The sequence below is a fragment of the Rattus norvegicus genome, chromosome 1 (genome assembly GCF_036323735.1).
Source record: "Rattus norvegicus strain BN/NHsdMcwi chromosome 1, GRCr8, whole genome shotgun sequence".
Classification (NCBI taxonomy): Eukaryota; Metazoa; Chordata; class Mammalia; order Rodentia; family Muridae; genus Rattus; species Rattus norvegicus.
Genome location: NC_086019.1, coordinates 167,502,214 through 167,574,302, shown reverse-complemented (window position 1 = coordinate 167,574,302; position 72,089 = coordinate 167,502,214). Strand labels below are relative to the sequence as shown.

At 36.9% G+C, this 72,089-nt stretch overlaps 6 protein-coding genes across 6 annotated transcripts; 4 read left to right on the top strand and 2 right to left on the bottom strand.

Annotated features, from left to right (window-relative positions):
• The first annotated feature begins 562 nt into the window (after positions 1-562).
• On the top strand, positions 563-1,513 carry Or52a5b (olfactory receptor family 52 subfamily A member 5B). Its single transcript, NM_001000158.1, has one exon. It carries the CDS (start codon positions 563-565, stop codon positions 1,511-1,513), a length of 951 nt encoding a protein of 316 aa, NP_001000158.1.
• Positions 1,514-14,726: 13,213 nt separating this feature from the next.
• On the top strand, positions 14,727-15,686 carry Or51l4 (olfactory receptor family 51 subfamily L member 4). The gene has a single exon (NM_001000740.1). It carries the CDS (start codon positions 14,727-14,729, stop codon positions 15,684-15,686), a length of 960 nt encoding a protein of 319 aa, NP_001000740.1.
• A 14,838-nt stretch (positions 15,687-30,524) lies between these two features.
• Positions 30,525-31,472, top strand: Or52ae9 (olfactory receptor family 52 subfamily AE member 9). The gene has a single exon (NM_001000157.1). It carries the CDS (start codon positions 30,525-30,527, stop codon positions 31,470-31,472), a length of 948 nt encoding a protein of 315 aa, NP_001000157.1.
• A 5,927-nt stretch (positions 31,473-37,399) lies between these two features.
• On the bottom strand, positions 37,400-39,317 carry Or52a20l1 (olfactory receptor family 52 subfamily A member 20 like 1). Its single transcript, XM_006229925.1, has 2 exons — positions 38,339-39,317; positions 37,400-37,503 (listed from the first exon to the last, which is right to left on the bottom strand). The coding sequence occupies exons 1-2, from the start codon at positions 39,315-39,317 to the stop codon at positions 37,400-37,402; spliced, it is 1,083 nt and encodes a 360-aa protein (XP_006229987.1).
• A 13,657-nt stretch (positions 39,318-52,974) lies between these two features.
• Positions 52,975-53,925, bottom strand: Or52a20 (olfactory receptor family 52 subfamily A member 20). The gene has a single exon (NM_001000156.1). It carries the CDS (start codon positions 53,923-53,925, stop codon positions 52,975-52,977), a length of 951 nt encoding a protein of 316 aa, NP_001000156.1.
• Positions 53,926-64,200: 10,275 nt separating this feature from the next.
• On the top strand, positions 64,201-65,154 carry Or52ae8b (olfactory receptor family 52 subfamily AE member 8B). The gene has a single exon (NM_001000155.1). The coding sequence runs from the start codon at positions 64,201-64,203 to the stop codon at positions 65,152-65,154; it is 954 nt and encodes a 317-aa protein (NP_001000155.1).
• The last annotated feature ends 6,935 nt before the right edge of the window (positions 65,155-72,089 follow it).

Genomic DNA, 72,089 nt, shown 5'->3' with positions numbered 1-72,089 from the left:
GCTTGAGGAAAATAATGAATGTCTAAAAGAATAATTTGCATAAGATGTAGTAGATCCTTTTAGAGAAGGACCAGACTATAAAAGACCCCTAACACCAGTTGCTGAGTGAGAAACACAGAAGATCTTCCTGACAAACCTGCCCCAAGAAAGCTGAGTAACTTCCCACACTGGTGGATTATTCATGTCCAGATATTGATAAGTTCAAGATCTTATACTATCTTCATTCTGTGAATTCCAATTGCAGAAACACAAGAGCACATAGAGGACCAGTATCAAGCAAAATGCATTTTTGATCAAAGACTTTTGGTTCTGGAGCAGAATTAAGCTATCTACTGAACTTAACTTTCAGAGATGATCTAGGTAAGGAAAAAGTGTTATTAATATTTAATTCCCTTTGGGGAAAAGAATGGTTGGGGGTGAAGAAAAGATGATATGCTCCTAAGCTACATAGAGTTTATTTTGCTAATGAATTAATTTCTCTTATATTTAATGCATCTAGTTTTAGTATGGAACTGAATTTGAAGCAGCAATATCGCTACAACTTTCTACTGGCAGGTTCACCATGATCAAGTTCAATGGCTCAGTCTTCATGCCTTCTGTACTAACATTAGTGGGGATCCCTGGCCTGGAGTCAGTGCAGTGCTGGATTGGGATTCCATTCTGTGTCATGTACATCATTGCTATGATTGGGAACTCTCTAATTTTAGTTATAATCAAAAGCGAAAAGAGCCTCCACATACCCATGTATATTTTCTTGGCCATTTTGGCAGTCACGGATATTGTCCTTAGCACGTGCATTCTTCCCAAAATGTTGGGCATCTTTTGGTTTCACATGCCACAGATATCCTTTGATGCTTGCCTGCTGCAGATGGAACTCATCCACTCATTCCAGGCCACAGAGTCAGGCATTCTCCTGGCCATGGCTCTGGATCGCTATGTGGCCATCTGCAACCCCCTGAGACATGCTACTATCTTCTCTCCACAACTCACGACTTGCCTTGGAGCTGGTGTCCTACTCAGGTCTCTCATTCTCACATTCCCAATGATATTGCTCATCAAATGTCGCCTCGAATACTACAGAACTACCGTTATCTCCCACTCTTACTGTGAACACATGGCTATTGTGAAATTGGCAGCTCAAGATATCAGAATCAACAAGATATGTGGCCTCCTTGTTGCCTTTGCTATCTTGGGGTTTGACATAGTCTTCATTACCTTCTCCTATGTGCGAATCTTCATCACCGTCTTCCAGCTGCCCCAGAAGGAGGCTCGATTGAAAGCTTTCAATACCTGCATTGCTCACATCTGTGTCTTCCTACAGTTCTACCTTCTGGGTTTCTTCTCTTTCTTCACACACAGGTTTGGGGCTCACATACCCTCCTATGTGCATATCCTCCTGTCAGATCTTTACCTGTTAGTGCCACCTTTTCTGAATCCCATTGTTTATGGTGTTAAAACTAAACAAATCCGTGACCAAGTCTTTAAAATGCTTTTCTCCAAGAAACCTCTGTGAACATTAGTGACTCCCTATGCTTCAGTGTTGTGTTGTTTCTAATTAGAACTTGAATGAGTTAAACTCTAAGTCTTCTACAGATAGGAAAGTGTGTGCAAGCATGTGGATTTCACATACTGTAAATTTAAGGAAGTATGAGTTAAATAGAACAGCCTTGTTTATCTCTGTTTAATTTCAAATGTTTAATGCACTTTTCTGGTTGGAACTATGCATATAGTCCTGTGTGTTCTTTCCTCATACCATGTAATCATATTTAAAAACAGGATTCAAAGTTAGCATTTTCCTCAGGTAAATTTCAGAGTAAGTGCTATAAATCACCATTCTGAACCTTCTTTTACCCAACAAAGACTCATAAATTTGGGTATGTTTTCCTTTTTGGTATTTCCTTTTAAATTGTAGATTGCAATGGCTAATCAATTATACATACTTTCTATGAGTAACAATGTAGTGATAATATATAATAAAGAATTGATAAAAAGTTATTCAGTGAAATTCAAAATCTATTAAAGATACCAAGGAACACAAATAAAGAAATTCCAAAAAATGAATAATTAGTATATTCTCAAATGAACTTTTAGAAAACTGAAGTAATGATATAATCGTATATATTTATTAAACCCTCATATGTAATTATTTCAATGTACATTTGACTTTTACATGTTCTTCACTAAAATTTAGAGGTTAAAGAGTAATAGAATACTGAGGTAAAAGTGCTGTATTTAAAAATTGCCTACTGCCAGCATCATCAGAAATTTGTCCTACCCACCTTTGTGTCACAAATTTTAGAACACACTGCCTGGATCTTATTAGAATACAAATAAATTTGCATGTATGGTGTTAATATAATATGCAAATCAACAATACACAAATATCTATGCATTCAGGAGTTTATTCTACTACTATTAAGACAATGGAAGAACTCAGATCTGAAAGGATAATTCTATTATTCTGAGGTTTATAAGATCTACACTGGTTATGAGCAAGGACTCTGCACTTATCTTTACAATGTTCACATCCTCTTTATATCTTCATGTAAAAGTAACTGTTATTCTCCTGATGTAATTGTTGTCTCTGAGGGTTACTGCTGAATAAGCTCACCCTTTCTAGTTGTTTTTCAATTCTGGCTGGCTGACTCAACTGAGCTGTTCAGGCTCAAAGGCCTCTATAAACTGACTGATTTAATCTGGCTTCTCTCAGCTTCTCATTGAGTTGCTCTGCTTGGCCTCAAACTAATTCTGGAAATTTGATTTAATCGTCTAGCACCTGCTTATTCTCTACCTTTGACTGCCTTTGCTGACCTGCAATGAACTGTGTGAATTCACAAATGAACTAAACTCTGCTGCACTGCACTCACTACACTGAGTCCCAAGTCACTGCCTCTCTCTCACTGTGCTATTCTTAAAAAGCTTTTGACTCCTGTGCTGTTCCTGTGAGACTATCTCTGACTATCTTGTAAGACTTGTGAGACTATCTCTGACTTTTGCTGTCAAATCTTTCTCTGACTTGTCATTTTCTTTACTCTTAAATTAGACATCACTCTCAAATATGGCTGCTTCTTTCTATAAACTAATTTTACATTAAAGGCTTATTGTAAAAATGTGTCTGTTTTCCAAAAAGAGGGATTAAAGACGTGTGGCCTGTCTACATTCTGGCCAGATCACACAGACCTAGGTCCTTGGCTATGATCCCTAGTCAGAGAAACCATGTTGCTGGATTAAAATTCCTTAAAATTTCTCTATGTTATCAATTTATTATTTTGATGTATCTATGTATATCATGTCTAAATTTTATTCAACAAAAGAACAAATCTTAGAATTAATTAGTTGATTATAAGCACACACTAAAAGGAGCATTGTGGAATGGGAAGTCTCATGGATTTCTTATTTTGGAGAAACAAGTGTTTTAATAAATAGGAGAGAAAGACAGAGAAAGATACAGAAAAAGACAGAGACAGAAAGACATATGCAATCACACAGAGATTGTTAGACACAAATAGACATATGTGGAGGAAATCAATCAATAGGTAGATTAAACATTAATTTTTGAGAATTTTTCTTTTTTAAAATTTAATTTATTTTTTTTAATTTATTCACTTTATATGACACTCACAGTTCACATCTTGTTCCTCCCATAATCCTTCCCTCATCTCCCCTTCCCTTCTTCTCTGTGTAGGTGGGGCTCCCCCTGGGCATTCCCCCTTCCCTGGCACTTCAAGTCTTGATGAGGCTAGGTGCTTTCTCTCTCACTGAGGCCAGACAAGGCAGCCCAGCTAGAAGAACATATCCCAACTACAGGCAACAGCACAGCTGCTACATATGTGTGGGGAATCCTAGGTCCAGTGTGTGTATGTTCTTTGATTGGTGGTTCAGACTCTGGGAGCCCCAAGAATCTAGGTTAGCTTACTCTGTTGATCTTCCTGTGGAGTTCCTATCTCTTTCTGGTCCTGTAATTTGTCCTCCTATTCTCACATAAGAGTTCCCAAGCTTATTCACTGTTTGGTTGTGTGTATCTGTACTTGTCTGTTAGTGGCTGGCTGAAACCTCTCGGAGGACAACATGCTCTTGTCTACAAACATAAGAAAGTATCATTAATAGAGTTAGGGGTTGGTGCTTGCCCATGGGAAGGATTCAGGATCAGGTGTGGGGAAGGACAGGAGGGATGGCTAGATGATCATGAAAATGAAGGATTTTTCACAGAAACAAATAGAAACAAATTATTAAGAGATTTTAAAATAAAATTTCGTAGGTCAGAAGAAATGACTCAATAGTTTAGCATTTGCTATTCAAGTCCAGAATTCAGATTTCCAGAAACCCATATAAAATGCCAAGTGGTCATGACAGACTGTGTGTAATTTTCACTTGAGGAAGATGACAACAGGACTTCCCAGAATATGTTGGCTAAGAAAGATAAGCCACTTAGGCAAGCTCTGGTTGCGGTTGACCTATCCTGTTTCAGTGAGTAAGGTGGCAGAAGAACTAAAAGTGATTTTTGTTCTCAAAGTCAGGCCTTCATCTTGCATATGCACATGTGCATATGATGCACATCAGCTCATTTAAGATCTTGTAAATGCACACTCATGCATCCACCATACACATGAAATATAAAAAATATGAAATCCATTTATTATGTAATAACTAAAACAGTGATAAAGTCAGAAAACAGTGTTTTAGTTTTGATAGACAATGCAAAAAAGGTGTTAAATAAGATAATAGAAGTGACTATTTTAATCCTGACTTGGAGACACATGTTTGTGACAGGTACTTCAGAGCAATTAAGCAATATGAAATTCACTTAAAATAAATACAATGAAGGCAGAAATTCCACTAGAGATATAAATTAACAAATATATAGTATAGATTATGTATTCCTAAATATAGAACCAAAATCTAATAAGACATGAATTAAGTAACTTAAAATTTAGGTAGTAGATATAAAAATGTACTAAGTACACATATTGAATTAGACTAGCATTTGTTGTTAACATAAGCAAATGAAAATGGAAAAACGTAGCCTAATTGTTCCAGAAAAAAGTTAATGTCATTTCTCTTTATGATATTATGGATTCACTCATTATAATCCAAAGAATAATAAACAATAAAAACGTTACAGTACACACCAAAAACAATTTTTAGTTGTATTTTGATAGTCAGGATCAAGGCCTTTGTGGATATAATTAAGCACAATTGCAGGGGGTAGTTTAGGAAGAATTTTCTGTGTATAAAGTGGGTTTGGCAAAGGAAAATTATTAAGGGAGCAAACAGTTCAGAGGGCATAGTCCTCTTACATGACTTGTGTGAGTTTAGTCTTTGATGTTGGTGATCTGAAACAGGCAAGGAGTAATACAGCCTTTCATCATTATTTCATATATATAGTTCATAATAGGGAAGCTGTCAGAAAGCCCACCAGCTAGAGAAATGAGCCACTCCTGACTCCCCAGAGTTCCTGTAAGGCTCCAGTTATTACCATACATGTCTCCTTTTCCCCATGGAAAACCTCACTGAAACATTTACTATAATTGCCTGCATTTTTCTTTTTCTCTTTATCTACAGTATGTGCAAAGTGTTAGTCCTACATTGCTCTTTCGATTGCTTAACATTTTGTGCAAATTACATCACACAATATATAATTTATATAGTGGACAAAAGTGGATTTCCCCCAGGTTGATGATTGTGAATCTCTTCTAATTTCTCTCTTGAATAAGATACATACCACAGTTTGCTTACTATCCTATGTTGATGTGCTCTAAAAGTAGTGAATTTCATATGATCAATGCTTCTACACGTGTATTCATGTACTCAGAATATTGATGTCCAGGTATAAGAATCAAATTATTAATTCATGGGACCCTAAAATTCTTCAACATTGGTAGATGTTTTAAGAATTTGATATGCACTTCTATCAACTAAAATCATCAGCAAGACACAAGGTGCTTCCATTGGTTGATTACTAATGCTTGAAGGCACAAATTGTTATTTTGATCATGTGGTTCATAAATAGTGTTGGAACTCTTATCTTATTCAGCATTTCAATGAAATCAGAAATACATGATTCTATGTATATATTCTAATTGGCTAGTATTTTTTTGAAATTAAAGACTATTCTTCACTGGTCACTTACTCATCTGTACGAGTTTCTACTAACACGTATATTAAGTGTAATCCTTTCTCATATTGTACATATTGTGGATGTATTCAACTTTTCAAAAATATGCTGGTGCACATTATAACAACAAATACCTTTATTTTGAAAGACCTAGTATTATCTAACTCAAAATAGAGCCTCGCATTTTCATACCTATCCAAAATTGCCTAATGTGTGTTTATTAATATATTTCCCATGAGTATTGTTTTTTTCTACACCCATTGAGAATTAGGGCAGGAAAGTGAGCATAGATAAGTCTGTATGTCTTCTAGCTGTGTGTAGAACCAGAAAAATATGATACTTCGTGGATTCAAGAGTTTCAGCTTCCAACAAACAAACACTATACCATCTTGGGTGACAGCCCGTAATTCTTGGCCAAGATAGTCAGAATTTACCTGGCCTACATCATATATATTGCCTTGCTGCTTTCCTTTCTAGTGCCCACTCTATTTCTCCCCTAAAACACAAACATTACAATACAGAGAAAACATTGTCTATTTTATTTTGTGAAGGGGCTATCAAGTCATTGCATATCTAGGGCTGATTCTTTCCTAGTGGGCATAGAACCTGTGGCCTATGAGAAGAGATCAATTACTATGGACAAGAATTCAGGTTATGTCTTTTTAAAATTTTATTTATTTTCTTTCTTTAATCCCTTTTTACAATCCAGACCTCATCCCCCTCCAGGTCAGGCTCTCTGACTGCTCCCCATTCCATACCCTCCTCCCACCCTGTCTCTAAGAGGATGTCCTCATGTCTCCCTAAACCCCTGAACCTCCATCAGGCCTCTGCACTCCCTGAGGCCTCAAGCATTTTTTGGTGCATTGTCTCTCACTGAGGCCAGACCAGGCAGTCCTCTGCTATATATGCGTCAGGGCCTCATGTGTATGCTGCCTGATTGGTGACCTAATGTCAGAGAGGTCTTAGGGGTTCAGGTCAGTTGAGACTGCTGGTCTTCTCAGGAGACTGCCCTCCTCCTCAGTTTCTTCCAGCTTTTACCCAATTCGACCACAGGGGTCACTGGTTTTTTTTTTAATTCACTGGGTGCTGCACTCTTTCAGCTGCTTGTTGGGCCTCTTCGAGGGCAGCCATGCTAGGCTCCTGTCTGCAAGCACACCACAGCATCAGTAACAGTGGCTGGACCCCAGGCCTCACCTTGAGCTAGCTGCATCCCAATTTGCAACTGACACTGGACCTCCTTCCTCTGTCTGTTTTGCATTTTTGAGCCTGCAGTTCCTTCAGACAGGAACAATTCTGTCAGAACGTTTGACTGTGAGATGACAACCTGAAACCTCCACTTGATCCCTTGTCCCTCCACTGGAGGTGGACTCTACAATTCACTTTGCATTGTAGAGCACTTTATCCAAGGTCCGTCCCTTTGAGTCCTGAGAGTTTCTCATCTTCCAGGTCTTTGGTACATTCTAGAGTGTCCTCCTACATCCTATCTCCCAAGTTTGCCTGTTTCCATTCTTATGCTTGCCATCAGGGCTTTAGACCCGTTCCTGTGCAATATCCTCCTCCCACAATGTTCCCTGTTCCCGAAATGTTCGCCATTCCCCCTCCTGTCCCATCTTCCACCCAGATCCCTCCCTCCATCTGCCCCTGTGACTGCTTTCTTCTTCCTCCCAAGTGGGATTGAGACCTCATCACTTGGTGCCTTTGGCTTGTAAACATTCTTGAATCCTGTAGGTTGTGTCCTGGGTATTCTGTACTGTTTTTGGCTAATATTCACTTATTAATGAGTACGTACTATGCATGCCCTTTTGGGTCCGAATTACCTCAATCAGGATGGACCTCAATGTAAAACCAGATATACTGAGTCTAATAGAAGAGAAAGTGGGAAAGAGTGTTGAACTCATTGGCACAGGGGGAAATTTTCTAAATAAAACTCCAATGGCTCAGGGTCTAAGATGTAGAATTGATAAATGGGACCTTATAAAACTGGAAATCTTCTGAAAGCCAAAGGACATAGTCAATAGAACAAATAGGCAACCTACAAATTGAGAAATAATCTTTACTAACCCCACATTCGATAGAGGGTTAATATCCAAAATATATAAAAATCTCAAGAAGCTAACCTCCAAAAAAAAAAAACCCAAAACAAACAACCCAATCAAAAATGGGATATAGAACTAAAACAGAGAATTCACAACAAAGGAATCTTGAAAGACTGAGAAGCAATTAAAGAAATCTTCAAAGTCCTTAGTGATTAGGGAAATGCAAATCAAATGACCCTGAGATTCCACCTTACACTGATCAGAATAGCCAAGATCAAAAACTCAGGTGACAGCACATGCTAGCAAGGATGTGGAGAAAGAACACTCTTCCACTGCTGGTGGGATTGCAAACTGGTACAATCACTCTGGAAATAAATCTGGAGGTTCTTCAGAAAATTGGAAATAGATATACCTGAAGACACAGCTATCTCAGTCTTGGGCATATATCTAAAAATTGCCACACCAAGTCACAGGGGCACATGTTCTACTATGTTCATAGCGGCCTTATTTGTGATAGCCAGAAGCTGGAAACACCAGATACCCCAGGATGGAAGAAGACTGGGTAAAAACCATGTGGTTCATTTACACAGCAGAATACTACTCAGCTATGAAGAAGGAGGACATCACTTCACCTTGGGAAATACTCTCTCAGATCCCTGTGGATCATCACAACTGATTTGCAACAATTCTAGGCTTGCAGCACCCTCTAGAGATAGAAGAACTACATATCAATAGTAGACTCATTGAAAACATGACTTAGAATGTTACATAGGCTAGGGAAAAATAAACTGTTTTACAGTTTCAAGTCATTGGAAGGATACAGCAATAAGAAAGGCAAATTATGAAAATTAAGATAAACATCTTGATCATCAATAAACCTACAATCAACATATGCCAACAAGTACCAAGCACTTTCATGCAACTAAGATGTCATTTAAAGAGTAAGTTGACATAGTGGTGACAATAAGGGAAAAAACATAGTATTTTCCCCATTCACATCGGTATGTCTACCATTGTTTTCATATTCACGTATATATAAAACAGTTAATAACAATGTGGCCATGAATTTGAGAAAGAGCAAGGATGGATATATGGGAGGGTTTGGATGGAGGAAAAGAAAGGGAGAAATGCAATTATAGTATAATATCAAAAATGAAAAAATAAGAACAAATAAAATTACAGAATATGACTACATAGAAACTCAATTCAAAAAGAAAGTTAAGCTGATTGTTTAAAGAAAGTTCAACAAATTTCAAGAATACACATAACAACAATTTAATATTTTCTCTTTAAAAATGAAAGAGATAATTCATGAAAGTAAAGAGATACTCTCAAGTCGACAATCATACTAAGTAAAATTAAAATTAGAAAGGGGGCATTGAATGTTGTAAATGTTCTAGACAGATAAAGAATTAGTGAGGTCAGATACTTAAAATGGAAATTTTTGAGCAGACAAAAATTAAGAATGTTTTGGGGGCAGTATGATTAGGGTATATTTTCAATTGTTAATTTTTTAAGAACTTGAGAATGACAAAAAGAGATAGCAACAAAAAATTCTGTAGTCTTAGCATCAGACACAGATATCCATGTCAGTCAGTCAAATCCATGTCAGTCAGTCAGTCAGTCAGTACATCAAGTTTGCCTCAAGATACAATCTTTCCAAATTCTTCAAGGTTAGAGATAAATGAGTTAATCTCAAGCAAACAGGAGAAAAATGAATAAATAAGACACATGAGCATCTTATTTTGTCTGTGACTTCTTAGAAGAAACCTTATAGTTAAAAATATATACTGAAGAGAATAACACATTCAAAGTCATCCAACAAAATCTCCAATCAAGAATACAAAGTGAATTTAGCTGTCAAGCTAAGTGAACTTAATACCATCAGGTTGGTTTTCTCCTCTTCTTCTTCTTCTTCTTCTTCTTCTTCTTCTTCTTCTTCTTCTTCTTCTTCTTCTTCTTCTTCTTCTTCTTCTTCTTCTTCTTCTTCTTCTTCTTCTTCTTCTCCTTCCTCCTTCCTCCTCCTCTTCCTCCTCCTCCTTCTTTCTTTTTTTTTGAGCAATATGTCCAGAGGAGTTCTTAAAACCTGTTTGAAGAAATACAAGTCATAAAGATGAAAATATTCAGTGGTAAACAAAATAAACTCACCCCAAAGAATAACATCATAGAAAAATTTAATTATGAGTGTACTGTCTTCAGACACACCAGAAGAAGGCATCAGATCCAATTACAAATGGTTGTGAGCCATCATGTGGTTGCTGGGAATTGAACTCAGGACATCTGGAAGAGCAATCAGTGCTCTTAAGTACTGGGACATCTCGCCAGGCCATTCCCCATGTAGGGGAATGCCAGGGTGTTGAGGTAGGAGTGGGTGGGAGTAGATGGGTGGGAGTGGGAGTAGGAGCATCTTAATAAAAGAAGGGGGAGGGCCATGGGAGGGGGAGAAAAGGAGATAACATTTGAAATGTAAGTACATAAAATATCCAATAAAAACAAATAAATAAAAAAGGAAAATTTAGAGTCCTCTAACTTGTGGGTTTTTTTTAAATTATTATTCTATTTATTTACATTTCCCTGTTTCCCCTCTGCAATTCCTCTGTTCCTTCTCTCCCCCCCTTATTTCTACGAGCATGCTCCACCCACTCACCCACCCACTCCCCTATACTGGGTATAGATTCCTCACAGAGCCAATGGCGTCCCCTCCCATTGATTTCAGAAAAGGCCATCCTTAGCTACATATGAAGCTGATCCATAGGTCCCTCCATGTGTACTCTTTGGATGGTGGTTTAGTCCTTGGGAGTTTCAGGGAGGGTCTGGTTGGTTGATATTGTTGTTCTTCCTATGGGGTACAAACCCCTTCAGCTCTGTCAGTCCTTCCTCCAACTCCTCCATTGGGGTCCCTGTTCTCTGTCTGATAGCTGCAAGCATCCACATCTAACTTGAACACGGTAAATAAACTATTAACATAAGGAGTGTGAAAAGCAAAATACTTTCAAACGATAGCCATTAATATGAGGTGTAAAATACAAAGAGATGTAAAGTTGGAGATAAAAAATTAAAAATGTGTGGGGAAACTGAAGACAAGTCAAGATTTTACTGGATTTTAAAAAATGTATTTTGAGTTTCTTTGCTAAATTGCTATTATTTCAAAACACCTTGTCATCATCTAAAAGTATTATTATTTTCAGTCTTCATGATTAATCAAAAAATAAATCCATAAAAGATGTAATAAAATATTATAAAAGGCACCATAAACACACTATTAGAATAAAACTTTAAACCAGAAAAATAAAGATTGAATTAAAATTCCTAGTTAAAAGATACAGTAATGAAATAGATTTAAAAGAAGAAAGCCACATACTGATTATGAGAAACAATTTTATTCCGAAGGGCACGTATATATTGAACGTGACTAAGATGAAGTAAGATATTCCCAGAAAATGGAATCTAGCACAAAGCAGAAATAACTACATATTTATGAGAAAAATAATGTGTAAATAAAAAGCAGTAAAAAGAGACAAGAATTTCACTATATAATGATAAGGAGATTATACAGAAGATTAAATTTAAATGTGTTACACTCAATATCATAGCACAAAATACATATAATGAACATTAAGAGACCTAAAGTGACTGACAAAATACAAAGTAGTAGTTAATAGAAGACATCAATACCTTCCTTTTGAAATAATAATATCATAATATCAGAATGATGTCAGTCAGTTAAGCACTCAACAACAAAATGGAGTTAACACTTCACTTTGGACCAGTGGTACCCGATAGGCATGTGAAAGACTATATTCAGCAACTTCAGAACACATATTCTTAACAGAAGATCTAATGAAGAAGATTCTGCAGGATGGATCATGTGGTAGATTCAAAACAAGTCATAGTGTATTTTTAAAAATATTAAATTATGTCAAGCAGCATGTCTGATTAGAATTCCATAAAACCCCAAATTAAGAACAAGGATAAAACACTCTGAGAACTATACAGAGATGCAAAACCAATGAGCGACCACACAAACAAGGAATATGTATGTATATATCTATATCTATATCTATCTATAATATATACATATATTTAAATGGCAATGCATAAAGAACATAACCAATACATTCTTATGGAACTACATCACACACAATTCTAAGAGGCTAAGAGAGAAGATTATAAAATCAATGGTCACATTAAAATAAACAAAATTCTATTAAAGAGCCAACATATTAATCTATCTTAAGAAGCTAGATTAGAAGGACTAACCAAACTCCAAATTAATAGAAGGTAAAAAAAAACTGCATATTGTTTATTTTAAATCAAATAGAGAATAGAAAGTAAAAGTATCAGGTATTGCCCAATTGAAGTATTTGATGTAAGGGTCAGAGCAAGTTGTGTGTGTGTGCGCGCATGTGAATGTGTGTGTGTATGTCTCTGTGTATACACACACATATTTTATATACATATAGCATGTGCATATTTATATACACACATATATTTGTATACAAATTTGTATATGTATTTGATAGTCTGGACAGAGAGGATAAATAACTGTTATTTCTTTTTTGTAATATAGTCATAAATGAGTTATTCATTGAGCAAATGTGTTATATATTGTTAGAATAAAACACTTAATCTATTTTCTTGGGTAGAAATAAGTAATATATATTTATATATGTTTATATACATTTGCCTGCTTATCAGACATATACACAAACACACATAAATATGTAGATCTATCATATATCTATTTAGCTATCTTTCTAGCCATCTATTTTTAGATGAAAATTTAATTGCAATTGCTTGTCTTGATGGATGTTAGCAACAGTAAGACTATACAAGAGGTCTGAAAGACTCCATGTGGAGAAGGTTACATAATAGATCCATTCCCTTTTTTGGAGGGAAATGAAGACACCATGAGCTAAAGTGTGGAGTGGATGGCATCTCAGGACATTAAGTACTTCAATATACGTTTTTCTGTGCTCTCTTTGTTTTCCATCATTGACTTTCTCAGGCCAAACCCTAGAGATCAACATATTCCATTATGGTCAGTTATACAGTGATGAATTTCAGAGCTGAATCAATCCTGCTGTTCACATGTGTATCCCCTTTTATTCGGTGTGGTCTAGTTACTATCCTACTGTACTACTGTAAGCAGACACTACTATATTCAACCACCTAGCGGGACATTCAAAGCTGAGCTTATGGGCTGAAATTATCAGACAATTTGGCAGAGATAGGATAAAGAACTGTTATTTCTTTTTGGTAATATTCATGGATGAGTTATTCATTGAGTGAATGTATTGTGTAATGTTAGATTAAATAAACTCCATCTGTTTTCTTGGTTAGAGATAAGTGGAATATTAAGAAAAGTGGCACTTTGAAAAATCAGATTTCAGGCATGAAATTGGGTTTATTGCTAAATGATTTTGGAGAAGGAATTCCAAATAACTGAATCATATTATACCTGCTATCACATAGAACTTAATTTAGGAAGCTTTAGCTCTCAGATATAAGCTCTGTGCTTTTCCACAACCTAGACCACATCTAAAACTTTTCACTGTTCTCATGTTCTTGGGGTAAACCCATATCTCATTACAGGTTGCATCACATCAGCTTTTCCAGACACAGAGACAACACATATTTAAAAATCTCGAGAGAATTCATTATCCATTACACTTAAATTGTGACATCCTGCCACAATCCTGATCTGGTTGGTAGTAGTACAAAAAATTGAAATGTAGGCACTGACAGGGTTACAGCCTCTCCTGCATGTATGCTGGATCCTCTGTAAGGACTACAGGGGGCCTTATTAATTCATTCTGCTTTCTTTCAGAGTAGAATGGTCCTTCATAGGGAGAAGAACTCTTCTACAAAGTATGTGAGGTTGGGAGACATATAAATGGGAGGATACAAGAAAACACAGAAAGGGTGTTGAAAAGCAAAAGGGAGGAGGGAAGGTAATAGAAATGAAGACTGCCAAGAGGAAATATTAGATAATTTTAGTGATTTATTCTCTCTCTCTCTCTCTCTCTCTCTCTCTCTCTCTCTCTCTCTCTCTGTGTGTGTGTGTGTGTGTATGTATGTATGTATGTACTATGCAAAGTGATTAATTTCATCAAGGAATCTTCATTAAAACTTTTCTGTCATTCACTTTCCTTCTCAGTTGCTTTCCTTCAGTCAGTATCCAAGCTCATTCACATTCTTCCTCAGTTAATACCAACATCTACTTTCATATTGTTGTATTCTGCTGTTTTTTAAGGTTCCCTCTTCTCCTAAGATCTCTTCTCTCACCCTCAAGATCAGAGGGTCTTTAATAGGCTTGCATTTGGGAAGTTGAGTGGAAGGAAGGCCTCGATGGCAGCAAAGTACAGATATTGTACTTTGATGTTAACTAACAATGAAATGAAGATGATGAAGTAGAAATGAAGAATGGATAGAGGAGTAAGTATATATAAGCACTGAAGTCTTTTTAAAATTATTGCTCTTCTCACTGGCTGTCCTCTCCCTTTACTCCCTGACACAGATCTACACTTTAGAGAATAGCCGTGGAATTGGATTGTGCTCTAACAATCAGCCCAATGGCAACCTCAAACTCCAGCACAATTGTGTCCTCTACATTCTACCTCACAGGCATCCCTGGCTATGAGGAATTTCACCACTGGATTTCCATTCCATTTTGCTTTCTTTACCTTATTGGAATAACAGGCAACTGTATGATTCTGCATATCGTGCGCACAGATCCCAGGCTCCATGAGCCCATGTATTACTTCCTTGCTATGCTTTCACTCACTGACATGGCCATGTCCCTGCCCACGATGATTTCACTTTTTAGGGTCTTGTGGTCTATTTCTCGAGAGATCCAGTTTAATATTTGTGTGGTCCAAATGTTTCTGATTCATACTTTTTCCTTCACTGAATCCTCTGTGCTCTTAGCCATGGCCCTTGACCGTTATGTGGCTATCTGCCATCCCCTGCGATATGCTACCATTCTCACGCCAAAACTTATCGCCAAGATTGGAACTGCTGCTCTGCTCAGAAGTTCTATTTTGATAATTCCACTGGTGGCCCGTCTCGCCTTCTTTCCCTTCTGTGGCTCCCATGTCCTTTCTCATTCCTATTGTTTGCATCAGGACATGATCCGCCTGGCTTGTGCTGACATCAGATTTAATGTCATATATGGACTAGTACTCATCACATTGCTGTGGGGCATGGACTCCCTGGGCATTTTTGTATCTTATGTTTTAATCCTTCAGTCAGTGTTAAAAATTGCATCCCGTGAGGGTAGACTTAAGGCCCTCAACACATGTGCATCCCATATTTGTGCTGTGCTCATTCTATATGTGCCCATGATAGGATTATCTATTGTTCATCGTTTTGCCAAACATTCCTCTCCCCTCATTCACATCTTCATGGCTCATATCTACTTATTGGTGCCACCAGTGCTCAACCCAATCATCTATAGTGTGAAGACCAAACAGATCCGACAAGGAATCCTCCATTTGATTTGTTCGCCCAAAATCAACTCTATTACAATGTAAGCAAGTCATCAAGACAAGACAGGCATTGGCACTTGCGATGTGAATCATGGTAAGTTGTTTGTTCTAGCTATACTGCATATAGAAATGTCAACAAAAGCAGAAACAAGTCAACAAATCATCACAACAAGGTTCTGGAGGAATATGCTCTGTCTACTGTGTTTGGAAAGCTTGTTTCTACATATGCTTCATAAATCTCCCTCAGTTATGGATATTTTAGAGGGCAAGTGTGCTGGAAATCAGTGCCAATTATTCTCTCCCACTTCCATGCCCAAACTTTGTTCCAGATGATTTATCTATGAACATCATGACTTGATGTTCCTTTGCCTCTTGATACAATATCTTCTACAATTATTATGTATGTAAATATGTCTATAGTGAATTGTTATCTAGAATATCACAGTAGCTTAGAGTAGGCATTAATCAATACTCATGGAATTAAAATACACACACACACACACACACACACACACACACACACACACACATATATATATATATATATATATATATATATATATATATATATATATATATATATATATCTTCCCTATCTGACTTTCAGTTTCTTAAGGAATATACAGGGCAGCCTCAAATTTTCATCATTTAACCTTTGTTTTCTTTCTTTCTTTATTTCTTTCTTTTTTTCTTTCTTTTTTCTTTTTTCTTTCTTTTTTTTTTTGATGCTTGAGACCAAGCCTAGGTCCTGGTACATGCAAAGAAACACTATTAACAGTAACCTAAATTGCTAGCCAGTAAGTTCAATTTTAAAGAAAGCTGAGAGTGACTTTTGACAATTTTCAAGTTGTCATGTGACTATGTGAAATGAATATGGTAGTCCATTGAATTAAATATGTCTTAATAATAATTTAGAGTAACTATTAAAACATATGTAAGCTCTTACAAGGTTTTCTTAAAACAGGAAACAGATAGCATGGGTCTTTAAATATTCATCTAGACCTCTCTGCAATGTTCAAAGCCATTACTTTTTATAATTTTGAAGTTGTTTAGTCTGTGTTGATGTATAGATTAGGATAATAGTACTTTCAAAGTTTATTTGGGATTTCTTAGGTCATTACCCTAACAAAAAAGAGGCATACAAGCAAGCAAACAAGACAGAAAGGTAAGTTAAAACTCAAGTCCTATGAATCACAATTCATAATGTGACAATGTATTTTCATATACATTTTCTAGCTATTAAATAGGAATCATTGCAATTGGATTATGCTTGTTAACGAGGACCTAAAGTTACTGTATGTAAAATATTGTGAAATAAATTAGTACTTGAAAAAATACTCGTTTTTATATTCATTTTATTATCTATAGTTGTCAAGTAGCCACATTTTATATAATAAAATCTACTTTAATAATTTAAAATTAAAATCTTCAAATTTAAGCACCTGATGTTACCCTGAAATACCCCAAAATTTTGTTTGCACCTTAATTTTGGTGTGTTTGCCTCTGTTTACCCTATTTGTTCTTATCTTAGTCTTGCTTACTAGCCCATCCTAAAAATATTGATCTTGACAACTGGAATATAAAATAAAGCAAGAGATACAAATTTCAAAATGTAATGATTCACTTTGTAATCTGATACATCTTTAAAATCAAATTGACTTCATGAAGACATTTTAAAAATTCTATTTAGTTTTATTTGATGTGTATGAATGCTTGCCTGCCTGCATGAATATACATCACATGAGAGGCTTGTGCCCACTGAGGCCAAAAGAGGATATAGATTTCCCTGGAACTGTATTTACAGATAGTCATGAGCCACCATCTGCAGTCAGGGAATCTAACCTTGGTCCTCTGCAGAAAAGTTAGCATTCTTAACTGCCGTGCCTTCTCTCCAGCTCCTTTAAGAATATTATTTACAAAGAATATGAGCATTATATATGGGATCAATAATATTTTATAATAGTCATGACAAAAGTAATGCTTTCAAAGGCAAATTTTATTTTTAAATTGTGTATGTTGAACAGGTAGAATAGAGGAAGACGAAGCAAGATATGACCGTACACATTGAAATTACTTCATAGTAGTATGCTATAAGGCCAAAGTAACAATAAATACAAACATTAAAATACTCCGAGTTTCATAACCTTGATGAAATTATTTTCTTTCATGGACATCAGAACTAAATGTTGCTGACCCTGTATAAAATCTGGGATATCCTGTAAATTTTAGGATTTATATTTCTACCAAATTTATCTGTTAGCATCCATATAACATTGTATATAGTTTTAGTCTTTAATTTATACTCCACTACCGTTGAGCAGCGTGGTACTCTCTCTAGAGAGTGAGCATACGTTGTGAAATGGAAGCAGATTAGTTCAATTTTCATACCAGCATTGGGGAATCTATAGGGCCACATGTGTGCTTTTATATCCAGATGTTTCCACATAACTGCAACTGGTTTTTTTATCTCCATGTGTTTAGACATGGAATCTCTGTGTCTTCCAAACAGCAGTAACACAACTACCCATCAGTTTAACTAACTGTGGAGCTACCATGACCACCAACTTTTCTACCGAGGATTTGGTGTTCCAAAGCCACAGTTCTTGTATATTTCAACAATTCCTAGCCCAATGACGTTGTGTCAACACTGTAGCAATCCTTTAAAGATTTATGTGGAATACAATTTATTTTAGTTACTATGCATTATGTATGACAACATAGTTGAAAGAGAAGTGAGAAGAACATTTGTAGATAAATATCACAACTATATGCTTTAAAAGTATTTTAGTGTTCATCAGATTTAAGAAACTAATTTAATAAAGTTGTTAATTAATTCACTGTGGTAGAGCTCTATATCTGTATTTAGCACAATAGGATTTATTAAAATTATGGAGACTCTTAGCACTAACTAAAAGCCGGTATTTGAAAACTATCACTTACAATAGTAGCAAACACTGTCTAGGTGCTTACTTCCTGCTATATGCCCCACAAAACGTTTTGTAGCAAGAAACTCTGTAGGTGTTTGAAAAAAGTATTTTTTGAGGTTTCCTCATTTTTTTATTATCTTTAATCTTTCCTCACAGTCCAGTTAATATGAACCTTTTGTTCTGACCTCCAACAGTTCCTTATCTCATTCCTCCCTGCCCCGTGGCACCTTCCCACTGTCTCCAAGATGTCCTCGTAACCCCATTCATTCTGCTGACCCTTCAAGCTTCACAGCTGATCCCCCCAATAACTGACCATGTTCCCTTTTGCTCCTTCCCCTGCCCCTCCCCTTTCCACTCAGTTCCCTCCCTACCTCTGCCCTCTGGTTTCTTCTCCTTCCTAAGTGGAATGGAAGTAATGGAAGGATCCTCACTTGGGCCCTTTGGCTTGTTAACCTTCTTGAGTTCTGTGGATTGAGTCCTGAGTATTCTGTACTTTTGGGGCTAATACACTTTTACTGAGTACATACTATGTTTGTCCTTTAAAGTTTGAGTTACCTCACTCAGGATATTTTCTAGTTTAATCCATTTGCCTGCAAAACTCATGATGTCCTTGTTCTTAACAGCTGAATAGTATTCCATTGTGTAAATGAGCCACGTTTTCTGTATCCATTCTTCTGTCGTGGGACATCTGGGTTGTTTCCAGTTTCTGGCTATCACAAATAAGGCTGCTGTGAACATAATGGTGCTCTTGTGGCATGGGGAGGCATATTTTCAAATATTTGCCCAGGAGTTGTATAGCTGGGTCTTTAGGTAGATCTGTTTCCAACTTTCTGAGGAACCTCCAGATTGATTTCCAGAATGGTTGTACAGTTTGCAATCCCATCGGCAATGGAGGAGTGTTCCTCTTTCTCCATGTCCTCACCAACATGTGCTGTCACCTGAGTTTTTGATCTTGGCCATTCTGATTGGAGTAAGGTGGAATCTTAGGGTCTTCTTGATTTGCATTTCCCTAATCACTACGGAGTTCCAACACTTCTTTAAGTGCTTCTCAGATCTTCGCGATTCCTCTGTTGTGAATTCTCAGTTTAATTTTATATCCCAGTTTTGATTGGGTTGTTTGTTAGTTAGTTAGTTTGTTTGTTTGTTTTGGTGGTTAGCTTCCTGAGTTTTTTTATATATTTTGGATATCTGCCCTCAATCAGATGTGGTGTTAGTGAGGATTTTTTTCCAAATCTTTCCATTTTCTGAGGTCTTCTATTTTTTTCTTCTGAGACTTGAAGTTCTTGTCATACAGGTCTTTCACTTGCTTAGTTAGAGTTACCCCCAAGATATTTTATATTATTTGTGACTATTGTGAATCGTGTTATTTCCCTATTTTTGTTCTCAGCCTGTTTATCATTTGTATAATGGGAGGCTACTGATTTATTTGAGCTCATTTTCTATCCAGCCACTTTGCTGAAGTTGTTTAACAGCTGTAGAAATTCTCTCATTGAATTTTGCTTATGTAAAATATCATATCATCTGCTAATAGTGATTCCTTGAGTTCTTTGCCAATTTGTATCTCCTTGATCTCCTTTTGTTGTCTCTTGCTCTAGCTAGAACTCCCAGTACTATATTGAATAGATAAGGGGAGTGTGGGCAGCCCTTTCATGTCCCTGAAGGTTTTAAATGTAAAATCTTGTTCTCTGCTATTTTGTTTTTTAAATTTAATTAAATAATTATCATTACATCTCAACCACATTTTCTCTCCCTCTGTTTCTCCCAGTCTTTCCTCTGCCTTCCCTCCCCCCATGTACTTCTTCTCCCTTTCTCTTCAGAAAAGGGCAGGCATATCAAGTTGCAGTAAGACTAGGCACACCCTCTTACTGAGGCAGCACAGTAGGAGGAAAGGGTCCCAAAGGCACATAACAGAGTCAGAGAAGACTCCTGCTCTGACTGTTAGGAGTCCTACTTAAAGACCAAGAGACACAACGTAACATATGTGCAGAAGGCCTAGGTAAAACTCATACTCTGTTATTCTAATGTTGGTGAATTTTAATTCATTACATTTGGTAGTCATCGATAAAAGCAAATCTTGAAGCAATGATTTCAGTTCCCTTTGGTATTTGTACATGCAGGTTTACACGCACATGCACATGTGTGTGCACGCACACGCACACACACACAGAGACACAGACACACACAGAGATATGGACACACAGAGAGACACATACACACACACACAGACACACACACACAGACACAGACACAGATACAGACACAGACCCACATACACACAGAGAGACACAGACACAGACACAGACACAGACACAGACACAGACACAGACACAGACACAGACACACACACACACACACACACACACACACCATAATTTAAAAGTCCCCTAAAAAATAAAAAATAAAAGAAGCAAAGAGATAAGTATGAAACAATGACCAGAGTGCAAACCTCAAAGTTTGGTGGCACACATCAACTGCAAGGCTCCAGTTCTGTAGCCCCTCCGAATAGTGACAGTCTCTGAATAATCTCTCAGACAAGGCAGCGGGTGACATATTGCATCCAAGTCATAATATACTTATAAAGGCAAAATTAAACAAAAGTTTATAATTTATAGGATTAAAGAAACATGAATGAATCTGAATTGTCATAAAAACATAATTTTTTCTAATAAAAACTATAATGAACAAAAAAACAATTTGCATGATATTTTGATGATTATGGTATAAAATGGATATAGAAAATCTAATCTTTTCACACACCAAATCTTTAATCTCCACTTTTATGATTTTTACTCATGTATTTGAGTGTATGCCACACGTATGCAGTGCTTTTACAGGCCAGAAGAGGGTATTGGATCCCTTAGTGCTGGAGTTATAGATGGTCGTGAGCCTCTCTATGTGAGTGCTGGGAATCAAATGCCAGTATTCTGGAATAGCAGTAAGAGCTCTTAACTTTTTGAGAATTTTCCAGGCTTCAGATTATATTTAGTTAAAATGAATGCATAAAGAGTCAAGAAATAAACTAAAAGTTGAGGTTTGGGGGCTTGAATTTAAAGACTGAAGAGGTATCTGGTACATAAAGCAATTATTGAGTCTCATTATAGATTTATTCAGATTATTGTTCAGCCTCATTGACTGAACAACCTCTTAAACCTATAGTCTCTAAAGAAAAAGGACGTAAACATCCCCATGCCCCCCATCAGAGTTCTGAGGAGATTACAAAGTTATTATAGCTATGCCTAAAGATGGCCTCTACCTATGTCACCTCTGTCCCAAGTATCCATTTCTTTGGTCCCAGAACACGCAAGAGAAAGAGCAGCTGAAGAAGCCAACAAAAGAGCCAACATATATAACCATATTCACGGCATAGTCAACACTTCTACATCTTGTGACAACCTAGGATAATCACCATCTTTTTCCTTCTAAACTGAAACTGCTGGCTTGGTTCCTCTACTTGATGTGTGGACCTTTTCTTCCCAAGACTTTCTATTCTGTTCCACTTAACTCAGTCTCACCATATCTGTCTTACATTAGTTGCTTACAGGTAGTATAAGAATGAAAGTAAACGATGAATAGAATTAAAATTTTATTTTTATTATTTAATCCTGTTTTACAGTCCAGACTGCACCTACCTCCTGGTCTACCTCCCGACTACTCCTCATCCCATAAGTCACCACCCCTCCAAGAGGATGTCCCCACTCCCAACCCCTTCACTACCAGGCCTCGCTACACCCTGGGACTTCAAGTCTCTTGAGAGTTAGTGCATCTTCTCTTACAGTCCTCTGCTGTCTGTATCAAGGGCCTCATATGCTGGTGTATGCTACCTGGTTGGGAGCTCAGTGTCTGAGAGCTCAGGGATCGAGGTCAGCTGAGAATGCTAGTCTTCTCATGGGGCCTCCCTTCTCCTTAGCTTCTTCCAGCCTTTTCCCAGTTCAACCACATGGGTACCTAGCTTCTGTCCATCGTTGGGTGCTACTATCTCCCTCTGACCCTTTCAGATGTGTGTTAGGCTTCTCATAGGGCAGCCGTGCTAGACTCCTGTCTGCAAGCACACTACAGCATCAGTAATTGTGTCAGGACCTGGGGCCTCCTTTTGAGCTGGATCCCAATTTCGGTCTGTCATTGGACCTTTCTTTCATACTTTTCTCTATTAATGTCACTGCAGTTCCTTCAGACAGGAACAATTCTGGATCAGAGATTTTAACTGTGCGAAGAATGTCCTTTCTCTCCACTGGAGGTGGAATTTACAAGTTCCCCCTCCCCACTGTAGAGTACTCCATCCAATGTATCTCCTTTGAATACTGGTAGTTTCTCACCTCCCAGGTCTCCAGGACATTCTAGAAGGTCCCCCCACCTCCTACCTCCCTAGGTTGCCTGTTTCCATTCTTTTTGCTGGCCATCAGGGATTCAGTACTCTTTGCCCCAATACCTGAGTATTTTCCCTCTTCTCCTCCCTGTCCTTTCTCCCACACAGTTCCTTTTCTCCCTCTGTCTCCCATGACTGTTTCTTCTCCCTCCCAGGTAGGATTGAGACATCCCCACTTGGGTCATTCAGGCTTGTTAACCTTGAGTTTTGTGAATTGTGTCCTGGGTATTCTGCACCTTTATCGCTAAAATCCACTTATTAGTGAGTACATATCATGTATGGCCTTCTGGGTGTGAATTATATCACTAAGGATGATATTTTCTGATTCCATCAGTTTGCTTGCAAAACTCATGATATATTCCTTCTTAATAGCTAAATAGTATTCCATTGCGTAAATGAACCACATTTTCTATATCCATTCTTCCTTTGTGGGACATCTGGGTTGTTTTCAGCTTCTGGCTACCATAAATAAGGCAGCTATGAACATAGTCGAGCATGTGCCCTTGTGGTATGGTGTGTCATCTTTTGGATATATGCCTGATTTCTATAGCTGGGTCTTCAAGTAGATCCATTTCCAATTTTCTGAGGAACCTCCAGATTGATTTCCAGAGTGGCCGTACCAGTTTGCAGTGCCACTGGCAATGAAGAAGTGTTCCTCTTTCTTTTCATCCTTGCCAACTTGGGCTGTTACCTAAATTTTTGATCTTAGCCATTCTGAATGGTATAAGGTAGAATCTCAGAGTTGTTTTAGTTTGCATTTCCCTAATCACTAAGTAGTTTGAACACTTGTTTAAGTGCTTCTCAGCCCTTTGAGATTCCATTATTGTGAATTCTCAGTTTAATTTTATACCCCATTTAAAAAAACTGGGTTTTTTGGTTTTTTGGAAGTTAGCTTCTGTATAATAGACCTCTGCTGGATGTAGGGTTAGTGAAGATTTTCTCCCAATCCGTTGGTTGCCAACATGTCCTATTGAATATCCCCTTTGCCTTACAGAAGCTTTCCAGTTTTGTGAGGTCCCATTTAACACTTCTTGATCTCAAAGCCTGAGCCATTGGAGTTCTGTTTAGGAAATTTCCCCCTGTGCCAATGAGTTCCAGGCCCTTTAGTACTTCCTCTTCTATTAGAGTCAGTGTATCTGGCTTTATGTTGAGATCCTTGATCCACTTGGAATTGAGCTTTGGGCAAGGTGACAAATATGGATCTATTTTTATTTTGCTACATACAGACAGTCAAACCAGCACCATTTATTGAAAATTTGCTTTTTTCCATTGTATATTTTTGACTTCTTTGTCAAAGATCAAGTGTTTGTAAGTGTGTAGTTTTATTTCTCTGTCTTCAATTCTATTCCATTGATCAACCTGTCTGTCTCTGTATCAATATCATGCAGTTTTTATCACTATTGCTCTGTAGTGGAACTTGAGGTCAGGGATGGTGGTTCCCCTAGGAGTTCTTTCATTGTTAAGAATTGTTTTCACTATTCTGGGGGTTTTGTTTTTCCAGATATATTTGAGAATTGCTCTTTCCATATTTTTGAAGAATTGTGTTGGGATTTTGATGTGGATTGTGTTGAATCTGTAGATTGCTTTTTTGTATTATGATAATTCTATCCATGCACAAGCATGGGAGATCTCTTGATTTACCGAGGTCTTTTTCAATTTCTTTCTTGAGAGACTTGAAGTTCTTATACAGATATTTCATTTGTTTGGTTAGAGTTTCCCCAAGTTATTTTATATTATATATTTATATTATCAATTGTTGTGAAGGGTAATGCTTCTCTAATTTCTTTCTCAGCCCATTTACCTTTTGTATAAATGAAGGCTACTGATTTATTTGAGTTAATTTTATATCCAGCCACCTTGCTAAAGTTGTTCAGCTGCAGAAGTCCTCTGATAGAATTTTTAAGCTGCTTATGTGTACTATCATTTATACTTTAACTTCTTTGTCAATTCATATCCCTTTGATCTCCTTTTGTTGTCTTATTACTTTGGTGAGAACTTATGAGTACCATATTGAATAGATATGGGGAAAGTGAACATCCTTGTCTTGTCCCTGATTTTATTGGGATTGCTTCAAGTATCTCTCCATTTACTTTGATATTGGTTATTGGTTTGCTATGTATTGCTTTTATTATGTTTAGGTATTGGCTTTTATTTCTTGCTCTCTCCAATACTTTTAAAATGGAGGGGTGTTGTTTATTGTCTAATGATTTTTCAGCATTTATTGATCATGTAATTTTTTCCTTTGAGTTTGTTTATATAGTGGATTACGTTAATGGATTTTTCAAATGTTGAACCAACCTTGAATCCCTGGAATGAAGCCTACTTGGTTGTAGTGAATGATAGTTTTGATGTATTCTTGGATTCTGTTTGCCAAAAATTTGAGTATTTTTGTATTAATATTCATATATATAATTGGCCTGAAGCTTTCTTTCCTTTTTTTCTTTTCTGTTGTGTCCTTGTGTGATTTAGGTATGAAAGTAATCGTGGCTTCATAGAATGAATTAGGTAGTGTTCCTTAGGTTCCCTTCCGTTTCTCTTTTATGGAATAGTTTGAGGAATATTGGTATTAGGTCTTTTTTGAAGGCCTGGTAGAATTCTGCACTAAAGCTATCTGGCCTTGGGCTGTTTTTGATTGGGAGTGGGGGTTTAATGACTTCGATTTCCTTAAGGGTTATGGTCTGGTTTAGAAAGTTTACCTTCTCTTGATTTAATTTTGGTACATGGCATCTGTCTAAAAAACCATTTATATCATCTAGATTTTTCCAGTTTTGTTGATTTAGGCTTTTGTAGTAGAATCTAATAATTTTTTTTAATTTCCTCTGTTACTGTTTTAATATTTACCTTTTCCAAACTAATACTTTGTGTATCAATATCAGAGATATGAACTTGGATGAGTCAGTAGCCCTTCCTCATTTACAGCTTCCAAGGTGTGATATTATAGATATTATCATGAATAAACTTTATGTTCTTCCCTAACCAAATCCTCCTTAAAAATTCATATCTCGGTAATATAATATAGGGAACAAAAATGAGTGAGTTTCAAGAAACCGAGATGAAAAAAGGGTGAAAATACCAGATTATAATTTACTAAATACTTAAAGTTCAGTTTCAAATTTAAAATGACACATTTTCCTATAGTGTAGCTTTAAATGTATCGACTTTTAGTAAAAATTATGTCTATATTATGTATATGATGGTTTTACCTGCCTGTATATAGACATGCTGCATTCATGCCAGAGGCCCAAAGAAACCTGAGGGAGTGTCATATCTCTGTAACTAGAGACTGTGTGTCTCCATGTGGGTGCTGTGAACTGAACCCAGGTCTGCTGCCAGCCATTGCTGTTAGGTGTTGAGCATCTCTCCAGATCCTGAATGTATAAAACTGAAAGAAGCAGCCACAGTCCTAGAGTAATCTCATCCCTCTGTCTGGGGAAGTGGCACAAAAGTCTAAGTCCAATTTTAGGGAATGATGTTCATTAATTATCTATAAGCTTTGTGGAATTCACAGGGTTAACATGGCGGTGCAGAGGAACATTGTGCTTTTCCATGTTTTCTCCTGTTCATTCTGGTTTCTTTCATCTTTTGTCTCTAAAGACCATCAGTTCTCCAAATCCAAGGAGCCTCCTGGGAAGTGGACTAATATATTACAAACCAACTATAGCCATCAACCTGACTCAGAGTCTGCACTGTATGTTGAAACAGTTCTTTCTAAATAACCTCTGCATCATAGACATTAAAGCAGTGTTCAAGATGAAGAAAAGTCAAATAGGAAAGAAAGAACTACATATATATGAATGGTATTACAGAGTTTAATAATTTGACTTGGCAGAGAAGTAGAGTATTACTTAATATATTATTATTAACAGAAGGACCTTCTTAATTTGCCACAAGACTATTTCAGTTCATTAATTTATGACAGAAATGATTTGGAAAAACATATTCCAAGAAGATTATTGAAGTAAATGGTGTTTAGACAATAACTGGATGAATGAGTCATTTATAGAGAAGTAGAACCTTTAAATAGAAGGTAAAATGTCCAAGAAATTATTATCCAAGTATCTAGGATGCAGAGAATCCTAGGAATTTATTGTGACTTTGTTAGATTTCTGTAAATCTTTTTGTTGTATAAATCTTAGGAATGAGACTGAAAGCAGATTAAATCAAAAGGTAAGAGCCAACCTAAAAATTGGAGGGATACATGGTTCCAGATACTTATGTAGCAGAGAATGACCTTAACTGGTATCAGTGGGTGGGGAGGCCCTTAGTCCTGTGGAGGTTTGATGCCCCAGTGCAGGAGGATGCTAGAGCAATAAGGTGGGGGTGGGTGAGTTGGTGGAGAAGCATCCTCATAGAGGCAAAGGGAAAGGTGATGAGGGAGATGGGATGGGGTAGTGAAGGGATAACTGAGGAGGGGGGATATCATTTGAAATGTAAATGAATAAAATGATTTTTTGAAAAAAAGAATTCTAGCAGAAATAGAGTTAGCAGCTGCTGAGGGGAAACTGGCATCAAGTAAAGTCAGAGATAAGTTTCTGAGTAGCTTGTTCTCCCACAGAAGAAAATGTAAAGTGGTGTTAGGAATGTGAGATTTATGGAACTCAGTAAGGGTTATGCATGCTTTTATAATACATTAAGGTAAACTTTATATTAGATTAAAAATATACTTTTGTCTTTTAATTGACTCTCAAAGAAGGAGCTCCAGGTAAGGAATTTGATTCAGTGACTGAGAATCAGTACAAATGTGTGTGCTGGGAACTTGGTATGAAAGTAATTCTTGTGTTTGTGTTCTAAGAAAAGAGAGAAAGTGTGTATATTTGGATGAGTGCACAGTGGGTGGAATAGGGTAAAGGGAAACTCACCAAAATATATTGTAAAAAAGTTTATTTTCAGTAAAATAAAGATTGTAGAAGATGGGAAGTAGTTGAATAATTGTGTGAGCAGAAATTTAGAGGTGAGTGCAGTCCATGTACCACCCTCTCTACTGCCGCTGCTGCTGCTGCTGCTGCTGCTGCCGCTGCTGCTGGTGATGGTGATGATGATGGTGATGGTGATGGTGATGGTGATGGTGATGGTGATGGTGATGGTGATGGTGATGGTGATGGTGATGGTGATGGTGATGGTGATGATGCGAATGATCCTCCCACAGTAAATGACTGTCTCCAGATTCCACTGGAAGGGAACTTGGGTGACAAAGATGATCTTCTTAGGACATTGATGGTCAAAGCAGACCATATCTAGGTCTGCAAAGACACTTATCCCAGTGGAAATCACTTTTATTTTTTTTTAAATAGATTGCGCATATTGTCTTCATGCAGGTAAAGTAATCAGAAAGAAAATACCTTTTTAATTGCAACAACATGTATTTGCCAAAGATAAATATACTTATTTACATTTTAGCAAAGTTTCCTCTCTATGTTGTATGGCTATATTTCTAGGTGAGCTAATCTTCTTCTCACCATCACAAAACACCATGCATCAGCTTATGTTCTGTGAGTTACCATTAGCTTCATGTGTGTTTGATTCTTCCAGGGACAAAGAGCAGAGTTGATAACAACTCACTCAAAGGACTAGGTCATACACAGGCTTACAGATTAGAAATTGTTTAGTGAAAACTGTAGTAAAACATATTATAACTTGCTAAAGACTGCTATAGACATGTTTTTGCATTAACTTTTTCTATTTATGTATTGCTGTAAGCCTCATCTGCTGTGTGGTAGTATAAAATATGTTTTCCTATTATGATGAAAATATTTTCTAAGGTTTTTGATGTATTTGATAAGCCCCTGATAATTTTTCAACTCCTCCCCCAAAAGTCCTCAGAAAATAATTTGCATTGGTCCTGGGGAGCAAATGATTAAGCACACATACAGACATAAATACTTCCCATTGAAAATATTTGAAAAGATGGGTTAGGAAGACTTCTAGTTAATATTCCAGTTTGACTGGTAGGTGGAAATTAGAACCCAAGAATGGCAGACAACTATGCTAGACACTTCAGAATATAGTCAGGAAAAGAGTCCTAAATAGTTAGTACTGTTCCAGAAAGTAACACTGAATTGCTGGGTCTTTGATCCCCACTCTCACTACAAAAGTTGCATTCCAGAGCTGGAGGAAGGGCCTGTACCTAGCAAGTAAGTTGATTATATTATTTTTGGCTAACTTATAAACAATAATTTGAGCTTATAAACAATAATTTGAGACTATATCAGTGCACAAAAATAAATAATTGTTATATTATTTTTATATTTTCTTTTATAAATAATTTTATATTTTTATAGTAACTTGTCCATCAGGAAATCCTCCTATGGAGTTAATACTGTTAAGGAAAAATTTTGAAACCAAGATCTTCCTGTGCTCCAATCCTAGATCTCTTATGATAAACTTCTGAGTCATCAAAATGAATGCAAGATTAGGTAGATATCTGACCTTCAAGAAATAAGTAGTAGTTAGAAGGCTCAGTGGGGAAAGGTGCCTACTCTTTATATTACATCTCATTACAAAAGAAATGTGGTGACTTAATGCCAACTAATAAGTGATCTGTCTTCCTGTCTTCATCTTCTTTTTAAAAATTGAGTATTTTATGTATTTACATTTCCCCTTTCCCCGTTTCCCCTCTGAACCCCCCCCACATCCCATCTCTCCTCCCCCTGCTTCTATAAGGGTGTTCGCCAGCCACCCAACTAATTCCACCTCCCCACCCTAGAATTCCCCTACACTGGGGTATTGAGCCTTCACAGGACCAAGGGCTTCTCCTATTGATGCCAGACAATGTCAGACTCCATTACATCTTCTAAAAAATAGTACTGAAATAACCAATCGAACTTTATTTTGTTTCTTTCTTCATCCTGTCTTGGCATAGTTTGAGCCTCCTCTGCTGATGAGATATTCATTCTCTTTATACCATGAAGCATCACCAGCCCTGAAGTGGAAGATGAAATAAAGAAGATCCTTTAAATCTTCACAGTGGTCACTTTTGACCTAAAATACATCAAACTTACCTCTGATGGGTTACGAAGCACCTATTTCTATAATTGAATTCTTACATCTGAAGGGTTATGAAGCACTTATTTCTGTAATTGGATTTTTTTTAATTCTTATTAGATCTTTTTGAGTTTCAACAACTGAGCTAGGTTTCCTAAGGATAAAAGTCTCCTACAGTAAGTGAATTCTTGAAATGTTTGCCAATTGGTGTGTTTACATTCTATGTTTATGCTTATAACTCTTCTATTAACTGCCAGTGTAACAGCAAATGGAATATTTGTAATAAGATTAAATTACATGATCATATCAGGAAAAAAATGAAGTAAATGCAACATTTTCCTTTGTGAACGCAGATCCTATGCCTCCGAATGTAGATCTTGTGCCACTAAAGGTTGAATTTTTTTCCTGAGGGTTTACAAAGGTTTTGAGAACAGTGTGAGCTTCATAGTGAGTTGTATAAAGTGGTTATAATAGATTGTCCAAGGAAGGCATTTAAAATTAACCTAGCACTCATATTTTCTGTCTGTTGGGCATTTTCCTGGTTACCACATTATTAAGCTTGCACTTACAACATCCCTAGTTCTTCTCTTTTTTAAACATCCCTAGTTTAACATGGCAGGCAATGCTTCACATCAAATTGCATCTTTCTTCCTGGTCGGTATACCTGGTCTGGAAAACTTTCACTGCTGGATTGGCATCCCTGTCTGTCTCCTGTTTGTCCTGACCCTGCTGGGGAACAGCATAATCATTGCTACTGTCAAGCTGGAGTCAAGTCTCCACCAGCCTATGTATTTCTTCCTTTGCATCCTGGCAATGAATGACATGTGTCTTACCTGTTCTACAGCTCTGAAGATGCTCAACATCTTCTGGTTTGATGCACATTGGATTGATTTTGATGCCTGTCTAACACAAATGTTTTTTATACACACATTGTGTATCATGGAGTCAGCCATCCTAGTTGCCATGGCATTCGATCGCTTTGTGGCCATCTGCATCCCACTGCGTTATGCATCAATCCTGACAACACCCATGGTGATTAAAATCGGTCTAGTTGGCCTAAGCAGAGCTATTCTTTTGATTATGCCATGTCCGCTTCTCGTTAAAAGGCTGCTGTACTATACTAAATATGTCATCCATCATGCCTATTGTGAGCACATGGCTGTGGTAAAAATGGCTAGTGGTAACACTCAGGTGAACAGAATATATGGAATCTTGGTGGCCCTTTCAGTGACAGTATTTGACCTTGGACTTATAGCCACATCCTACATAAAAATTCTCCAGGCAGTATTTCAGCTCTCTTCCCAGAGTGCCCGCTCTAAAGCCTTGGGCACTTGTGTTGCCCATATGTGCACCATTCTTGCCTTCTACACACCTGCATTGTTCAGTTTCCTAACTCATCGCTTTGGCAAGAATGTGCCTCCAAGTATCCATATAATTTTTGCAATCCTTTACCTGCTAGTCTCCCCCACAGTCAATCCCTTGGTGTATGGTGTTAAGACCAAACAGATTCGTGACCGAGTGGTAAGTCTTTTCTTTTTTTCTCAAAAACAAAAATTTTGAATAATAAAACATTTTGATGCAACTTTTGTTGGAGGAATGTGGTTTTCATAGTAGTGGTGTACTAGTCTTATTTGCCACTTTCCCCTCAAAATGCTATTTAATAAAAGATATATTACACATGTATATTTCTGTGTTTATCTTCAATATTTAATTTTATCAAAATCACTGATAAAATTATTTGATATTTCATTGGGAATTTTCAAATTTCACTGTTCTGGTTTCTCTTTGAGACAGGGTCTTGCTATGTATGCATGAGTGTCATTTGACTTGCAGAGATCCAATTGCCTCTGCTTTCCAAGTTTTGGGACCCAAGGTGTGTGATAGTATGCCTAGCTACATTTATCCATTGCTATCTATCTTCTTGTCTATATTGCTATGTCTATAATATAGATGAATGTATATTTATCAGCATATTTTAAAGTAAAATAAACATGGTGATGATGATTTTATTGTAGTAAATCTGTAAAATACTATTAATAACTTTATGAAAGTATAAAAAAACCCCTAAAATTCAACAACCTTCTCCGTTCATCAAAGAAATGAAGTTACATGGGAAGTTGCTGCTCCAAAATATAGGGAGAGGAAATAGAATCATTGTCAGTATGAATTGAGCGGAAATAGAATTCTGGTCTTAGAAGAAGTTACAGAACAATGCTTCTGAGATGTGGAAATTAACATAGGTCAAAGAGACAAATTTATGTGAAGTCAGTCAGAAAGGAACACAGCTAAAATATTGACTTCATTTTTTATTATGTAATGTATGTTGCACTACTCAAAGAACTAGTGATATTGAGGCAGTATGTAGATATCAATATGATGAGCTAGCAAAGGAAAGGCATGCCTTGTGATAAATTTTGATGCATTGATTTTATAGAGAGATACAAATGAAGGCACAGCCATTAAATTGAAATTTTATTTATTAATGATAAATGGATGAGCATATTTGTGGAAGAAATTTAGTTCAAATACAGAAATTTGTGTTATAAAATAGACACTAAATATTTTGTTTTATTTTTTAATACACATGAATATGTATGTATACATATTCATATACATTCTTTTCTTGCTCTATTGCTCTGGCTAAGAACTCAAGCACTATATTCTATATTATATAAAAGTGAGACAGTAAACATCTTTCCTACAGTTATGATTTTAGAAGAAATAATTTAATTTTTGCCTTTTCCATTAATTGTAGTATTTGCAACTTTTACTATACATATCTTTTCCTATGTTAACATAAGATCCTTCAGCTCATAGTTTCAACAGGGCTTTTTTCATGAAATAGTTTGAGTTGTGTTAAAATATTTTTTCACCTTTCGATATGAAATTATGTTTAATTTATCTTCATTTTGCTTTGAGAATTTCACACTTACATACATTGATGTGAGCTTCTCTTCCTCTTGTATGGAATAGTTTGAGGAACACTGGTGTTACTCTGGTTTTAATTTTTCTTGAAGGGTCTAGTAGATTCCAGCTCTGGATTCAGTTTGCAGTAGGTTTTCTTTATTTTAGAACTCTTCATCACTGCTTGACTTTGGTAGGTTACCCATGTTTGAAAATTTATGTATACCTTTGTATTTTCTAATTTAATTGAACACAATTTTCATACATTCACCAATGATCCTATGGATTTCATTTTGTATCTCCTGATACTTCCCTTTCAAACTTTATGTTATTAACTTGTATTTTATCTGTTTAAAGTTACTTTTGCTAAGTGATTTTTATTTTTTTCTTTACAATTAACATACTATTTGTTTTATTAATTCTTGGCATCATTCTCTTAATGTACAATTCATTAATTTCCATTATATTTTTATTTTTCATTTTCATTAATCTATTTATTCACGGATTGTACCCTCCTCCCTTCTATCCTCCTACTCCCACATTCCTACCTGCTTTCCTGTTTCCCTCTTCCCTTCTCAGAGTACCAACCCACCCTGTCACATGAAGTCATAAAGTTGCATCAGGGCTAAGCACATCTCTCCTACTGAAGCTAGGCAAGGCAACCAGCTACAGAAAAGGGCTGCAAAGGCAGGCAACAGAGTTCCCGAGATGGCTCCTTCTCCAATTGTTAGGGTACCCACATGAAGATCGAACTGGATATCTGCGACATATATGTAGAATGCTTAGGTCCAGACCATGTATGCTCTTTGGTTAGTCGTTCAGTCTCTGTGAGCCCCCATGAGTTCAAGTTTGTTGGCTCTGTAGGTCTTCTTGTGGTGTCCTTTAACCTCCCTGCTTTCTTAATTTGTCCGTTGATTCTTCCACAAGACTACTTGAACTCTGCCTAATGTTTGGCTGTGGGCCTCTGCATTTGTTTTCATCAACTCCTAGGTAAATCCTGTCAGAGCACAGTTATGATAGTCTCTGTCTACAGGCATAGCAGAGTATCATTAGTAGTGTCAGGGGTCGGCTCTCTCCAATGGGATGGGTCTCAAGTTGGGCCAGTGATTGGTTGGCCATTTCCTCAAAGTCTGCCCCATTGTTATCCATGCACATCTTATTGGCAGGGCATATTTTTGGTTGAAGGTTTTCTGGGTAGGTTGGTGTCCCTCTCCTTCTACTGGAAGTTCCGCCTTTCTATATAGGAGGAGGCCACTCCAGACTTCATAGCATCTGCTGCTAAGAGTTTCAACTAGGGTCACATCCGTATCCTCTCAGGAGCCTCTGCCATCCCAGGTCTCCAGCTTGTCCCAGATCCTTCTCTCTCCCTGTTCTTAGTCTTCTCATCCCAACCCCCTTTCACCTCATCATCTCCTCTCCCATCTAGTACCCTCTTCCCATCCACTTCCAAGGTCTATTTAATTTCCCCTTCTAAATTCAATTCAAACATCCTCCCTTGAGTCATCTTCATAACTTAGCTTCTTGATCTGTGTATTATATCATGGTCATCTGTACTTAAAGTAGGTACATACCCTCTGTGTCTTTCTGGCTCTAGGTACCTTACTCAGGATGATATCTTTTCTGTTCCATTGATTTACCTACAAAATTAAATATATCTTTGTTTTTAGTGGTATAGTATTTGATTCTTTAATTTACCCCATTTTTATCCATTATTTTCAATTGAGGGATAGCTGAGTTGTTTCCAGTTTCTGGCCATTGCAAATAAAGCTGCTGTGGAGATAGTTGAGCAAGTGTCCTTGTGGTACAGTGGAACATCATTTGGGTATATGTTCAGGAGTGGTATACGTGAGTCTTGAGGTAGAACTATTCCTAATTTTCTGAGAAAACACCACATCAATTTCCAAATAGTTGTATAAGTTTTCACTCCAAGCAGCAATGAAGGAGTATTCCCCTTGCTCCACATCCTTGCCAGCATGTACTGTCACTTGAAAATTTAGTCTTGTCCATTCTGACAGATATTAAGACAGAATCTCAGAGCCATTTGATTTGCATTTCCCTGATGACTAAGAACAATGAACATTTCTTTTTTTTTCTTTTTTTTCATCTTTATTAACTTGAGTATTTCTTATTTACATTTCAAATGTTATTCCTCTTCCGGGTTTCTGGGCCAACATCCCCCTAACCCCTCCCCCTCCCCTTCTGTATGGGTGTTCCCCTCCCCATCCTCACCCCATTACCACCCTCCCCCAACAGTTCACTGGGGGTTCAGTCTTGGCAGGCCCAAGGGCTTCCCCTTCCACTGGTGCTCTTACTAGGCTATTCATTGCTACCTATGAGGTTGGAGCCCAGGGTCAGTCCATGTATAGTCTAAGACTTTTTCTTGATATCATCGTAGGGTAAACACAGCCAAAGTCTGTTTTGACTTCTGTGTGGCAAAACAAAGCTCCTCTCAGTCTGCTGCAGACTTTCTCTGGAACTACTTTAGGGGCTCCCCTGCCCTCTAACCTGGGGCATTTTGACCACAGGGGCAGGAACTGACTGCTGTGGGGATAGTACTAAAGATATCATTAATAAGAGACCAATAACTGAAGGCAGCAACTGGAAATTTTTCAGGGTCAAAAGTCTTATAATCATCTTTAAAACAATCACTAACTCTGCACTATCCTTTTGCGTCAATTGTTCCCTTCTGGGGGATTGTTGGAAAAATATTTCCTGCAAAATCTAAGAATTTCTTTAAATCTTTTTTCTTAACTCTATTCCTCATGTCTTGAACGACTCCTTTGTGTCCTATCACAAAAGGTGACTGTAGAATGCTTGTCCCATCACTCACCACTGAGATCTGCATCGTATGGGAGAAACTCACCAACTGGCTGAACCAAGGACACAAAGAGAAGATTTTGATTGTAGATATGAGGGATTGGACAGCCAGAAGCATCTGGAAAGTACAGATATGGCCAGCAGAATAGACTAGGCTGTAAGAGGAGAGGAAGAGGAGGGAAGGGCAAGAGCAGAAGAAAGGAGGGAGGTAAAAAAGAGAAAAGAGAGTCCATGGTTAGAATAACTGGATTACATAGGGAAGATCAGCTGACGGAAGGGAGTGAAGCTCAGGAGCTACAGAAATTTGAAGTAGGGTCCTGAAAGAGAAGTGCTGAGAAGAGCCAGGATGCTCTGATGGGTATTTGCAATGCTGGGAGGTGCTGGAAGAAACAACCAGTCAGCCAGCATCCCCTTTGATATGTTAATAGGTCTCTCAGTTAGCCATTTGTCCTGGATTCCTTCAGGACCCAACATCATAAGATACATGAATTCCAGCCTGATTTCCATACTCTAGTCTTTCTGTTTTTTTTTCAACTGTCAAGTGAATATGCAGAGAATTCTATTTTCTTAAATATTCAATTCATCATCAGCAGAGGTTGGTTTTATGCATCCCACCCAAAAAAAATCGTTTTTATCTTTTTTAAATTTTTTACTTCAGTGATTACCAACTAAGAACACTGAAGCAAACATGAGAGACAGTAAGACATTACTTATTAAGTGACACTTATATGGAAAAAGGGGTTTGACACTAAGTTACAATATTTTATATACTTGGAGATCTATTCAAATTACAAACGTGCACACAAATATTGATATAACATAGTTTGACTGCAGTTTGGAAGACAATGGATGTTGAAGAACAAAACAAAGCTCAAAAGGAAAACAAAAGGTTTGCATCTTGGGAGAAATGACAACAATACTAAAGATAGGACCTAGTGGTTAAGAGCAGTGGCTGCTCTTGTAGAGGCTTTGTGCTCAAGTTGCAGCACAGGTATTGTGGCTATCAGCAGTTTGTAATTTTGGTTTCAGAGGCTCTGATATGACAATGTGACACAATGAAATCATAATCATGGAAGTATTTGAATTTGAGGACCCCCTATTTTATCTGTGAACTAATAATGTAATGTTTGCTTTCATTCTTATTTATTTTACCTTTATATGAAATCTTTGTGCAAAACTAGCCTGTTGACTGCTGATCAGATTTACTCACATTGTGCCTTACCCTAAACACCTAAAAAGGTCTAATTATATATTAATTTTTGTAATATGAAGGTCTGCCATAAGCTACATCACATATGATCTTGAAAAGAGGAGAGTACAATTAAATATAAATGCATATTTTCAAAAATTATCATCAAATTAATTAATACTCATTTGTTGGGTATAGTTTTAAAAACATGCTACTGCCGGTGCCTGGGAGCTGCTGTGCTACCAGCTCACTCCTGGCTCCCTTTTGTTTCACCTGGCTGCCAGCACAGACCATGCTTCTCTAACCTAACTGCTTTGACCTGCTTGGCTCCCACATCTGCTGCTGACCCTAGATTAAACAGGCAAAGGACACACAGACAGCTTTATTATTTTAGAACTTGCCAGCTAGGCACAATTGCTGGTTGCAGAATCTCCTGCCTGGAAAGGCATATCCCTTATCAATTATCATCTCTCTTTCTCCTCCTGAGCTAAATTTAGTTGCCTGAATCAGCTAGCCCTCATGAACCTCCTTGGCAGGCCCTAGCTGGCTCAAGACCTTACACAAATGCTGCTTTCTACTAGTCCCTTTGTCTTTTCTGCATCTTCTTTTCTTCTTGGGACCCAGAAGTTCCACCTCTACCTTCTGTCCGGTAATTGCTCCTGGTCTTCTTTATGGACAAACCTAAGAAACAATTAAGGAGTTAGACCTTAGCATAGGCACCTCCCCGTATCCTCATTTCACAAGAATACAACTAATGAGCTACATTTAATCCTAATAGTGATTCTGAGTGTGATTAAAAAATTGAAACCAAGAGATAAGTACATTCCAGTGAACTACATGCATAGTGTTATCAATACCATTTTATACTTTTTAGAAGAACTTAAAATGTTTAACATGTATAGTTACTATTTTGGAAAGTGTTCATATTAAGAGTTTAATTTGTAAATAAACATAACTGTCTTTTATGATAAATTAAGATTGAACATGATTAGATTTGTTTCAACTACACCTATAACAGAAATAGATTGAGTTAACTAGGATGTAGTCAAAGTTTTACCATGCTGTGAGAACAAATTTGAACTAAAATTTGGTTATCTGTTCAGAGGCAACTAAATTTAACACTCATTAGGAGCAAGAGTTTGGAGTTGTCAAGGGAGCTCAGTTAAATGCTTACTGCTCAACCAGGAATTCAATAACTAGAAAAACTGGACACAGAGGCACGTATTTTAGACAAGAAAGGTAAGTGAAGACGTCCCTGCAAGGGCAAGCTGATTGTGAACCCGAGCCATAAGAGGCCACTCAAGATAAATGCATAATACCAGCAACAACCACCAAGGTAACAAGGTGGACTGTATCTTGACTTGTTTTTTACATGTTCTTACACACACACACACACACACACACACACACACACACACACACACACACAGAGAGAGAGAGAGAGAGAGAGAGAGAGAGAGAGAGAGAGAAATAGAGAGTGAGAGTGCAAAATCAAAGAGGTTTGAGTGAGATTTGCTGTTTGAAACGAAAGTAAATAAATAAAAAAATAAAGAATAATTACAATACAAAATTTTGGACACTTGGTCACGAATTTGTTTGGTCTTCACACCATAAACAATAGCATTGAGCAAAGGCGGGACAAGTAGGTAAAGGTTGGACAGGAGAATGTGAATGTAGGATGGGATGTGAAAGCCAAACCTATGTGTAAAGAAGGAGAAGAAGGCCAGAAGGTAAAACTCCAAGAAGACACAAATGTGGGCGACGCACGTGTTAAAGGCTTTGAGTCTTGCTTCCTTTTGAGGGAGCCTGAAGACAGTTATAAATATTCTAATGTAGGAGAGTGTGATGAAAATGATGTCCAGTCCAAGGATACTGAAGGCCACAAACAGACCATAGATCTTGTTGACACGGATATCTTCTGCTGCCAGCTTCACAATGGCCATGTGCTCACAGTATGAGTGCAACACAACAGTGGTCCAGTAGAGTCTCAACCTGCATTTGATGAGAATGAGACATGGAGCTACAAACAGGGCTGCTCTGAGTGTGACTCCAACTGCTATCTGAGTGAGGAGTCTCTGGGTAAAGACGGATGCATGTCTTAGAGGATCACAGATGGCCACATAGCGGTCCATGGCCATGGCAAACAAGATGCCGGACTCAATACATTGGAATGTGTGTATCAGCCACATCTGTAAGAGGCAGGCATCAAAGTATATGGTTGGAAGGTGAAACCAGAATATCCCTAGCATTTTCGGTAAGATGCACGTACTGAGAGCAATGTCTGTTGCGCCAAGCATTGCTAGGAAGAGGTACATGGGCTCATGGAGGCTTCGCTCAACTTTGATGACAACTAGAAGCAGAGAATTCCCCAAAAGTGCAATGATGTACATGACACAGAAGGGAATCCCAATCCAGAACTGCACAGACTCCAAACCTGGGATCCCAGTCAGAGTCAGCACTGAAGGCCTGAAGATGGTGTTGTTGGGATGAGGCATGCTGCCTCAGCCTGCAGGCATATGGCTTCTCAACTAGACTGGAGCTGGTGCTGGGGATGCTCCTTCTGTGCTCTGCTCTCACCTAAATTCACACAATCAGAGACGGAATGGGATTTCATATGGCATTTTTCAGATACAGAATTTTACTGATAAGACTCTTATGTAGAACTGAGAATGTCTATATATCTCTTCTATGTGTGAATATTTTATTTCTTCTCTTTCTGTGTCTATCTCAATCTATCTCATCACAGACATACACCATAAATATACACAGCAGACAGAAAAACTTTCCAAATAAAAAAGCTTTTGCATATAATTTATAAAGAAGACATATTTCTGAATACTTTTGAGAAATATTCAGTTGAAAGTGCGATTTTTTTCCTTAGGATAGTTTATGTATGTGTGTGTATACATTCTTTGTTTTATTTACATATGCACATGTTCTTTTTAAGTACTTGTCAGGAAATATTTATGTACTTAATAAAGGTGTCAGAAAATGAGCAATGAAGTATGTGTTTACTATTCCAATAGAATATATATATATATTGAATGAGATACACTTATGTGATAAAATATACATTTTCATAGGTTTCCTATTAATGCAATAGTTATGTTCAGCCTCCAATCTAATATGCTTTTCAATATAGTGAGGGAAATTGTCTTTAAATTCTAACCTAGATCAACTTGAAAAACCATGTAGGGTAATATCTTTTTGGATGAAATGATATCATAATTGAGTAAGAGAAGGAAGAAATGTAATTAAAATTCAATATCAAAACAAACAAAATTTTAATTGTAAAATATTAATATTACAGGTGTCATTACTTCTATCAAGGTTACATAATTTTAGAGTTTGGAGAATTTATCTTTTAATTCTGTACCATATTCAAAATAAAACATGTATTCTGACTCTTGTGCATTCCTTTTGTATTTTACCTAACATATTAGTTTCTTATTTAAGTCCCAGCTCAAATGTCTTTGTGAATTCATCTAGTTTTCAGTCAGAAGTTAAATTTTGTCTTATCTAAATTCCAGGTAAAATCTCTATGAATTCTTCTACTTTTAATTAGAAGTTAAATTATTAAGAAGTTAGTATTCCTCTGTTTTCTCATTGAGGGAATATTTAATGATTCTAATCTTTTCGAAACCTCTAAATAAACTGAAATATACTTTTCCCTCAATTGGTTAAGTTTTGGAATAATGTTAATTTTTGTACACATCACATTATTGCCAGTTGAGCACATGCAGGGAGGACTGGAGGCTAGGATTAGGAAAAGGAAAGAACCAATCTCAAAAGTGCTAAAATTCTTGGTTTCCTTTTGTGTAAGCATTGTGGGTTTTTACTACCACTTGCTGCTCCTCTAATGACCAAAAGTGACTTACATACCTGTATCCGTAATGTGTACAAGAAAAGATGCGAGAAATATTTTCTAGACCGAGAAAAATCAGCATTTCCTGTTAACACTCTGCACATCTCTGGAAAATGCTATGGAAATCTTTCCTTCCTTTACCTACTGTCTAGTGTGAGCTGAACTATAATTAGAAGTCACCTCATATGTGCTGGTGCAATTCCCATAGTGTTTTCACACATTACCTTAATGTTTCTTTTGGAAGTTCAGACGTTCACGTGGGAACACAACCATGTTTAATTTTCCAATCTCTTCATATGAGTTCACATATTAAAGACATTGTAGCTTTTCACAGTCAATGAAAGGACATGATTCATTTTTAGCATCCACTCAAAGAGTATGGTGCAATTCTCATGGGATGGATGAGTGACCAAATAATCTTTTCTATAACCCCCAATTTTACTGGATCTCTTTCTTAGTACTTACACAGATCTTACACATATGAAGTGATACAGTGGTTTATAGGTACTCTTCTCTCAAAAAAAAGAAAGAGAGGTGGGGAGGGAGTACTTTTGTAGTTTAAATGAATCTCACTGTTTAATACATAAGTACCAGGTACAGCCAGGTCCAACTCTAATACCACAGTGCCAATGCACTCAGGAAATCTCAATTTAACTTTACAAAGCAGAGAATGACTTTAACAACAGCTGTCTAAATATCACTGAGACAGAGCAAGCCTTTTTACTTTTCTCAAACTTACTACCAATCACTTCTAGAAAACATCTCCAGTAGTTGTGGGCTTTGGCTGACAGACTGGCAACCCCACTCAATGATCTTTTCCATATGGTCTGGCTCATGTCATAGAATCATTTTTCACTGCATAAGTAACCAATACGTGTTATTTTCACAATAGCATTTTCTTGAATTTCAATCTTCATATTTTTCATGAAAACTATATTATGATATTCTGAGGTATAAAAGATGGGGTAATACAAAGACTATACACGGACTGTCCCTGGGCTCCAACCTCATAGGTAGCAATGGATAGCCTAGTAAGAGCAACAGTGGAAGGGGAAGCCCTTGTTCCTGCCAAGACTGAACCCCCAGTGAACATGATTGTTGCAGGGAGGGCGGTAATGGCGGGAGGATGGGGAGGGGAACACTCATAGAGAATGGGAGGGGGAGGGTTTAGGGGGGATGTTGGCCCAGAAACCAGGAAGGGGAATAAAAATTGAAATGCAAATAAGAAATACTCAAGTTAATAAAGATGGAAAAAAAGATGGGGTAATAGAGCATGTAATGTTTTACATTAGAAAAGGGTTTTAATATATAAATAGTTCATTCTAATTTCTAAAGGAATATTTTTCACAAATTGAATTATTATTGACACCTATTTAAAACTAATAAATTAAGAAAAAAGCTAATGGACTATGAAGACAAATCTCTATATCCATCACAATGTTTTTAAAGGCAAAGCCTTAACGAATATGTAATTAACATATATTTATTTTTTCTTTATTTATGATAGCCAAAGGGATCTTGTCAACTCTATACATTCAGAAACAAATATACACCTTATTATCCATTCTTTGGTCTTGTTTCCTTTAAAATGACAATAAACTTCCTGAGTTTGGAACTCATGGATATTGCAACTTTCCAAAGCTTTCCCATGACTATGGATGAAAGTCTTCACTAAGCCCTCTAAACAAGAAATTAACAGAGTATGTGAAGCTGCTCAATTGTTGAAAGAAAGAGTGGCTAAATGGGGGAAGAATCTTTAATGTTTTCCATTCTTGTTAATATTAAATACAATTTTATTGTTAAGTATAATTACTGATACCAACTGAAGAAACAAGCCGCTGATATTTTTTAGATTGAGATTTTGGGTGGAATGAGAACACTGTAATAAAGGGAGAACAGCTTTAAAATTAAAGAATGAATGCAATCATAAAAGTTGAAGATTGGCTTTCCTCTATTTTGATAAACTATTGTATTTCTTAAAGGTACAAAGTATCAAATAGAAAATGTGACTGTTCTTTTTTTAAAAAATATTTTTGTTAATTTTTTGAGACTCTCATACATTGTATTTTGGTCATATATATTCACCTCCTCCATCCTCTCCAGTTAGATATATCACCATTATTTCATACCCATTCAACTTTGTGCCTTCGTTTTTTTCATCTATAAAAAGTCATCTATTCCCTTTAGTTCTGACCATTTCTCATAGGTAGGTGGCCATCCATGCGATGGGAAAAATCAACAAAACAAACAAACAAACATACAAAAACAACATTCTCCTTTTTTCAGTATTAAGTTTTTCTTACTTTATTTATTTACATTATATCCAGACTGCAGCTTTACCTCCATTCACTTTTCCAGGTCCCACACTCTTCCTTCCCATCTCCTATATCCTCTTTCCTTTCTGTTCAGAGAAGATGGGGCCTCCCATGGTTATCAACCGTTTTGGGTATATTAAGTTGCAGTAGACTAGACTTATCTTCTCTTATTGAGGCTCCACCAGGCAGCCCAATTAGGGAAAAGGCACCGAAAGGCAGGCAGTAGAGTCAGAGATAGCCCTTGTTCTTGCTGTTAGGTGACCCACATGAAGGACGAGGTGAACAATTATTGTATATGTTTAGGGTACCTAGCTCTATACTATGAATATTTACTGGTTGGTGGTTCAATTTCTGTGAGTCACTATAGGCCCAGGTTAGTTAATTCTGTAGGTTTTCTTGTGATGCTCTTGACCTCTGGCTCCTTCAATCATCTTCCTTATCCCTCTTCCTAAAGATTCCCTGAGCTTCACCTAATTTTTGTCTGTGGGTCTCTGCATCTCTTTCTAACCACTGTTGATCAAGTTCTCTCAGGTGACAGTTATGGTATAATTCTGTCTACAATAAAGTACAATAGTGTTAATAGTGTCAGGCCTTGTTTCTTTCTCATGGCATGGATTGGGCCATTCATTGGCTGGTCATTGCCTCAATCTCTTGCACAACTTGGATGTAGGACAAATTGTGAGTTGAAGGTTTTGTGGCTTGTTTGGAAATCTTGCCTGGTTATAGGAGGTGGCCATTTCATATTCCATGTCCCCTATTGTAAGTAGTCTTAGCTACTGTCATCCTCATAGATACTTGGGAGTTTCCATTGTCCTACATCTCTGGAACATCCCAGATGACCCTACCCCATTGATTTCAGTTTTCTCTCCCAGTTCCTTCTCTTTCTCCATCCTTCCAAGACTTGAATCCTCCTGCTCCCTCCCCATGCTCTCTCCAACACTTTCCCTCCTTTCGTCTACCCCCAATGTCTATTTGATTTCCCCTTCTACCAGAGACTTAAACATCCTATCTTGAGCCCTCAATGTTACTTAGCTTCTTTGGGTCTGTGCATTGCAATATGGCTGTCCTGTACTCTATGGCTAATATCCACTTATAAGTACTCAACATAAGTACATATCATGTTTGCTCTCCTGATCTGTATTACCTCACTCAAGATGATTTTTATCTATCACTCTATTAAAAACTCAAGTCACTGTGGACCAAAGACCTCAACATAAAACCAGCACATTAAATTGGATACAACAGAAAGTGCGGAATAGCTTTGACTTCATTGGTACAGGGGACAATGTCCCACACTAACAGCTCAGATACTAAGATCAACAATTAATAAATGGGAACACACGAAACTGAAAAAATTTTGTAAGGCAAAGGACACCATCAATAGCACAAAACGGCAGTCAACAAAATTGGAAAAGATATTTACCAATCCTACATCTGACAGAGGGCTACTATCCAAAAATATATAAAGAACAAAGAAATTAAACACCAGCAAACCACATAAGCCAATTCAAAATGAGGTTACCCTGAAGTGACCCCAAAAGTTCCACCAGAGAACCACTAAGCCTGATAAACAACTTCAGCAATGTGACTGGATATAAAATTAACTCACACAAATCAGTAGTCTTCCTCTACTCAAAGGATAAACAGGCTGAGAAAGAAATTAGGGAAATGACACCCTTCACAACAGTCCCAAATAATATAAAATACTTCAGTGTGACTCTAACCAAGCAAGTGAAATATCTGTATAAAAAAAATCAAGTCTCTGGTGAAAGAAATTGAAGAAGATCTCAGAGGATGGAAAGACCTCAATGATCATGGATTGGCAGGATTAATATAGTAAGAATGGCCATTTTGCCAAAAGCAATCTACAGATTCAATGCAATCCCCATCAAAATTCAAACTCAATTCTTCATAGAGTTAGAAAGAGCAATTTGCAAATTCATTTGTGAAAACAAAAACACAGCATAGTGAAAAATATCCTCAATGATAAAAGTACTTCTAGGAGAATCACCATTCCTGACCTCAAGCAGTATTACAGAGCAATAGTGATAAAACAGTATGATATTGGTACAGAGACATGCAGGTAGATAAGTGGAATAGAATTGAAGACCCAGAAATGAACCTACACAACTGTCGTCACTTGATCTTTGACAAAGGAGCTAAAACCATCCAATGGAGTAAAGATAGTAGTTTCAACAAATGGTTCTGGTTCAACTGGAGGTCAGCGTGTAGAAGAATGCAAATTGATCCATTCTCATTGCCCTGTATAAAGCTTAAGTCCAAGTGGATCAAGGACGTCCACATCAAACCAGATACACTCAAAGTAATAGAAGAAAAAGTGGGGAAGAGTCTCAATCACATGGGCACTGGGGAAAATTTCCTGGACAAAACATGAATGGCTTATGCTCCTTGATCAAGAATTGACAAATGAGATCTCGTGAAACTGCAATGCTTCTGTAAGGCAAAGAACAATGTCATTAGGCCAAAACGGCAACCAACAGATTGGGCAAAGATCTTTACCAATCCCATATCTGATAGAGGGCTAATTTTCAAAATATAAAAAGAACTCAACAAGTTAAACTCCAAAGAGCCAAATAACCCTATTGAAAAAGGAGGTACAGAACTGAAGAATGAATACTCAAGTTAATAAAGTTAATAAAGATGGGAAAAAAATTTTTTCCTCAGTTTCAGTTGTTAAGTTTTCCCCTTTCTTTCTGGTTTTCCTAATTTGGATACTGTCTCCCTGCATTTTACTAAGTTTGGCTAAGAATTAGTCTATTTTGTCCATTTTCACAAATAACTTGCCTTTGTTAATTCTTTGTATAGTTCTCTTTGCTTCATATTTTTCTTTTATTGAATACTTCTTAATTTATATTTAAATGTTATCTCCTTTCCAGGTTTCCCCTCAAGAAATCTGCTCTCCCCTCTTCAACCCCCTGCTTCTGTGAGGCTGCTACCTCAACAACCTAACCACTCTCACCCACCTCCCCATCCTGGCATTCCCCTACACTGGGGCATTAAGCCTTCACAGGATCAAGAGCCTCCCATTGATGGCCATCCTCTGTTACATATATGACTGGAGCCCTGGGTCACTCTATGTGTACTCTTTGGTTGGTGGTTTAGTCACTGGAAGCTCTGGGGTATATTCTTGGTATATATTGTTGATCTTTTCATGGGGTTGCAAAACCCTTAGTCCTGATTTTGATTATTTTCTGACATCATCTACGCTTGTGTGTGTTTGCACCTTTTTTTATTATTGGATTTAGTTATTTACATTTCAAATGTTTATTCCCTTTCCCAGTTTTCAATCAATATACCCCCTATGCTATCACCCTTCCCTTATTCTACAAGGGTGTACCCCCTCTCAAAGCATCCCCTTTCGTGCCTCCCGACCCTGACATTCCCATACAATGGAGAGCTTTTCCTCTTATTTGTGACCGATTATATGGTCAACTTTGGAGAAGACACCATGGGGTGCTAAGAAGAAGGTATATCCTTTTGTTTTAGGATGGAATGTTCTATAAATATCTGTTAAATCCATTTGGTTCTTAACTTCTGTTATTTGCTCTATGTCTCTATTTAGTTTCTGTTTCCATGATCTGTCCATTGATGAAAGTGGGGTGTTGGAATCTCCTACTATTATTGTGTGAGGTGCAATGTGTGATTTGACTTTTAGTAAGGTTATTTTTATGAATGTAGGTGCCCTTGCATTTGGAGCACAGATATTTAGAATTGAAAGTCCCTTTTGGTGGGTTTTTCCTTTGATGAATATGGAGTGTCCTTCCTTATCTTTTTTGATGACTTTTGGTCAATTTTATTTGATATTAGAATGGCTATTCCAGCTTGTTTCTTCAGACCATGTGCTTGCAAATTTGTTTTCCAGCCTTTTACTCTGAGGTAGTGTCTGTCTTTGTCACTGAGGTGTGTTTCCTGTAGGCAGCAGAATGCAGGGTCCTCATTGCGTATCCAGTTTGTTAATCTATGTCATTTTATTGGGGAGTTGAGACCATTGATGTTGAGAGATATTAAGGAATAGAGATTATTGCTTCCTGTTATATTCATATTTAGATGTGAGCTTTTGTTTGTTTGCTTTTCTTTTCTTTGTTTTGTTGCCATGACAATTAGTTTCTTGCTTTTTTAGGGCATAGCTTGCCTCCTTATGTTGGGCTTTACCATTAATTATCCTGTATAGCACTGGATTTGTAGAAAGATATTGTGTAAATTTGGTTTTGTCATGGAATATCTTGGTTTCTCCATCTATGTTAATTGAGAGTTTTGCAGGATACAGTAACCTGGGCTGGCATTTGTGTTCTCTTAGGGTCTGTATGACATCTGTCCAGGATCTTCTGGCTTTCATAGTCTCTGGAGAGAAGTCTGGTGTGATTCTGATAGGTCTGCCTTTATATGTTACTTGACCTTTTTCCTTTACTGCTTTTAATATTCTTTCTTTGTTTTTTGCATTTGGTGTTTAACTATTATGTGATGGGAGGAGTTTCTTTTCTGGTCCAATCTATTTGGAGTTCTGTAGGCTTCTTGTATGTTTATGGGCATCTCTTTCTTTAGGTTAGGGAGGTTTTCTTCTATGATTTTGTTGAAGATCTTTACTGGCCCTTTGAGCTGGGAGTCTTCACTCTCTTCTATACCTATTATCTTTAGGTTTGTTCTTCTTACTGAGTCCTGGATTTCCTGTATATTTTGGACCAGTAGCTTTTTCTGTTTTACATTATCTTTGACAGTTGTGTCGATGATTTCTATGGAATCTTCTGCTCCTGAGATTCTCTCTTCTATCTCTTATATTCTGTTGGTGATGCTTTTATCTGCGGCTCCTTGTCTCTACCTTTGGTTTTCTATGTCCAGGTTTGTTTCTCTTTGTGCTTTCTTCATTGCTTCTATTTCCATTTTTAATTCCTTCACCTGTTTGATTGTGTTTTCCTGGAATTCTTTCAGGGATTTTTGTGATTCCTCTCTATAAGTTTCTACTTGTTTATTTATGTTTTCCTGCATTTCTCTGAGGGAGTTCTTCATGTCTTCCTTGAAGTCCTCCAGCATCATGATCAAATGTGATTTTAAATTTAGATCTTGCTTTTCTGGTGTGTTTGGATATTCAGTGTTTGCTTTGGTGGGAGAATTGGGCTCTGATGATGCCATGTAGTTTTGGTTTCTGTTGCTTGGTTTTCTGCGCTTGCCTCTCACCATCAGGTTGTCTCTGGTGTTACCTTGTTCTGCTATTTCTGACAGTGGCTAGACAGTCCTACAGGCCTGTGTGTCAGTAGTGCTATAGACCTGTTTTCCCGTTTTCTTTCAGCCAGTTATGGGAGCAGAGTGTTCTGCTTTTGGGGGTGTATTCTTTCCTGTCTACTGGTCTTCAGCTCTTCCTGTGGGCCTGTGTCCTGAGTCCACCAGGCAGGTAGCTCGGAGCAGAAAATATGGTCTTACCTGTGGTTCAGTGGCTCAGTTTGTTCATGGGGGACTGCTGTTGAGCTCTCCATGAGGGTAGCAACAAGGAGGGCCTGCACTACGTTTCCTGGGCCCCCCGTGTACTGGGGTCTCAATGGTATTAAGTGTTTTCCTCTGGAATCAGAAATGTGGGCAGAGTGTAGTCTCTTCTGGCTTCCCTGGTGTGCTGCCTCTCTGAATGTTTAGCTCTCCCTCCCATGGGATTTGGGTGCAGTGAACTGTTGATCTGGTCCCTTCAGGTCCAGCTGGTGTCTGGAGTGCAGGGGACCTGCAGCTCCAATGCCCCTATCTTCCGGTTCCCAGAAGCCCTATACAGTTTCCTCTTGGGCCAGGAATGTGGGCAGGGGTGGGCAGTGTTGGAGGTCTCTCCTGCTCTGCAGTCTCAGGAGTGCCCACCTGTCTGGGCGGTGAGCTCTCTTTCCCAAGGTCATTTGGGAGCAGTGAGCTGTGGGCCAGGATCAGGGAGGTTGGGGCTCCAGCTAGAAACTGGAAGTGTCCTGTCCCAGAGGAATTCTGCCTCTGTGTGTCCTGAGTCCACCAGGCAGGTCGCTTGGAGCAGAAAAGTTGGTCTTACCTGTGGTCCCGCGGCTCAAAACTGAGGAAATTTAAGGAATTATTTGGTCTTACTTCAAAAGCTTGCACTTAACAAAATAGAAAAATCTAAATGAAATTGATGTTATTTCTAGACAAATACCACTTACCAAAATTAAATCAAGATCAGGTAAAGAGCCTTAGTCTCTAGTAATTGGTAAACTTGTGTGAATCTAGAAAACTGTGTTAAAATAAAATTTTTCATGATTTATTAAACTAATGTTTGCTTAGTAAACTTATAGATACCTATGTGAAGGTAGACAGAAGGTACTTGAGAGAAAAAGATTAAAAATACAAAATATTAGGAAGTACTGATTTAGGAGGTAAATATAACCAAGTACAGTCTGTTGGGATATGCTCAAAATTCAAATGAAGAACTTGGTGCAGTTTTTATGGTAGCCCATGAGCCCTGTGACATGCCTTGAAAATCTGTACCAGTTGAAGGCAGTAGAGTTATTTAGAACCTTGTGCTGTAGTGTTGACAGTGTAAGTCAACAAAGCTAATGCATGGGACACTGAGGACTGGAATTACACAGATTTAGCAGATCTTACCCCACCCTAGAGACAGTTCCTAATTAGAGAAGAATAATAAAGACATTAAAGTGTACATAATATGAACACTTTACATCTAAAATTGAAAGTAGCCTATATAGTACATTCAAAGTCACTGGAGTGGACTTTGAGAAGAGGATTCAGAGTTCAGGTTTCTTCTTCCCAGTGATGTTGACTATATGGCAGAGGTGGAAGGGGTATCTTATTTCTGAAGCTGAAAAAGTATCCTTGGACATAAAGGATCATAAGCCTGGGAGCCCACAATTCCACAGCCATTCATCACGCAGTAAAATGCCCACCATACATATAACATAACTGGATTTGTTTTCCTAGATGTTAATTAATTCTCAAAACCTTGAGTATCCATTGCTCCTTTGGGATGCTGATCCCCAGCTCCAGGTTTTGTCCTATTTGACTTCTTGACTTCTATTATGAAGATGAAGATGATTTGGAATACCTGGAATTTATTGGGAAGGGCAGCTGGGGGAAGGGAGTGAAGCTCAGCAGCTGGAGAAGTCTGAGGGAGGGTGCTGGGAAGAGAAGTGCTGAGACATCCAGGATGCTTGGACAGATACTTGCATTGCTGGGAGATGCTGGGAGAAGCTTGCAGTCAGCCAGCATGCCTTTGGATATGTTAATAGGTCCCTCATTTAGACATTAGTCCTGGATTTCCACAGGATCTAAGACCCTAAGGTAGTGATAAATTGCTACCTGATTTCCTTTACTCATTTTACAACTGTCAAGCAGATATGCGAACATTCTATTTTCTTCAATATTCTATTTATCAGCAACACAGGTAGATTTTAATCTATGCACATCCCCTAAAAGATGCCCTGCTTTAAATTTCTTTTCTCAGTGATGGCTATGTAGGGAACAACTAAAACAAGCATGAAAGAGTTAATCCAATGCATTATTTATTAAGTGATACTCATGAAATAAAAAGTGGGTGGCAGTAAATTACAATAGTTTATGTACTTGGATTTCTTCGGATTAAAAAATTGCCCCTAATTTTGATATAACATAGGTTGACCCCAGTATGGATGACAATAGATCTTGAAGAAGAAAAAAACAGAGCCCCAAAAGAAACATCCTAGGAGAAATGACAACATAAATAAAAATATATGTGACCGGAGATATGCTCTCTTTGTGAAGAGCACTGGCCGCTCCTGCAGAGGACTTTTGTTCATATCCTAGCACAGGTATTGTGGCTATCAACAGTCCATAATTCTGGTTCCAGGGACTCTGACTCCTGCCTCTGACTTCTGTGGCACCAGGCGTGTATTTGGTGCACAGACATGAATGCACGCTAACCATGCACACAAATAAAGTAACTTAAAAAAAGATAATTTAAAGAAACTAAACATCTAGTCTTGGAGAATAACACCATTTCACCAGTATCACACGAGGGCGAGGAGTTCCTGGCGGAGGACATACCAAGTGAGAGTGCGTGGAAGATGAGCATCTGAAAACGCTTCCTTAAGAGAACAACACGTTCAAGTGACGCCCAAGGAGAAAACAGCTCTTCAGCCCCACTGAAGCCACTGGATTTTATTGGGTTTAAAGGAAGTTTCACAGTAATTCTGAAACAAACAATAAATTAGGGAGGTCAGATTATCATGACTGCACATAAGAACAATAGTTCTCAGGACTGAAGAGGTTAAAAGTACTTTACTGCTCTTCTGGAGGACTGAGTTTCAAGTTCTAGCACCTACTGATGACTCAAAACTGTCTTAAACTGACCTCTATGTGGCACCAGGTATTAATAAGTTCCACAAACATACATGCATGCAAAACTCTCACATACATAAAATAAATAATTTTATAAAAATTAAAATAAAATAACAGATGAAATGCATGCATTTTGTATGGAGTCATCTGGAATCACATAATTAGTATCAAATACTTTGAATATGAACATGGCAAGGGAATACCAAAAGCATAACATAAACACATCATGACAAGGAAACAAAGTACAGAATGAGGCCTTCTCTAGTCTACATATTAAATACCACATGTGCCCAAATTTGCTACTATTTGCCTGTCTAATTAGATAGCTCATCATCTTTGACTCTGTCTGCCGATGTCTTTTTCATTTAAGCCAGGTATTTAGAGCATATCCAAAATCCATTGTTCTATCCAGTGCAAAACTCTTTCCAACAAATCTTACTCTAAGGAAAAAAGTGATCTAACAAACACACACGCTTCCTACTCATTATGCAAGTGTGGTAGTTATTCCAGATATTAGATCTATAGAAATGTAAAACAACGAAGAAATTATAAACACAAAAATAAAACCTATCTGATTTTTGAGGACCTCTTATTTTATCTGTGAACTATCAGCGTAATGTTTAATTTTATTTTATAATTTGTTATATGTGTGTCTGACATAAGCTATACCAGATATGATGTTGAAAAGAAGAAACTACAATTAAATGTTAACTGATACTTAAATTTTCATTGCCTAATTAGTCCTCAATTCACAAGGATACAAATAATGACTTATATTTAATCATCCGTACAGTGGTGCTGAATGTGATTAAATATTATAAAACAAATGACTACCTCCAATTATAAAATGATTTATGTGCATTTACATGAAGTTCATATGTAATGGTGTCAGTTTCCCTTCATTCTTTTACCTAGGATTTCAAGTGTTTAGCTTGTAGAGTTACCTTTTGAAAAGCTTTCATTATTAAAACTTTAATTTGTACAGAAACAGGAGTCTTTTATAGCAAATTATGATCAAATCTAATTAGAATTGTATTAATTACATCTATAACAGATAGCGAATTAATTAAGAAGCAGTAAAAGTTTTATCATGTGTGAGAGGAAATTTAAACTAAAACTTAGTCCCTGTTCCAAGGGAGCCGGATTAAACATTTATCAGGAGGTTTAGGTTGCCATAGCTCAGTTGGTTAAGTGCTTGTTGCACAAATATGAATTCAACCCTTTAGAATCTATGTGAAAAACTTAGTGTAATGGCACATGTTTTAGCTTGAGGGCTGGAAAGGTGAATGAAGACTTACTTGCCACAACAATCTAATTGTGAGCACCAGGCCATAAGAAACCACACTCAAATAAACAAAGAAAAACAAAACCTAAGTTAAAAAGTAAAATAAATCTTGACCTCTGGCTTTCACATGCAATTGCAAACAAAAGCATACACATCCTCTCTCTGTCTCTGTCTGTCTCTCTCTCTCATGCACACGTGCATATGCACATGCGCACATGCGCGCTTATACACACACACAGAGAAAGAGAGAGAGAGAGAGAGAGAGAGAGAGAGAGAGAGAGAGAGAGAGAACCCACAAGCAAAATCAAAGGGTGTTGAGTGAGATTAGCTATTTGAAACAAAAGTAAAGAAATGAAAAATCAAGAAGAATAATTACAATACAAAATTTTGGACACTTGGTCACGAATTTGTTTGGTCTTCACACCATAAACAATAGCATTGAGCAAAGGCGGGACAAGTAGGTAAAGGTTGGACAGGAGAATGTGAATGTAGGATGGGATGTGAAAGCCAAACCTATGTGTAAAGAAGGAGAAGAAGGCCAGAAGGTAAAACTCCAAGAAGACACAAATGTGAGCAATGCACGTGTTAAAGGCTTTGAATCTTGCTTCCTTTTGAGGGAGCCTGAAGACAGTTATAAATATTCTAATGTAGGAGAGTGTGATGAAAATGATGTCCAGTCCAAGGATACTGAAGGCCACAAACAGACCATAGATCTTGTTGACACGGATATCTTCTGCTGCCAGCTTCACAATGGCCATGTGCTCACAGTATGAGTGCGACACAACAGTGGTCCAGTAGAGTCTCAACCTGCATTTGATGAGAATGAGACATGGAGCTACAAACAGGGCTGCTCTGAGTGTGACTCCAACTGCTATCTGAGTGAGGAGTCTCTGGGTAAAGACGGATGCATGTCTTAGAGGATCACAGATGGCCACATAGCGGTCCATGGCCATGGCAAACAAGATGCCGGACTCAATACATTGGAATGTGTGTATCAGCCACATCTGTAAGAGGCAGGCATCAAAGTATATGGTTGGAAGGTGAAACCAGAATATCCCTAGCATTTTCGGTAAGATGCACGTACTGAGAGCAATGTCTGTTGCGCCAAGCATTGCTAGGAAGAGGTACATGGGCTCATGGAGGCTTCGCTCAACTTTGATGACAACTAGAAGCAGAGAATTCCCCAAAAGTGCAATGATGTACATGATACAGAAGGGAATCCCAATCCAGAACTGCACAGACTCCAAACCTGGGATCCCAGTCAGAGTCAGCACTGAAGGCCTGAAGATGGTGCTGTTGGGATGAGGCATGCTGCCTCAGCCTGCAGGCATATGGCTTCTCAACTAGACTGGAGCTGGTGCTGGGGATGCTCCTTCTGTGCTCTGCTCTCACCTAAATTCACACAATCAGAGACGGAATGGGATTTCATATGGCATTTTTCAGATACAGAATCTTACTGATAACTCTTTTATGCAGAACTGAGAATGCCTGTATATCTTTTCTGTGTTAATGTGTTATTTCTTCTCTTTCCGTGTCTATCTCAGTCTATCTCATCACAGACATAACAATAAATATACACAGCAGACGAAAAACTTTCCAAATAAAAACCATTTTACATATATTCTATAACAAAGACATATTACTGTGTACTTATGAAAAATATTCAATTGAAAGTGAGAAATGTTTGCCGGATATCTATATCTATGTCTATGTCTATGTCTATGTTCTATGTCTATGTCTATGTCTATACCTATATCTATGTCTATGTCTATATCTATATCTATACACATACACACTCTTTTTATATACATATGTACACATATATATGTAAATATTTGTTTTTATGTCCTGGACAAGATGCATTTCTCCATTTACAAAAGGTGTGAGAAAAAAGTGCCATGAAATGTACAACCACTCTTTCCATAGTATCAATAAGCACTGAGTAACTAATGAATAGTGAATAAGTTACTATACCTTAGTATTTCATAACATGAATATTCTCCTGTTTCTTCTGTCCCTTCTCTAAGTGTCTTCTTTTTCCTAACCTTCTTCTGCATATTCATGTATATATAAATATGTATGAACATATTATATATGTATATTCTCAATGATATATGTTTTCTATTAATATGATTGTGATTTTTATACTGCACTCCTATTTATTTGTTTCAATATGATAAATAAATTGTGTTTAAATTTTAGTATAGTTCTACATAAAAAATGTAGGATAAAAATTTTTTTCTTAAAATGATAACTGTATTGAGGAAATATAAGTGGGGAATGTGTTAATTAAGATTCAACAACTTAAATAAACAAAACTACTAATAAAGGTAATATTAGTATTACATATGTCATTACTTCAATTATTCTTACATACTTTTAGTGTTTGGGGATTTTATTTTTTAATTTTTCTTCATATACAAAATAAAACATTTATTGATATTTTCTTGCATTTGTCTTATAGTTTTCCTAACATATTTGTTTATTATTTAGCCCACAGCTCAATCATCTTCTCTATTAATTCTCTTTTTCTTTAATCAAAAGTTAAATTGTTGAGTATTTCTACAATTGCTCATTAAGGGAATATTTAATGATTCTAATCTTTTAAAAAATACTAGGTTAATTGTAGTTTATTTTTCCATCAGTTGGTTAAGTTTTGGAAATGTGTGTGTATGTGTGTGTGTGTGTGTGTGTGTGTGTGTGTTTGTATGTATATGTATGTTAATGTAGCTCAACTTCCTTATACGTTGTGCACATGCAGGGAGGACTGGAGACTAGGATTAGGAAAAGGAAACAACCAATCTCAAAAGTGCTAAAGTTCTTGGTTTCCTTTTGTGTAAGCATTGTGGGTTTTTACTACCACTTGCTGCTCTTCTAATGACCAAAAGTGACTTACATACCTGTTTCCATAATGCCTACAAGAAAAGATAGGAGAAATATCTTCTAGACTGAGAAAAATCAGCATTTCCTGTTAACACTCTGCACATCTCTGGAAAATGCTATGGAAATCTTTCCTTCCTTTACCTACTGTCTAGTGTGAGCTGCACTATAATTAGAAGTCGCGTCATATGTGCTGGTGCAATTCCCACAGCGTCTTCACACATTACCTTAATGTTTCTTTGGGAAGTTCAGATGCTCACATGGGAACACAACCATGTTTAATTTTCCAACCTCTTTGTACGAATTCACATATTAATGACATTGTAGGCAACTAAAGAACATGATTTATTTTTAGCATCCAAGCAAAGAGTATGGTGCAATCTCATGGGATGGATGAGTGACCTGTCTTAGTACTTATACTGATCTTACACTTATGAAGTGCTACAGTGATTTTTACAGGTCCTCTTCCCTCAATCCTTGGTGACTCCTGTAGTGTCCTTATCAGTTTTCAAAAGTAAACTTCAGTCTTAGCAAAACTGGGCAAAACTTTCTACAGATAACATAAAAAATCTGCAAAATAATTTTTGTATTCAAGAGGACTTGTAAGATTTAATGCATCAACACCAGGAGTAATCTGGTCTATTTCTAATACCACAATCCTATACATTCAGGAATTCTCAATTTCACTTTGCAAAGCTGAGAATGACTGACAACAGCTGTCTAAATATCACTGAGACAGAGTTAAGTCCCTTTGCTTGTGCAAAACGCACTCCCAATCACTTCTAGTAAACATCTCTGGTGGTCATGTATATTGACTGACGTGTAACAAATTAACTGTTCCAAATGTGCTGGCTCATGTTATACAGGCATTTACACTGCATAAATAATCAATAAGTGAAAATTTTCACAACAGCATCTCCCTGAATTGCAATCCTCTTATATTCTTCAATATGCATATTTAAAGCTATGTTTATTATGATGTTCTGAAGCATAAAAGTTTGTGGAATATAGCAGTTAACGTCATACATAGAAAAGGTTTTCAAAATATAAATAGCTCATTCTAATTTCTGAAGGAATATTTCCACAAAATGAATAGTTATTATCACCTGTTTAAAACTAATACTGTGAATATGGATCTCTAAACTCATTGTAATTTTCTTAAAAGCCAAGTCCTAATGAACAGGTAATTATCATGTATCTATTTTTCTGTATTTCTGATAACCAAAGTGATCTTGACAACTGTAAACATTCAGAGAAAAATATAGACATTATCCATTCTTTAGGTCTTGTTTTGCTAATAAAATGAGAATACGTTCTTGAATTTGAAACTTTTTATTACTGTAACTTTTGAATCTGCCTCAGAATATCATAAGGAACTTAGCTTTAAAGATGCAGATTGGTGAATATAAAAGGTCTACAATTCAGGGAAATGCTGTTGTGCAAAATAATCCAGCCTTGACATGACTATGGATGAAAGTCTACCCTAAACCCTCTAAGACAGGAGTGTAACAATGTATAAAGGTGCTCAACTGTGAAGGCCTGATTCCAGAGTGTTTTTCATTCCCATTCATTTTAAATACTTTTTTTTCATGCTAACCATAATTACTGATACCAACTGAAAAAAGAAATGACTGATATTCTTAGATTGAGATTCTCTATGGAGTTTGAGCATTAGTTTTAAAGGGGAAACAGTGCTAGAATTAAAGAATGAATGCAATTGTAGAAGTTTGAAGACTGGCTTTCCTCCATTTTGATAAACTATTGTATTTCTTAAGGAGTCAAAGCATCTAATAGAAAGTGTTCTTTAATTTTAAAAGTACTTTTATTAATTTTTTGAGGGTCTGATATAGTGTATTTTGGTCTTATTTATTTACCTCCTCCATCCTCTCCAGATAGATACACCACCATTATTCTATACCCATTCAACTTTGTGTTTTTATCTTTAAAAGCTCATCTAATCCCTTTAGTTCTTACCATTACTCTTTAGGTATGTGGCGCTCTCTCTCTCTCTCTCTCTATCTCTCTCTCTCTTTCTCTCTCTCTCCCTCCCTCCCCCTCTTTTATTTTATTTTGTTCTATTAATTTGTTTCATTTTAATTTATTTACTTAATACTCCAATCCCATCTACTTCCTTTCCTCCCAGTCTTTTTCTCTTAATTCTTGTCCCTCTGCTCTACTTAACCTTCCTCCTTGGAGAGGGGGAGCTTTCCCATGGATATCATCTTGCCTTGTCACATCGATTTTCCCTAGCATCAGGCATATCTGCCATTCAGTCTAGACAAGGCATCCCAGTTAGGGGAAAGAGATACAAATGTAGGTAGCAGTCAGAGATACCTCCTACCCCTGAAGTCAGGGGACCTGCTAGAGGCCAGAACCAGCATTCTGGCTCTCTCTGGAAGGTAGCAAAGGGGAAAGAGCTTGTTCCTTTGAGATATAATGTTTGCTTTTATTATTATAACATTTACCTAGCTTGATTCCACATTACTTTGCAGTGGTAGCTGGCCCACCTCACATCTTCTGAGGCCAGAAACCATAGTCTCTGGCATTTAGCGCCTCTTGGTAAAACAGCAGGGATTTAAGTAAAATAGCCTTTGTTCTTATCTTCACATGAACTTCATGGCTGGGCTGGGAGTTTATACAACTCCCAGTTTGCAAGAGAAAGTTGGAGGAAGAAAATAGAGGAACAATTTGAAAAGCGATTTTTATCTTTATTTCCAGGTTCCTTTTTACAATTTCTCTTCAAAAAAATTCTCTCTCCTTCTCCTCCTATTCTTGCTTTCTCACCCTGCTTTGATGTAATGATGTCATCATTGTAATAATACTAGTTTTTCATACCTTTTCTAGGAAATAAGATCGTATGGTTTTTTCCAAGCATTTTTTACTGGATATTTTATTAAATATCCAATTTTACTAAATTTTATTAATTTTTTTATTGGATAAGTTTTTATTTACATTTCAAATGTCATACCTTTTCCATGTCTTCCATCCATAAACTCCCTATCCCACATCTCCTCCTTCTTCTTCTATGAGGGTGTTCCCCCTCCCTAACAATCCAACCCACCCCATATCATTTCCCTGACATTCCCATTACCCTACACGGGGGTGGGGGTGGGGATCCAGTCTTGACAGTACCAAGGGCTCCTCCCATTGGTACCCAACAAGGCCATCCTCTGAGATACATGCAGCTGGAGCCATGGTCCATGTGTACTCTTTAGGTAGTGGTTCAGTCCCTGTAAGCTCTAATTTGTTGGTACTGTTGTCCTCGTGGGCTTGCAAGCCCCTTCAGCTCCTTCAGTCCTTTCTTTAACTCTTCAAATGGGATGCCATTCTCAATTCAATGGTTTGCTGAGAGCATTCGCCTCTGTATTTGTCACACTCTGGAAGAGTGTCTCAGGAGACAGCTTTATCAGGTTACTGTCAGCATGCACTTCTTGGCATCAGCAATATTGTCTGGGTTTGGTGGCTGTATGTATATGGGCTGGATCCTCAAGTGGGGCAGGCTCTGAATGACCATTTCTGCAGTGTCTACTCCAAACTTTGTCTTCTATGAATATTTTTGTTCTCCCTTTTAAGATAGACTGAAGTGTCTGTACTTTGGTCGTCCTTCTTCTTAAGCGTCCTGTGGTCTGTAGATTGTACCTTGGGTAATCTGAAGTTTTGTGATTGGGTTACCTCACCCTGGATGATATTTTCTAGTTTCATCCATTTGCCTATGGATTTCAAGAAGTCATTTTTTTGACAGCTGAGTAGTACTCCATTGTGTGTCCATACCAATTATATGAAGTCCCATTTGTTGATTCTTGAACTTAGAGCATAAGCCATTGGTGTTCTGTTCAGGAAATTTTTCCCAGTGCCCATGTGTTCAATGCTCTTCCCCACTTTTTCTTCTATTAGTTTGAGTGTATTTGGTTTTTGTGGAGGTCCTTGATACACTTGGACTTAAACTTTTTACAGGACAATAAGAATGGATCGATTTGCATTCTTCTACATGCTGACCTCTAGTTGAACCAGCACCATTTGTTGAAAATGCTATCTTTCTGTATCCATTCCTCTGTTGAAGGACATCTGGGTTCTTTTCAGCTTCTGGCTCTTATAAATAAGGCTGCTATGAACATAGTTGAGCATATGTTCTTTTTATATGTTCAAGCATCTTTTGAGTATATGCCTAGGAATAGTATAGCTGGGTCCTCAGGTTGTACTATGTTCAATTTTCTGAGGAACCTCCAGACTGATTTCCAGAATGGTTGTACCAACTTGCAATCCCAACAAAAATGGAGGAGCATTTCTGTTTCTCCTTATCCTTGCCAGCATCTGTTGTTACCTGAGTTTTGATCTTAGCCATTCTGACTGGTCTGAGGTGGAATCTCAGGGTTGTTTTGATTTGCATTTTCCAGATGACTAAGGATGTTGAACATTTCTTTAGGTACTTCTCAACCATTTGATATTTCTCAGCTGAGAATTGTTTTTTTAGCTCTGTACCCAATTTTCAAAAGAGTTTTTTGACTCTCTGGAGTCTAACTTCTTGAGTTGCTTGTATATATATTGGATATTAATCCTCTATCAAATGTAGGATTGGTAAAGATATTTTCCCAATCTGTTGGTTGCCATTTTGTCATAATCACAGTGTCCTTTGCCTTACAGAAGCTTTCCAATTATATGAAGTCCTATTTGTTGATTCTTGATCTTAGAGCATAAACCATTGGTGTTCTGTTCAGGAAATTTTTCCCAGTGCTCGTGTTCAATGCTCTTTCCCCACTTTTTCTTCTATTAGTTTTAATGTATTTGGTTTTTGTGGAGGTCCTTGATACACTTGGACTTAAACTTTTTACAGGACAACAAGAGTGGATTGATTTGCATTCTTCTACATGCTGACCTCTAGTTGAACCAGCACCATTTGTTGAAAATGCTATCTTTTTACCATTAGATGATTTTAGTTTCTTTGCCAAAAATCAAGTGACCAGAGGAGTGTGGGTTCATTTCTGGATCTTCAATTCTATTCCACCAATCTACCTGACTGTCTTTGTTCCAACCCTGTACAGTTTTTATCATTATTGCTCTGAAATACAGCTTGATGTCAGGGATGGTGATTCCCCCAGAAATTCTTTTATTGTTGAGAATAGTTTTCGCTATCTTGGGTTTTTTGGTTTTACAAATGAATCTGCAAATTACACTTTCCCATTCTATGAAGAATTGTGTTGGGATATTGATGGGGATTTTACTGAATTTGTAGATTGCTTTGTCAAAATGGCCATTTTTACTATATTAATCCTGCCAATCCATGAACATGGAAGATCTTTCCATCTTCTGAGATCTTCTTCAATTTTTTTCTTCAGAGACTTGACGTTCTTGTCACACAAATTTTTCACTTGCTTGGTTAGAGTCACATGGAGGTATTTTATATTATTTGTGACTATTGTGAAGGGTGTCCTTTTCCTAATTTCTTTATCAACTTCTTTATTCTTTGAGTAGAGGAAGGCTACTGATTTATTTGAATAATTTTATATCCAGCCACTTTGCTGAAGTTATTTATCAGGCTTGGTAGTACTCTGGTGGAAATTGTGGGGTCACTAAAGTATACTATTATATCATCTGCAAATAGTGATGTTTTGACTTCTTCCTTTCCAGTTTGTATCCCTTTGACGTACGTTTGTTGTCTGATTTCTCTGGCTAGGACTTTGAGTCTATATTGAATATTTAGGAAGAGAGTGGCAACCTTTTCTAGTCCCCTGATTTTAGTTGGATTGCCAAGCATTTTTTTAAGACAAAGGCTCACTAAAGGTCAGTCATAAGTTGAATAAGAAGTTTACAACACAATATTTACATGTTTCCATTAAGATTAGTTATATAGCTAGAACTCCATTATCTGTCATTAGTTCTACAAGTCATTAAAAGTTAAAATTTATTATTTTTGTGACTAAGTTATCGTCGAAGTTTTGCATAGATAAACCCAGTCAATATTTTATCTTTTGTCCTTGCTACCACAATAAATCATGTTTTTCTTTATGGCCTTTGGTTAATTGTTTTACAACCTTTCAGCATGTGTTCTACATTTTATATGCCTGATTTCTGTCTCAGAAAAAATTAACTCATAACACTTGAGAACTGGCTGAGTTCTCATTGCAGTTTTCACATCAAAGAAGGCTGATTCCAGGGACCAGCCTATCTATTTTTATGGCAATTTGTATTTTATTACTATTGCTCTGTAATATAGCTTTAAATCAGGGATGGGGATGCTGCCCATTCTTATATTGTATATGATTGTTTTTTGTTTTTTGTTTTTGTTTTTGTTTTGTTTTAGATATTCTGTTTGATTGTTTATTTGCTTTTGTTTTTTTCTAACGAAACTTAGTCTTTTTCTTACAAAGTCTATAAAAATTTATGTTGGAATTTTGATAGAAATTGTGTTTAATATTTAGATTGCTTTCACGTGATGACCATTTTCTATGTGTTAATCCTATTGATTCAAGAGCATAGGAGATTTTTCATCTTATGATTTATTTTTTCAAAGATTTGAAGTTCTTGTCATACAGGTTTTTCATTTTTTTATTTGATATCATTTGTGGCTATTGAGAAGTGTGTTATTAACTTAGTTTCCTTCTTAGCCCATTTATTGTTTGTACATAGATGGGTTACTGGCTTTCTTGAGTTAATTTTGTATCTAGTCACTTTGTTTATCAGCTGTAGCAGTTCCATGGTAGAAGTTTTTGGGTTACTTATGTATATTATTATATCATATGTAAATATCAATACTTTGACTTTTTCTTTTCCAATTTGAATTCCCTTGATCTTCTTTGAAAATTGCAAAATTCCCTTGAAAAACTATAATATTGAAAAGAATGTGGAAAGAGTGGACAGCCTTGTTTTGTACCCAATCGTAGTGGAATTGCTTTAAATTTCTCTCCATTTCATTGATTTTGGCTATTGATTTGCTATTTAATGCCTTTACTGTGCTTAGGTTATGTGCCTTGTATCTCTGACCTTTCCAAGACTTTTTTCTTAGAAAGGATGTTGAGTTTTCTCAATGGCATTTTTAGTTCCTATGTATAGGGGATTACATTGGTAGATTTTCATATGTTGAACCACCACTGTATCCTTGGGATAGAGTCTGCTTGATGATGATGGATGATGTTTTTAATGTGTCCTTGGATTTGCTTGTGAGTATTTTTTCAACAATGTGCATGAGGGAAATTGGCCATTTTGTGCAGGAATATATCTAGTTGTACAAATCATTGTAGAAATAATTTGGACAAAAATCAAGTCCATTGAGGAAATTGAAATGAATGGATATTTAAACACCTTTGAGTAAATCATCATCTGTGGAAAGATAAGTGATTTAGAAACAGGGTGGAAAAATGTCTCAAATGCTTATGAGACTGAAGAAGATGCCAGACTTCTTATCTTTCTTTCTTGAATCTCTGTGTGGTTTAGGTATCAAGGTGACTGTGGCCTCATAAATTGAAATGGACATGTTCCTTCTGTTTGTATATTATGGAGTAATTTGAAGTGCATTAGTATTAGCTTCTCTTTGAAAGTCTGGTAGACTTCTATTGTAAATCCATCTGTCTCTGGGCCTTTATTGGTTAGATTTTAAGGACTGTTTCTATTTCCTTAGGTGTTATAGGTCTATTTAAAGTATCAATCCAATTTTCCTTTAACTTTGGTAAGTGGTATATATCCAAAGAGCCTTCCATTTCATTTAGATTTGATGGAGATTTTCCAATTTTTTAGAGTATGGGTTTAAGACCTAATGATCCTTTGGATTTTCTCAGTCTCTTGTTATGTTCCCATTTTCATTTCTAATTTTGTTAATTTGAATATTCTCTCTCTGCCTTTTAGATTTTTCTCAAAGAACCAGTTCTTTGTTTTCTTGATTCTTTCTATTGTTCCCAAATAGGACAGTTTTAAGTGCCAGAGTCTTTATATAAGTAAGGTTGTGTGTAACTGATTTTAGGTGTACAGCAATTATTCCATTAAGCTATCTCTCTTTTGCAACCTTCCAGGAAAAATCAACTTTGAAATGACCAACCTGACTTGGTTTTCCTCATTTGTGTTAGAAATCACCTTTCCATCAACCTCTTTTGTTCCAAGATTTTTTTTTCTATTTATACATTAAAGAATCTGAGATTTTGAAGTGGGAAAAAATGTATTATTTTCCTGTTGTCAATATGAAATATGCATGCTTTTATTTTTTAAATATTGATAGAGGATTTATGTTTAAAATTTATGTTCTTTGTTCTTATAAGATCATATTGGAATGTCTATGTATTTAGTTATATTAAAAATAAAATTATAATTTTACAGTGACAAAATATTTTAGCATCTGCTAAATAAAGTGTATTTTGAGTATTTTCATATCAATTTCTGTTTTGTTTCATATCTTGAGAAGAAAATGGCCATTGCCAATGGAAATATACACTATTTTATTACAGATATACTACTGCAGAAGGAAAATGACTAAAATTGAAGTAAGCTTTCAACCTTAGAAAAAGTAATGAATAAATATATTTTCTTTTCAGAATGAAATGCTGACTCTTAAAGCCAAAGACATTTATCTTAGTATTTTCAGAGGTTTGGTAGAGTCAGAATTTCAGTGAAAGTATTTTCAAGTTATCCTGGACCAGGGAAGAATTTATAATGTTATTTTCTATTTATAGAATATTACCCTTGGTATTTTCTACTAAACATACAGCATATTGGGTTTTAAAATGGCAGGAAATGCTACGTGTCAACACATTGCATCTTTCTTCCTGGTCGGTATTCCTGGATTGGAAAATGTTCACTGCTGGATCGGCATCCCTGTCTGTCTCCTGTTTGTCCTGACCCTGCTGGGGAACAGCATAATCATTGCTACTGTCAAGTTAGAGCCAAGTCTCCACCAGCCTATGTATTTCTTCCTTTGCATGCTGGCATCGAATGACATGTGTCTTGCCTCTTCTGCAGCTCTGAAGATGCTTGCCATCTTCTGGTTTGATGCACATTGGATCAACTTTGATGCCTGTCTAACTCAAATGTATTTTATCCACACTCTGTGCATCATGGAATCAGCCATCCTAGTAGCCATGGCATTTGATCGCTTTGTGGCCATTTGTGTCCCTCTTCATTATGCATCAATCCTGACAACATCTATAGTGACTAAACTAGGTCTAGTTGGCCTGATAAGAGGTATGCTCATGGTTTTGCCATGTCCTGTTCTCATTAAGAGGCTGCCTTACTATACACAATATGTCATCCCTCATGCCTACTGTGAGCACATGGCTGTGGTGAAATTGGCAAGTGGCAACACTCTCATTAACAGAGCATATGGAATCTCTGTGGTTCTTTCGGTTATTATAGTGGATATAGGAATGATAGGGACATCCTATGTAAAAATCCTCCAGTCAGTGTTTTGGCTCTCTTCCCAGAATGCATGCTCTAAAGCCCTGGGTACTTGTGCTGCTCATGTCTGCACTATCCTTGCTTCCTATACGCCTGCATTGTTTAGCTTCCTAACTCACCGCATTGGCAGGAATGTACCTCCAAGTGTTCACATCTGTATTGCCAGTGTGTACCTTTTAGTACCTTCTGCAGTTAATCCGGTAGTGTATGGTGTCAAGACCAAACAGATTCGTGATAGAGTGATAGATCTTTTCTTTACACACAAGAAGTTCCCTGAAAAGTAAAACATTTCCACAGAACTAATATTAGCAGATTCTGTTCTATGCAGTCAGGGCACATTAACAACAGGCAACTTCTGTTTTTAAAACTTTATTGTTTTAACTAATATTTCTGTAGGACATATCTTATGCTAAAATGCACTGGTGTATTTACTCAATTTTATTTTATTCGAAATACTTATAGAAGTATATCACTTACTTAAATAATGTAACAGGTTTTACAATTTTAGCTCAAATTTATTTAAAAGTATAAACTTTGCAGACTACCTTTATATCTGACCATCTCTATAGTAACAATCAGCTATGAGAGCTTTCCTGATAAAATACGTGCAGTATTTCGTTTTTTATTTCCATTATATAATACGTATTTTAATCATCACTCCTATCCTTAAAGCCAAAAAATCCAGTTAGAAAAATATCTAAAGCTAATTATGTTCCTTAAATTTAGCAGAAAAAATTATATTATAAAGTTGGAATGACTTGAGACAGTCCTGAAGGTGAATATTTTGTTGAATAATTGTTACAAGTGGGTTTCTGATGTAAGGAAATGTAGGCTCCAAAAATGTGGATCTGTGTTTTGTTATAAATAAAATCAAAATAGTCTAATAGTTGTGAAATGCTTGATTTTTCTTGCTTTTATTTAGAATAAAACATCATTCAGAGCATTCTACAGTCACAAGACTGTAGGCAATGGGAAAGCAATATGAAGAATGAACTTCGTAAAGGGTGAGAGGAGGATCTCCATCATATGGTACCTCCTCTCGCTATGCTATAGTGTACTGGTATTTGATAGTGGACTTCAGTGATTTTTATATGAATGATAATAATTCCAGGGCAGCCATTAAATAATTTAAAAGTAAAATGGAAAACAAATGCTAAAATGTTTTAGAATGTGTAAAAAAATCTAGAAAACGCTATAGAGGATGGGGAAATTAATAAATTGGAATGTAGAGTCTTGTTTCAAAAAGGCTAATAATTGGGGTTGGGGATTTAGCTCAGTGGTAGAGCGCTTGCCTAGGAAGTGCAAGGCCCTGGGTTTGGTCCCCAGCTCCGAAAAAAAGAACCAAAAAAAAAAAGGATAATAATTATTCATCTATAAGGAAAATCTCAGTAAAAGTGAATTGTCTAAATATACCTGAAACCACATGCATATTTTCAGAGTGCATAAAGTACAATATAAGCTGTGTAGTCTGTAGGAAAAACCCACTTTGTTTTTGAAACCTCCAGTTTTACTTTTAAATATTTTTATGAAACTATTATGAAATATAAAACTAACGGTACATGTGTCCTGGTAGAGAAGGATACACATTCTGTGCATTTATCATTAAACTCAACTCTCTCTGCCTTAAATATTTGCCATTTTTGAAATCAAATCAACGTGGCAAAAAAAAAATGAGCAATGAAAGAAATTCTTCTTTCCCTAAATAACAATTTGTTAGTTTTTATGACAGATGTGATATAGATGAATGCTCTAAGATTTTTCATTATAGTAATAAATTCAAATCAATTAAAATGCTAATATGAAAATTCCAGAATAAATTTTTAAAGAATATATGATAAATATAGCATAAAATAACGTATGGAACTGGGACGTATCATGCAGTTTTTTGGGAGTAGGTGATAAGAGGATCACAGGTTAAAGATCTACTTAGGTTACCATGTGTTCAAGGCCAGCCTGGGCAAATGAGTGAAATTTTGTCTTAATAAACAGTTGAAAAAGTGTCAGAACTGTTGACATAGCAGTTCAGAGCACTTGTTCATCTAGTAGAGGATCTAGGTTGGGTTCTCAACATCCACACAGTTGGCACAGCCATTAATAATTCTAGTACCATTTTATCTGATACTCTCTTTGAACTTTGAGGTCATCAAGCACATATAGTGCATATACAAACATGCAGGCAATATAATCAGACATAAAATAAAATGAATACACTTAAATTTTTAAGTAAAAGAGGTCATCTATACTTAAGAGTTATTATTTTAAAAAGTTCATTAATTATTAGCTAATGAGACATTGGCAGTCAAGAGCTTCAAGGGAAGAAAAGCTAGTCTTCATAAAGGTGTAGTTCTTGGCAGGTTGACCACTTTCTGGTGGAAGGCCACATATTCAAGGGCATATGCATGGCAGACATTGTAGTTGATAAGTTCAAAATGAAAAGAGAATAATGTTAAGTTTGTATGGATCTTCAAGGTGTTGAAATAAGGAAATGAACATGATAAAAATACATTGTATGAGTACTAAAAGTACTAAAAATAACAGTAGAAGGGTTGGTTATATGGCTACATAAATACAATGCTTGACACATAGTAAGAAGATTTCGGTGTATATTTGTTTTGAGTACATTATGGCAGTATAGAAGATGAACATAGGACAATGTCTGGAGTCTTGTAGACCACGTAGCCTTATGTACACAGTGGTAAGCAGAAAGAGGCTCTCATTCAAAAGAGTGGTAGAAAATGACTGAAACCCTCTGATGTCATCCTCATATGTCCTGTGATACACATGGGCACCAATTGCACATGAACATGCATACATATATACACACTGACTTTTAAAAGCACCTAAACAGAAGAAGGCTGGAGTCATAGCTATGATGCCAAACTTGTCTGAGAATCCATGAAATTCTAGTTTCAATCATCAAAAATAGTTTGTTGTATATATCATTATTTTATTTTTTATTAAATTACCCTGGTTGTATGTGATTAATTGTTTAATATAAACAATAAAGTATCCTGGAATTTAATATGTAAGCTCAGAAATAACACAAAGGGCTTGGAAGGAAAATGAGAGAATACTACTTGGAATTCCTCATAGTGTAATTTAAAGGCAACTGGTAAGTTGACTATTTATATTACTCAGATTAACATTAGACAACAAAGCTATGATTAGTAAATTAATAAAGTGTATAACATGGAGCAAGGAAAGACAAGAAAGGGAACAAAAGATGGAGTATATGGAAAATTAACACAATAGGATATTTATAAAGCAGTTATACTAATGATGACTATTATAAAGTCTAAATAATTGAAAACAACCCAAAATCTACTTCCTTAACAGAAATGTCCTTTAATTGTAGAAACACACATGGGTTTTTATAATATAGAGAATAGAAAATTATGTTTACTCCTGGATCCTAAAGACAACAACAACAAACTCAGAGTGGCCGTGTTTAATATAAAATGGATTTTGAGATTAAGGAGGTTTGACGGGGTTATTGTGTGAGTTCCCAATGAAGAAGGGACCAGTTCATTACCATCCAAACAAGTACTCTCCTTAAAATCTCCTTAAAATCTCCATAAGCACTACTATAAGAGAAAAGAGAGATGAAATCATTTTCTTAGCACTTGAGAAAAGAAACAGCCAAAATAACAAGCATGTTATTTTGAGCACACAAATAGCCAACCTGAGCTAATTAATATTTATAAAGTGCTCTATCTGAGAATGATAATGGAATATATATTGTTCAAGTAAACATAAAATACTTTGAAACTCAGTTAATGTTAAATTTATTTATTGGTGTGTGTGTATGTCACACAAATAATTAGGGAGCCAGAGGATGACTTTTGGGAGCCTGTTCTCCTCCAATATGAGATCCACAAATCAAACTCAGGTTGGCAAGCTTGCTCCACGAATGCTTACCCCCACTTAGCTATCTTGCCAACCCAAGAGATTGATTTTCCTTTTTTAAAATTTGACCTTTTATTTTATGTATTTTTTCTAGTTAATATTTTGTGCTGAGTTTAAATATTTTTATACAACATATCTTTGTCATATTTTCCCTTGTCCATTATCTCCCAATATACTGCTTTGAAACAAAGCTTTAAGAAAATGTTCCAGTCTTCTGTTAGTGCTGGGAACTGACCTATAGTCCTTACTAAACGTGAAGTTGACTGAGTAATATTCTGCCCTGTCTTCCCTTTCAAATCTTTATACACTTTCTTTTAAAACTGAATAAGCATTAAATCAGATTTTTCCACTGTAGAGGGAAATTTGAATATCTTTTATAATCATAAATATAGCAACTAAAGTACAGAAAATATATATACTCATAAAGATACATTTGCTATTTCAACTATTCATTTGATGAAAAAACAAGGAAATTTTATGTGATATTTAAACCAAACCCAAAGGAGAAACGAATGCAGATAATGCTAACAGTAAAATTCCACAGAAAAAGAGGACATTTCTTGTCTTTACTGAACTATTTATTTATTTATTAACATTTTTATTGAATTTTTTAAATTTATATTTCAAATGGTCACCTTTCCCAGTTTCCCATTCATAAACCCCCTAACCCATCCCCCTTTCCCCTTCTTCTATGAGGGTGTTCCACCATCCATCCACCTACCTCTCCCTGGCTCCCTGCCTTGAAACTCCTCTACACTGGGGATGGTCCAGCCTTGGCAGGACCAAGGGCTCCTCCCATTGGTGCCCAATAAGGCCATCCTCTGCTACATATGCAATTGGAGCCATGAGTCTGTCCATGTGTGCTCTTTGGATGATGATTTAGTTCCTGGGAACACTGGTTGGTTGGTATTGTTCATATGGGGTTGAAAACTCCTTGAGCTCCTTCAATCCTTTCTCTAACTCCTCAAATGAGGACCCTGTTCTCGGTTCAATGGTTGGCTGCTATCATTCACCTCTGTATTTGTCAGGCTCTTGCTGAGCCTCTCAGGAAACAGCTATAACAGGCTCCTGTCATCATGCACTTCTTGGCATCAGCAATATTTTCTGGGTTTGGTGGCTGTATGTATATGGGCTGGATCCCCAGGTGGGGCAGGCTCTGAATGGCCATTCCTTCAGTCTCTGATCCAAACTTTTTCTCCATATCTCCCCCTATGAATATTTTTGTTCCTCCCCATAAGAAGTACTGAGACTTCTGCACTTTGGTCATCCGTCTTCTTGAGCTTCAGTTGGTCTGTGTATATTGTATCATGGGTAATTCGAGCTTTTGGGGTAATAGCCACTTATCAGTGAGTACATACTATGTGAGTTTTTTGTGATTGGGTTACCTCACTCAGGATGATATTTTCTACGTCGATCCATTTGCTATGATCTTCATGAAGTCACTATTTTTAATATCTGAGTAGTATTCATTGGGTAAATGTACCACATTTTCTGTATCCATTCCTCTGTTGAAGGGCATTTGGTTTCTTTCCAGCTTCTGGCTATTATAAATAAGGCTGCTATGAACATAGTGGAGTATGTATCTTTATATGTTATATGTTGGAGCATCATTTGAGTATATGCCAAGGAGAGGTATAGATGGGTCCTCGGGTAGTACTATGTCCAATTTTCTGAGGAACCTCCAGACTGATTTCCAGGGTGGTTGTAACAGCTTGCAATTCCACCAACAATGGAGGAGTGTTCCTCTTTCTCCACATCCTTACCAACATCTGTTGCCATCTGAGTTTTTGATCTTAGCCATTCTGACTGGTGTGAGGTGGAATCTCAGGGTTGTTTTGATTTGCATTTCCCTGATCACTAAGGATGTTGAATGTTTCTTTAAGTACTTCTCAGTCATATGGCATTCCTCAGCTGAGAACTTATTGTTTAGCTCTGTACCCCATTTTTAAAAGGTTATTTGCTTATCTAGAGTCTAACTTCTTGAGTTCTTTGTATATATTGGATATTATCCCTCTACATCTATTGGATGTAGGATTGGTAAACACATTTTCCCAATCTGTTGGTTGCCCTTTTGTTCTAATGACAGTGTCCTTTGTATAGCTATTGATTACTTTGGGATTCCAAACAACATTAAAATATGTAGCTGTGTTATTTATTACTGTTAATCGATGTCTTTGTTTTTTGAAAAAAATTCTTAGAATAATCATTCTACATGCTTATATTTTCTCTGCTAAGAAGTGCATGCTGACAGGAGCCTGATATAGGTGTCTCCCGAAGGCTCTGCCAGAGCATGACAAATACAAAGGCAGATGCTTGCAGGCAACCATTGAACTGAGAATGGGGGTCCCCAATAGAAGAGTTAGAGAGAGAATTGAAGGAGCTGAAGGCATTTGCAATACCCTAAGGACCATGTCAACTAACCAAAGGTCTCAGGGACTAAACCACCATTCAAAGAGTACACATGGACAGACCCATGGTGGCAGCTGCATATGTAACATAGGATGGCCTTGATGGGTATCAATGGGAGGAGAAACCCTTGTTCCTGCCAAGGCTTGATGCCCTAGTATAGAGGAATGTAGGGTGGGGAGGTGGGAAGGGGTGGGTGGGTGACTGGGGGAACACTCTCATAGCAGCAGGGGGAGGGCAGATGGGATGGGAGGTTTATGCACTTGAAAATGAGAAATGGGATAATGAAATGTGAATAAAATATTCCAATAAGAAAAATAAAAAAATTAAGATGACAATATTTTTTGAGATTATGATATAATTACATCATTTCCCCATAATTTTCTTTTTTCTTTTTTTTTATTAACTTGAGTATTTCTTATATAAATTTCCAGTGTTATTCCCTTTCCCGGTTTCCGGGCAAACACATCTCTCCCCCCTCCCCTTTCTTATTGGTGTTCCCCTCCCCATCCTCCCCCCATTGCCTCCCTCCCCCCAACAATCTAGTTCACTGGGGGTTCAGTCTTAGCAGGACCCAGGGCTTCCCCTTCCACTGGTGCTCTTACTAGGATATTCATTGCTACCTATGAAGGCAGAGTCCAGGGTCAGTCCATGTATAGTCTTTAGGTAGTGGCTTAGTCCCTGGAAGCTCTGGTTGCTTGGCATTGTTGTTCATAAGGAGTCTCGAGCCCCTTCAAGCTCTTCCAGTTCTTTCTCTGATTCCTTCAACAGGGGTCCTATTCTCAGTTCAGTGGTTTGCTGCTGGCATTCGCCTCTGTGTTTGCTGTATTCTGGCTGTGTCTCTCAGGAGCGATCCTGAGATCAGGCTCCTGTCCGCCTGCACTTCTTTGCTTCATCCATCTTGTCT

Coding starts and splice junctions, on each gene's coding strand:
- Or52a5b (NM_001000158.1), top strand. CDS start 563: ATGATCAAGTTCAATGGCTCAGTCTTCATGCCTTCTGTACTAACATTA.
- Or51l4 (NM_001000740.1), top strand. CDS start 14,727: ATGGCAACCTCAAACTCCAGCACAATTGTGTCCTCTACATTCTACCTC.
- Or52ae9 (NM_001000157.1), top strand. CDS start 30,525: ATGGCAGGCAATGCTTCACATCAAATTGCATCTTTCTTCCTGGTCGGT.
- Or52a20l1 (XM_006229925.1), bottom strand. CDS start 39,317: ATGCCTCATCCCAACAACACCATCTTCAGGCCTTCAGTGCTGACTCTG. Junction 37,504..38,338: donor ATTTACTTTCGTTTCAAACA/GCAAATCTCACT, acceptor ATTGTTTCTTAG/GTTTGTCCATAAAGAAGACC.
- Or52a20 (NM_001000156.1), bottom strand. CDS start 53,925: ATGCCTCATCCCAACAGCACCATCTTCAGGCCTTCAGTGCTGACTCTG.
- Or52ae8b (NM_001000155.1), top strand. CDS start 64,201: ATGGCAGGAAATGCTACGTGTCAACACATTGCATCTTTCTTCCTGGTC.